The sequence below is a fragment of the Callithrix jacchus genome, chromosome 3, assembly GCF_049354715.1.
Source record: "Callithrix jacchus isolate 240 chromosome 3, calJac240_pri, whole genome shotgun sequence".
NCBI lineage: Eukaryota > Metazoa > Chordata > Mammalia > Primates > Cebidae > Callithrix > Callithrix jacchus.
The window spans coordinates 127,411,009-127,483,097 of record NC_133504.1 but is presented as its reverse complement, the minus strand read 5'-3'; the positions used below and the strand labels follow the sequence as shown (position 1 = coordinate 127,483,097).

At 38.4% G+C, this 72,089-nt stretch overlaps 2 protein-coding genes across 4 annotated transcripts in view; both read left to right on the top strand.

The window, feature by feature from the left end:
* The first annotated feature begins 23,156 nt into the window (after positions 1-23,156).
* Positions 23,157-37,583, top strand: AMBN (ameloblastin). 3 transcript variants are annotated; one of them, XM_017970501.4, is made up of 13 exons: positions 23,157-23,303; positions 24,290-24,358; positions 27,480-27,530; positions 28,825-28,872; positions 29,694-29,804; positions 31,607-31,795; positions 33,001-33,039; positions 33,182-33,220; positions 33,344-33,382; positions 33,627-33,686; positions 33,783-33,827; positions 34,219-34,263; positions 36,484-37,583. In XM_017970501.4, exons 1-13 carry the CDS (start codon positions 23,289-23,291, stop codon positions 37,027-37,029), a joined length of 1,296 nt encoding a protein of 431 aa, XP_017825990.3. In that variant the 5' UTR covers positions 23,157-23,288; the 3' UTR covers positions 37,030-37,583. The 3 variants fall into 3 exon arrangements, with proteins under 3 accessions (XP_017825990.3, XP_002745797.3, XP_017825991.3); XM_002745751.6 differs by having other exon boundaries at positions 31,562-31,795; XM_017970502.4 differs by lacking the exon at positions 34,219-34,263 and having other exon boundaries at positions 31,562-31,795.
* A 25,819-nt stretch (positions 37,584-63,402) lies between these two features.
* Positions 63,403-72,089, top strand: part of ENAM (enamelin) — a 10,299-nt gene continuing 1,612 nt past the window's right edge. Inside the window, exons 1-2 of the mRNA XM_035293608.3 lie at positions 63,403-63,578; positions 69,366-72,089. The exon at positions 69,366-72,089 is cut by the window's right edge and continues 1,612 nt beyond it. Coding sequence (XP_035149499.1) covers positions 69,432-72,089 — 2,658 coding nt within the window. The 5' untranslated portion in view covers positions 63,403-63,578; positions 69,366-69,431. The remainder of the gene's footprint in view (positions 63,579-69,365) is intronic.

Sequence of the window (72,089 nt, the reverse complement as noted above, 5' to 3'; positions counted from 1 at the left end):
TAGCAGTTTCTGATGGTTATTTTTATTTCTGTGGGGTCAGTGGTAACATTCCCTTTGTCATTTCTTATTGTGTTTATTTGGATCCTCTCTTTTTTCTTTTTCATTAGTCTAGTTAGCAGCCTATCTATCTTGTTAATTTTTTTAAAAAACCAACTCCTAGATTTGTTTATCTTTTGAATGGGTTCTTGTGTCTTCATTTTCTTCAGTTCAGCTCTGATTTTGGTTATTTCTTGTCTTCTGCTAGATGTGTGGTTGGTTTGTTCTTGCTTCTCTAATTCTTTCCATTGTGATGTTAGCTTAATTTAAGATATTTCTAACTTTGGGATGTGAGCCTTTAGTGCTCTGAATTTCCCTCTTAACACTGCCTTAGTTGTGCTGAAGAGATTGTGGTGTGTTGTATTTTTGTTCTCATTAGTTTCAAATAACTTCTTGATTTCTGCCATAATTTCATTATTTACCCAGAGGCCATTCAGGAGCAAGTTGTTTAATTTCCATGTAATTGCATGGTTTTGAGCAATTTTCTTAGTCTTGACATCTATTTTTATTGCACTGTGGTCTGAGAGTATGTTTGATATGATTTCAGTTCTTTTGCATTTGCCGAGGATTGTTTTGTACCCAATTATGTGGTCAATTTTAGAGTACTGCCATGTAGCAATGAGAAAAATGTATATTATGTTGTTTTGGGGTAGAAACTTCTGTAAAGCTCTATCAGATCCATTTGGTCCAAAATTGAGTTCAGGTCCTGGATATCTTTGTGGATTTTCTGTCTCAATGAACTGTCTAATACTGTCAGTGGAATGTTAAAGTCTCCCACTATTATTGTGCATGAGTCTAAGTGTCTGTGGGGTCAGTGGTAACATTCCCTTTGTTACCTTTGCAGGTCTCTAAAAATTTGCTTTGTAAATCTGAGTGCCTCTGTGTTGGGTGCATATATATTTAGAATAGTTAGGTCTTCTTGTTGAATTAAATCCTTTACTATTATGTAATGCCCTTCTTTGTCTTTTTTGATCTTTGTTGCTTTGACATCTGTTTTGTCTGAAATTAGGATTCCAATCCCTGCTTCTTTCTGTTTTCCATTTACTTGGTAGACTTTCCTGTATCCCTGTATTATGAATCTATGGGTGTCATTTCATATGAAATGAGTTTACTGAAGACAGCATACCATTGGGTTTTGCTTTTTTATTCTGCTTGCCACTCTGTGCCTTTTAAGTGAGGCATTTAACCCATTCACATTCAAGGTTAGTATTAATATGTGTGAATTTAATCCTGTCATTGTATTGTTGGCTGGTTATTATGTTGGCTTATCTGTGTGATTGCTCTCTAGTGACAATGCCGGTGTGTTTAAGTGTGTTTTTGTATTAGCTGGTAGCAGACTTTCCTTTCTATATGTAGTGCTCCTTTCAAGATCTCTTGTAATGCGGTTCTGGTGGTAAGAAACTCCCCCAACATTTGCTTATCTATAAAGGATCTTATTCCTGCTTTGCTTAGGAAGCTTAATTTAGCTGTATATGAAATTCTAGGTTGAAGATATTTTTCTTTAAGAATGTTGAATATAGGCCCCCATCTCTTCTGGCTTGTAGGGCTTCAGCTGAGATGTCTGCTGTTAGCCTGATAGTGCTCCCTTTGTAGGTGATATGCCCTTTCTCTCTACCTGCCTTTAACATTGTTTCATTCAACCTTGAAAAATCTGATGATTATGTGTCTTGGGAATTATCTTCTTGTGTAGAATCCTGCAGGAGTTTTCTGTATTTTCTGAATTTGACTGTTGGCCTCTCTAGCAAAGTTGGGGAAGTTTTCATGACGGATGATAACCTGAAATATGTTTTCCAAGTTGTTTGCTTTCTTCCCCTCCCATTCACAGAGTCCAGTGGTTCATAAATTTGGCCTCTTTACATAATCCCATACCTCTCAAAGGTTTGTTCATTCCTTTTTATTCTTTTTCCTTAATTGTATTTGACTATCTTATTTCAGAGAACCAGTCTTCAAGTTCTGAGATTCTTTTCTCAGCTTAGTTTATTCTGCTGTTAATACTTGTGATTACATTGTTAAATTCTCTCATTGTGTTATCCAGCTCTGTCAGGCCTGTTACGTTCTTTTTTTATACCAGCTATTTTGTCCTTCAGCTCCTGCATTGCTTTTTATTGTGATTCTTGTTTTCCTTGGATTGGGTTTTGCTGTCCTACTGAATCTGTTCCTATCTATATTCCAAATTCTACTTCTGACATTCCAACCAGTTCAGCATGCTTAAGAACTCTTGTTGAAGAGCTGGTGAACTCATTTGGAGGGTATATGACACTCTAGCCATTTGAGTTACCAGAGTTCTTGCATTGGTTCTTTCTCATCTCTGCATGTGAGTGTTCCTTTAATTGCAATGTAGATTGAGTACAGTCAATAGACTTCTTTCCTAGATGTTTTCACCAGGCTGAGGCTTTGTACAGGGTCTTTATGTGAAACTGACTTCTTGTCTCTGGTTTCAGAGGTGGGTATGTTAGTGAGGTATTTCTGGTGTTGAAGCTTTGGGTTGTAATCTAGTAGGTGGCATTTAGGCTTACTGGTCACTTGGTAAACTGTAGGTCAGTTGTGTGGTTCCCCTATGTTTCCTCACAGCTGCAGGTGCATTCCCTCTCAGTGCTCTGAAAGTGTAGCACTTTCCCTTGAAAGCTGGCTATAGATCATGGTTTGGCACTCCTGGCTACCACTACAGCTCTGGAGCAATCTCAGTGTTTATATTCCTTCCCCAACTTGAAGGCCACAGAGGAAAGGACCTTAGCAGTGGTTGTGGCCAAGCATCTTTTGCTTGTATCCCGGGAGGCTCCACCCCACAGAGATGCAGGTCAATAATCACTCTGTGCAATCAAACCAGGATGAAGGGTCTGTGCTGTGAGCCTAAGCCAGGCATTTCCTGTCTGATGACAAGCAATGGGGGGTGTGGGACCCATGGGAGATGGACTGGCCTCCTCTTCTTGGATCGACTGAAGTTTGTTGGAGGTACGAATATGGTACTTGGGGTTCTTTGCTTCTTTGCTAGTTCCAGGGTATCCAGGGCAGTTTCACTGCAGAGGCAGTGGCAGAGAGGCTTTTGGTTGCCCCAGAGGCTCTGTCCAGGGAGTTACTGAGTTGTTACTGGCTCAATAGCTCTGGTGGGGGTGGTGGCTGGAAGGACAGGCCTGGAACACCTGCCTCAGGAAGAGATATGAGAATGGGGGCCCATCTAACAGTCTGGACACTTTTCTATAGGGCTGCTGCAGCATACTAGGGGCTCTCTCCAGTCCCTAGTCACCTCAGATTTTCAGTGCCTGGAGGTATCATGAGTGAAGGCTGTCAAACAGCAAAATGGCAGCCTGCCCCTCCTTCTGGCAGCTCCATCCCGGGTACAGACCTGTTGCCAGCCTGAACACACCTATAGGAGGTGGCTGGAGACTCCAGTTGGGAGGTCCCACCCACTGAGTAGGAATGAGACTGTTTTAAAAAGCAGTCCGGCCACACTTTTGTAGAGCAGCTGTGCTGTGCTAGAGGTACACTTCAGCCCCTGGTCACCTCAAACACTCCAAAGCCTGATGGTTAAGTCACCCTAGCAGTGAAGATAGCAGTCCACCCCTTCCTCTGGGAGCTCCATCCCAGGGAGGTTTCAAATCTCTATTGGCCAGAAAGCACTGGAAGGGGTAGCTGGAAACTATGGTTGGGAGATCTTGCCCAGTGAGGAGGAATGGAATCAGAGACCCACTTTAAAAAGCAGTCTGGCCATGTTTTCACAGAGTGTGTGCTGTGTTGGAGGACCACTTCTGCCCCCAGTCAGCTTAGACTCTGCAAAGCCTGAAGGCTAGAACAGGCAAGTTGCCCAAAACGCAAAGATGGTAGCCCTTCCCTACCTCTGTGAGCTTCATCCCAGGAAGTTTCAAATCTCTGTCAGCTTAAGAATCCCAGTGGGGTAGCTAGAGACTTCAGTTGGGAGGTCCCACCCAGTGAGAAGGAACAGGATTGGGTACCTGCTTTAAAAAGCCATCTGGTCACTTTTTGGTAGAGCAGTTGTTCTATGCCGGGGGAATCCCTGGTCAGCTCCAGAAGAATAAGCTTCCTGACACAATTGTTACATTAAAAACCACAGTTAAAACTAGATGACTATTTTAATAATTTATAATGAGCAGAGCTCTGTCTCTCTAATTAGATTATTCATAATCACTTTAGTATCTCCCCATAGAAAGATTAACATCAACATCAAAATCATTATATAATTTTGTGTGAACACAGGTGTTAGATGGCAAAAAAAAAAAAAAAACTAACACATAGCTCATGATAGGGACATATATAGCTTATGATAGGGCTGGACATGCCAGTGGCCCTGGAATATGTAGATTTCCTTAGCTATAACCTCCTGCATCTTTCTCACCTTAGAGATGGCCTTACACATGGTTTGATTTGCTGAAAGCAGCTCCTTTAGTAGGTTATGTTTGGCTAGACACTACTAGTGTTGGTATCTATCACCTTTTTTTTTTTTTTCTAAGAATGGTGTTTTTGGTTTTTTGGTTTTTTTTTGAGATGGAGTCTCTATTTTTCTCCAATGCTGGAGTGCAATGGTGCAATCTCAGCTCACTGCAACCTCTGCTTCCCAGGTTTAAGTGATTCTCCTGCCTCGGCCTCCCGAGTAGCTGGGATTACAGGTGCCCACCACCATGTCTGTCTGATTTTTGTATTTTTAGTAGACACAGGGTTTCACCATGTTAGCCAGGATGGTCTTGATCTCCTGACCTCAGGTGATCCACCCACCTCAGCCTCCCAAAGTGCTGGGATTAAGGCATGAATCACTGTGCCTGGCCTAAGAATGGTGTGTTAGTCAGGGTTCTCCAGAGAAACCAATACATGTATAGTTACATATAGAAAGACACTGAATATATATTGAAAGAAATTGGCTCACATGATGATGGAGGCTGACAAATACCAAGAGTGGAGTTTGCAATCTGGATATCCAGGAATGTCGATGGTGTAGTCCCAGTCTCCAAGCTGACAGGCTTGAGACCCATGGAACTGATGTCTCAGTCCAAGTCTAAAGGCAGGAAAAACCTAATGTCCAGCTAGAAGATAGGCAGGAGTTCTCCTTTCTTCTCAGATGATCAGCCTTTTTGTTCTATTTAGGCCTTCAACTGACTGGATGAGGCTCATTCACATTGGAGAGGGCAATTTGCTTTACTCAGTCAACTGATGCAAATGTTAACCTTATCCAGAAACACCCTCACAGACACACCCAGCATCATAGCTGACCCTGGTTCCCAGTCAAGTTGACATGCAAAAGTAACCATCACAGATGGTGTTTAATTTTTAAACTTATAGCTAAATTAATGTTAACTTTTTTAAAAAATAAAAATACACATTTTTTATTAAAAAATAAAATACAGCTTTCCTTGGTACTTCCAGTCACAAGCCCTTGCCCAGCCCAGCCCAGCTGAGTCTCTGGTTGTTTATAGTGCCATTGTGGTTGTGGGACCCGAGGTATACTAGTGTATATGCAAATTATTGTCCTCCAGGACTCTGACACAACCCTACAGCCAGGGCCAGCATTCTCAGGTCTACCCGGGATGGCAGGACCAATATGGAACTCTTGAAGTGTATGAAACAAAATCTGCATTTGAAGAAAAGGTCTATTAAGATTTTCTCATGCACGTTCAGTCCTGTGGGGTGGTGGTTCTCAAAGTGTGGTCTATGAACTCACAGAGGTCCCTGGAGACTATTTTTTGGGTCCTGAGGCCAAAATTGCTTATAAAATGAAACAGTTGATCTTTGAGCAATATGGGTTTGAACCGTGTGGACCCACTCATTAGTGAATTCTTTTCAGTAAAGATATTGAAAAAAAGTTTTTAAGGGAGGCGGCCAAGATGACTGACTAGAAGCAGCTAATGTGTGTGGCTCTCATGGAAAGGAGCGGAAGGGGCAAGTAAATACAGCACCTTCAACTGAAATATCCAGGTACTAAAACTGGGACTAATCAAAGAAACAACTTGACCCACGGAGAATGGAAAAAAGCGGGGCAGGGCAACAGTCCACCCAGGAGCAACATGGAACCAAGGGAACCTCCCTTCACTCAGAGAAATGGTGAGTGAATGTGTGACCCTAAGAATCCAGGTTTTTCCCACAGATCTTTGCAACCCTCAGGTCAGAAGATCCCCTCATGAGTCCACTTCACCAGGGCCTTCAGAACTACGTGGAGTTTTGGCAGAGCAGCTGCTGAGGCACTTGTGGAGACCTGTGAGCCTTAGATAGTTGGCCTCTCCAGGCTTCCTAGCCAAAAAAAGCAACATCAGCAAGGTAGGATGTTAGATTCCTGTAAATACCCCTAGAGAAGCAGCTGAATACAGGGAGCTGTGCAGCAATAGTCTGTAGGCCCCACTTCCACAGCACCTCACAGGCTAAGCCCTACTAGCTTGGAATTCCAGTTATCCACTGGTAGCAGTGTTGCACTTCCCTGGGATTGAGTTCCCAGGGAAGGGGTGGGCTGCCATCTTTGCTGTTTGGGCAACTTAGCTATTCCAGCCTTCTGATCAGATATAAAATCAGTTTTTTAACCACAGTTAAAAACTGTGGTTTTTACCGTAACCATTGTGTCAGGAAGCTTATTCTTCTGGACGGGTGTCTAACAATGGAAACCTCTTTCTGGGAGTTGCAAAATGCCTTCCAGGCCCACATTCCTTTTAGAAGATTTTTTAATCATGCCTCATACCACTTTATTTTGCCTCCCTGCCACAACTGATTGTACTAGAGATGGATACTTTTCCTGGCCAACAGTCCATGAGATGCCCTGACTCAAAAACTCTGCCAAATATGGGCTTCCTAAACAGAACAATCAGACTTAAGAAGAGGTAGCTAGTAACTGCTGGATCACTTAAAACAGGGACAGAGAATAGCTGTGTCTCTGTAAGGGTGGCTGTCACTAAAGAAGAAAGCTACAGTGTCTGCTAAGTCATTGAAGCTGCGGCAGATACCAGAGCAATCACAAGTCTTGGATCACGTTCCATCTCCATGAGGCTTGAAAATGCATTTATTTTGCTTTAATTAATTAAGAAGCATATTTTGTTCTTACAGCTTATAATGGTCTAAAGCACATACTGCTCTGTGAGCTGGAAGACAACTTAGCCACACTTATCCTGCACGTTGCAGTGAAATAAAAGCACTTAATATTTAGATCAGGTATAAGAAACCAAAATGCCTACCCAGGCAAGGCAGGTAACATATATAAGTGAAGCCAGCCAGGTATGAGATCAACAAGGAAGATACTTGCCCTGCTAACCGGAGCCACTGCTCCCCAGCTTTGGTCATAATTACCATTCAGAAGAATATTTGCATTGCTTGACAGAACTTCCAAGTGTTTTTGTTTTGTTTTGTTTTTTGTTTTGAGACGGAGTTTCGCTCTTGTTACCCAGGCTGGCGTGCAATGGCGCGATCTCAGCTCACCGCAACCACCGCCTCCTGGGTTCAGGCAATTCTCCTGCCTCAGCCTCCGGAGTAGCTGGGATTACAGGCATGCGCCACCATGCCCAGCTAATTTTTTGTATTTTTAGTAGAGATGGGATTTCACCATGTTGACCAGGATGGTCTCGATCTCTTGACCTCGTGATCCACCCGCCTCGGCCTTCCAAAGTGCTGGGATTACAGGCGTGAGCCACTGTGCCTGGCCCAGACCTTCCAAGTTTTAAGTGAGATAATGCATTTCAAGTAATCACTTGTATGCCAAGCACATTGTAACTGCTCATTAATATTAATTACTATTAGTTACATTCATCTATAATCATTATTAGCAGTTATATATCTATAAGAATTATCTGGACAAATGATACTACTTGACAAATTTACATTTCCTAATTCCCTAACATATTTTTATCTCAAAAATATTTTTTTGATCATGCTCTTTAAAATGCTTCTCTAGTTCTAATTGGTCTCTTAATTGATTCATGAAGACCTCAGAATTCAAGGTATGCTTACTCATCTGGTTTGCTTTCTGCTAATGATTCATTTCTCTGGTTTAGAGAAACTCATTTTTGTATTTTTCCAGCCTATCTTTTCTATGGGTAATTACCCCTTGCACACCTTCAGACATTGCCTATGAAACAAAAATGTAGATTGAATACAGTATAATTTTCTCCAAGTTGGCTTAGGTCTTTAATCAGAGACTGCCATTTATGACCAGCTCTTCCAAACCATCAGTAAGTTTTGTTGCTTTAAAGGATGGGTACAAGTAATGAAGTTCAACTAAGAAATGAACAAGGAGATGGAATCTAAAAGAAAGCAGCATGGTAACACAACATACAAACCCGCAGAGCACTTCCACGTAACTGACAACTCCAGGCTTTAGAATGGTAGAAACAAATATATCTTGCTTTGTTTAAAAAAAAAAAAAGTGGAGAGCCCACAGCCAAAATGAAAGTAATTGGGCTTCCTTCTAACAAGTATTACATATTAATATCCACAATATATTTAAGGCATGTCAAAGCCTCAAAATAAAAAAATGTGTCTTGATGTAATCCATTCGAATCCAGCTTCCTACCTAGGGGCAGGAAATGATAGGGCAGAGCATACATGGATTTTGAAGTCAGACTGACCTGGATTCTAATTCTGAAATGCTTGTCAGATATGTATCTTGTCTAGTTCCTTGGCCTCTCTGAGCAAGTATTATCATCTCTAAAGATGGGACAACTAGACTTACTTTTTTAAGGCTGTGATAAATGTTAAATAAAATACCACAGAAAAGGTGCCTTCCCATTGCTACCATTTACTAGACATTTAACAAATGGCTTTCTTATTTCCATTCCCTCTTCGGAACGCAATGTGAGGATCAACCGAGTTTCCCATATGCCTCAGAAGATAAGTAGAGATGTTTCACATAATCTTAAACACAATATGTATTGAAGGATGAAGGATCTTCCCCCTTAGGCCCTAAGTAAGCACAGGTGTGGGCTGTTCCTTCATCGCAGGTAGATCTATCTGGAGTAGATGGAGTGAGAAGTGTCGTTAGTGTATTTACTTGCAAAGTTGTTTACTTAACAAATACTGAACTCTATTCTGTGACAGGCACTGTAGATCCTGAAAGTAAATGACACCACTGCCCTTGGGGAGCTCACAGCCCAAGTTGTAACAGATTCATCCTCAATAGTATTTCCTAAGGTATGCTCCACAGAATACCAATTCCACAGGTTAAAGATGTTAGAAGAAAACTAAGTTTAGGGAAAAGTTTCTAGTTTCTTTGCTATGAAGTTTTTCAGAACCAGTAGTGTGCTTGGAGACATAGAATGCAGTGTTTGTATTTGATCACAGAACCTTTTTATCAAGGAGCATCTCAAGACACTAGTAGTGTTGCTCAGGTCATGCTTTGGAAAGAGCAGACCTAAAGTATAGCTGTGAGCATTCTCCCACAACAGCTGTTCCTGCAAGCGTTCAGGGGAGGATGGAGGAAGCCGGTAGTCTCCCTGATGCTGCTGTGCAGTGCTATTTCAGCCTTACATCCTGGAGTAGTAGGAGAGCCATAAGCTTTGAACCCAAACTGCGCTGGAAATTTGATTCTGCAGCTCATCTTCCTGACCTGGAGCAAGTTGTAAAAGCTCTTTGATCCTAAGAACAGGTTTCCCTGCCTAAACAATGGAGATCATAATGATATCTTCTTTCTGGGGTTCTTGTGAGGAATAAATATAATAACAGGGAAAGTGTCAGGCATAGAGTAACAGTAGAACTTAATAGATAGCCCCTTCTCTTCCCTTCCCCCCTTATTCTATGCTAGATTTTATTATATCCTGGGACACACAGCGCAATGAGTCAGAGATAAATACAAGCTGCTGGTTTAAACAGCAGATGCATGTGCTTCATCATCTGTGCCTCCTCTGTTATTTTGCTTGTACCTGAAGAGTTTCGTATCTCTTTGCACTTCTGTCTTCTAGCCAGAAGTGCTGAGACAACAGAAGGAAATGACAGGGTCTTCACCTTACCTTAACAAGAAATCTCCTGGTTATCTTTCAAGGAAAGATGTTCGTACATTGGCAGATTAATTTTTTTTTTTGAGACAGAGTCCCACTCTGTCACCTAGGCTGGAGTGCAGTGGCATGATCAAGTGAAACTTCTTCCTAAGCCTCCCAACTAGCTGGGATTCCAGGTGCCCCCACCACACCTGGCTAATTTTTGCATTTTTAGTAGAGGTTTAACCATGTTGTCAAGGCCAATCTTGAACTCCTGACCTCAAGTGATCCACCCTCCTCAGCCTCCCAAAGCGCTGGGATTACAGGTGTGAGCTACCACGTGCACCCTTCAACTTATTTTGGAGTCCTACATTTTTACAGCATCAACCAAACATTACCTTAACTCTATCTAAGATTCAGTAAAATTTAGGCTCCTCTAAGTTCTTCATCCCCAGGACTCTCATGGTCAAGAATCTTTAAGAAAAAAAAAAGATGATATTTAACGGAACATTTCAAACACCCTGTGAAATGAAATGAACACTACAGATTCCCTGGTCACAACTGAAGTCCATATTTGTCTAGAAATAGGTGAAATTTATTTTTGCTGATAAAACTAGAGCTGAAAAAAATAATCAGGTGAAACATGTCTTCATATATTTTCTTTAATCAATAATAATACTCCACTCATTTAGCTTGTCAGAGAATGAGCTATTCCATGGAAGTGAATTTTCTAGATACTGAAGGTTATAGTTGCCATACTTCCTACTCCATTCATCTCAACTTGCTTACAAAGAAGCATTAAAAAGCAGAGGGAAAAAATGGAGAATATGTGGAGAAAATCCTCATGCAGAATCCAGAGCAAAGTAGACAGCCTGATTAGCAATTCAGAACAGGGATGGGGGAGGCTGAGTGTGGTGGCTCACACCTGTGATCCCAGCAATTTGGGAGGTCAAAGCAGGTAGGTCACTTCTTCAGGCCAGGCATTCAAGACCAGCCTTACCTACATGCCAAAACCCTGATTTTACTAAAAATACAAAAAATTAGCCAGGCATGGTGATGTGCACCTGTAATCTTGGCTACTCGGGAGGCCTAGGTGGGAGAATCATTTAAACCTAGTAGGCACAGGTTGCAGTGAGCCAAGATCGCACCACTGCACTGCAGCCTGGGCAAGACAGCAAAGCTAGGTCTCAAATTTAAAAAAAGACAGTGGGGTATGGGGTATGGTCTCTGGTAGGAGAGATGGAACCAGAAATGGGCAGCTAGAAAAGTCTGGAGACAGAGCTTTGAAATTAGAGGTTTCTTGAAATAGAAAATGTGTGGCTTAGAAAGAATAAAATACCTATGAATACAGCTAACTAGGGAGACAAAAGATCTCTACAAGGAGAGCTACTAGCTCACAGAAATCACAGTTGACACAAACAAATGGAAAAACCTTTCATGCTCATGGATAGGAAGACTCAATATCACTAAAATGGCCTACCGCCCCAAGCAATTTATAGAATCAATGCTATTCCTATCAAACTACCATTGACATTCTTCTTAGAACTAGAGAAAATGCTTTTAAAATTCATATGGATCCAAAAAGAGCCCAAGTAGCTAAGGCAATTCTAAGCAAAAAGAACAAAACTGGAGGCATCACCTGACTTCAAACTATACTAGGGCTTCAGTAATGAAAACAGCATGGTACTGGTGCAAAAACAGACCCATAGACCAATTGAACAGAAAAGAGAAACCAGAAATAAGACTGCACCCCTACAACTATGTGCTCTTTGACAAATCTGACAAAGACAAGCAATGAGGAAAGGATTCCCTATTCAATAAATGGTGTTGGGATAACTGACTGGCTATATGCAGAAGATTGAAGCTGGGCCTCTTCCTTATACCACATACAAAAATTAACTCAAGATGGATCAAAGACTTAAATGTAAAACCTAAGACTGTAAAAACCCTGGAAGACAACCCAAGCAATACTATTCAGGACAGAGGCACAGGCAAAGATTTCATGATGACACCAAAAGCAATTGCAATAAAAGCAAAACTTGACAAATGATATCTAATTAAATGAAAGAGCTTCTGCACAGCAAAAGAAACTATCAACAGAGTAAAGAGACAACCTGCAGAATAGGAGAAAATTTTTGCAAACTATGTCATCTGACAGAGGCCTAATATTCAGCATCTATAAGGAACTTAAGCAAATATACACGAAAAAAAAAACATAAAAAAAGAAGGCAAAGGACATGAACAGACACTTTTGAAAAGGAGACATTTATATGGCCAACAAACATATGATAAAAAGCTCAACATCACTGATCATTAGAGAAATGTAAATCAAAGTCACAATGAGACACCATCTCACACCAGTCAGAATGGCTGTTATCAAAAAATAAAAAAAAAAATAAGAGATGCTGGCAAGGTTTTGGAGAAAAGGGAGCACTTAGTCACTGTTGGTGGGAGTATAAATTAATTTAACCATGTGAAAGGCAGTGTGGTGATTCCTCAAAGACTTAAAGACAGAAATACCATTCAACCTGGCAATCCCATCACTAGGTATAAACCCAAAGGAAAATAAATTATTCTATTAAAAGACATATGCACACATATGTTCATTGCAGCACTATTCACAATAGCAAAGACATGGAATCAACCTAAATGCCCATCAATGGTAGACTAGATAAAGGCCTGGCCTGGTGGCTCACACCTGTAATCCTAGCACTTTGGGAGGCCAAGGTGGGCAGATCACATGAGGTCAGGAGTTTGAGAGCAGCCTGGCCAACATGGTGAAACCCTGTCTCTAGTAAAAATACAAAAATTAGTCATGTTTGATGGCGCATACCTATAGTCCCAGCTACTCAAGAGGCTGAGGCATGAGAATTGCTTGAACTTGGGAGGTGGAGGTTGCAATAATCCAAGACTGCACCACTGCACTCAAGCCTGGGAAACAAAGTGAGACTCCAAAAAAAAAAAAAAAAAAAAGACTGGATAAAGAAAAACTGGTACATATACACCATGGAATATTATATAGCTATAAAAAACAACAAGACCATATCCTTTGCAGGGACATGGATGGAGGTGGAGGTCATTATTCTTAGCAAACTAACCCAAGAACAGAAAACCAAATACTGCATGTTCTCACTTGTAAATAGGAGTTAAATGATGAGAACACATGGATACATGGGGGAAACAACACTCACTGGGGCCTTTCAGAGGATGGAGGGTGAGAGGAGGGAGAGGATCAGGAAAAATAATTAATGGGCACTAGGCTTAATAGCTGGGTGATGAAATAATCTGTACAACAAACCCCTATGGCACACATTTATCTATGTAACAAACCTGCACTTGTACCCCTAAACTTAAAAAATAAATAAATAAATATTTGGAGAAAAAAACCCCTTGGAAAATGATAGATTATGTAATAAATTGTATTGAAATATCTGACTAAAAAAATAAAATGTATGGCTTTTTAGTCTACAGTATTGACTTAAAACAAAGATTTGAAGGAATTTGGTCTAGGAGTCTTTGGGGTTTATTGAGGGCTTTGGGGGCATCTGTAGGCCTTTGGAATGTGTTAAGAAAGGTTCCAGAAAAAAATAAAACAGAGAATTCATTGATGGGGCTTGAGCTAGGTTCCAATTTTAAAAGAAAATGAAGTGGAAAGAACCTCTATACTTTCTTCTGGTTTGTAACCCAGCTCTCTAGGGTAGAGAAGGAGATCATAATTCAGGATCAGAGCTCTGTATATCTAGCAGAATATTGACTGTGCTTACCCTAGAAATTGATGAGGGGAAGGAACTCCAACATATTTTATTCTTTTAAAGGCAAAACATGTATAATGTTACCTGTCTGCCTCTTTGACCAAAAATTCAGAACATAATCTACCCTGATTTTAATGGCACAATGACCATTACGAACACCCACTCCTATTTTAACAGAGGCTTCTAGGGTGGTGAGAAACATTAGATCCTGTATAGAGTATCCTCGGGCTCTCTGCTTTTTAATGTTTTTATTTTGTTTTAGTTGTTTTTGTCTTCATCCTTGGCATCAGCTATTACTCCTAGTGACTAGAAGTTTTTCTAAATCTGGAAATACTTCTCTTTCCCTTCTAATTTACTGTTTCTAATATCTTAAGAAAAGATAAAATTATGACATTAATTTGAACTGTAACTCAGATATGAATAAAGAGGAACGAAGACAGTCTTTTATGAGTACATAAACATTTGTGCAATGTGCTCTCTGTTTTGCTGGCTTTTAAGAGTCTTTCCTTGCTTATTTGTAAGAGACTTATTTCTAAGTCAATATGTTCCAGAGAGCTACATTTAAAGATAAATGACATACATACTAGTGACGGATAAGTGCACTTGATAAATACTATGCCACCCTTGGGTCCTTTCTTTCCCTCACACCCTACATATACTTTACCAGTAAATTCTTGAAAAATATCCAGAATGCAATCAATCATATTTCGCTGCTTCTACTGCTACTACTCTAGTCCAAACCATCTCTCAGCTGAATCATTGCAATCTCTTCTAACCCATCTCTGTGCTTCCTCCTATTTCCTTCAGTCCATCGAATGCGGCCAGAATGGTCAGGCCAGGCACGTGGCTCATACCTGTAATCCCAGCACTTTGGGAAGTCAAGGCAGTCAGATTGCCTGAGGTCAGGAGTTGGAGACCAGCCTGGCCAATGTTGCAAAATCCCTTCTTTACTAGAAATACAAAAAAATTAGCTGGGTATGGCGGTACAGTGCCTGTAATCCCAGCTACTCAAGAGGCTGAGGCAGGAGAATCACTTGAACCAGGAGGTGGAGGTTGCAGTGAGCCAAGATCACATCACCCATTCCAGCCTGGGCAACAGGGCAAGACTCCGTCTCAAAAAAAATAAATAAAAGTAAGTAAATAAAATCTTAGGTCAGATAAATCATGTTCCTCCTCTGCTCATGACCCTCCAATGGCTTCCTACTTCACTTGAATTAAAAGCAAAGCCATTTCCATGACCTCTGAGATTCTACATAATTCCATCTCCTATGGCTCTTTCTCATTCAGTCCTCTCCAACCACACTGACCTCCATTACTGATCTTCAACTTCTCATTTAAGTTACACTGAAATTCAAACATCCAATTAATTCCTTTTATATATTTAGCTTTCTCCAACTGAAAAATTTTAAACCATTTGGTACAACTTGGTTCCATCTGGGTTGAATCCAGACTGCCACTTACAGGCTGTGTGATTTTATGATATTGCTTGCTTCATGAGGTTGTCATAAGGATTAGGTGAAAATAAATGCCCAGGGCCTAGAACATAGAAAAGACTTGATAAATACAATGTATTGTTTTCTATGTAAATTACATATATATCTCCAAGTAGCAGATTTTTACATTATGGAAACTAAAATATCCCAAAGTTAAAAGTTTTCATTTTCATGGTACTAGTATTTGCCTACATGTAGCTTACACGCAAAAAAAAAAAAAAAAAAAAAAAAAAAAAAAAGGTAAAAAGGTATTCTTCTTTGCTTCATGTTCTCTTAGGCAGTTATTACTAAATCCACCTTCCAAAAGTAAAAACCAAGGTTTCAGCATGCTAGGCATTGGGCATGTCATGTCCTACCAAATGAAAACATTTTTCACTAAATTCTCTAGTAGCACTTAAACTCAGTCAATTTACTTTTCAGTCACCATTATGGAGCCAGTTCATTTCTTTTCATGGATTATTCCTTCAGTATGGAAGACTCTTTTACCTTATAGATGTCAGTTTATACTTTTCATCCCTGGCAATCTTGTATTTAAAGCACTTGCTACAAGAATACTTCATAATTAAGCCTATTTCATTCTAATAACCTCCTTATTTGACATCCTTCCAATATTTATGCTAAATCAATAATCATCTGCATTAATTGTGTGCTTGTAATGTGCCAGGCACTGTTCTAAGCACTTTAGTGTATTATTTCATTTATTCCTATGCAGGCTCCTTTATTTACATTCTTTTACAGATGAGGAAACTGAGGTACCAAATGGTAAAGTAACTTGTCCAGGACACATAGCTAGAGAATCATGACACTCTATCTCAACTAAGAAGTTTGACCCCCAAATCTCATGCTCTTAAGCAATTAAGAAATTCATATCCTATCTTCTTTCACATGTTGTTTTCATAGTAAGTCTCATGTCAGCTCATGTGTCAATGTCATGTATTGTTTCTCCAACTAGGCTATAATATTCTTTAGAAAAATGAGCTTGAATTTCTTTCTTTACTGCCATTAAACTTATTATGATGGTCTGTTCGTAATCAACCTTTAGTAAATGCTCTTTAACAAACTCAGCAGTTTAGTGACTAGCACTGGTCATGTGCCTGACTTGCTTTTCAGTTATTTACCCCAAAAACTTCTGGGCCAAGCAAACCCAAATACCACTTCTACTATAAAACTGACTCTGATGTAATCATGCAGGGTCAATGTGTGGAAAGCTGAAGTCATTCTATGTTGGCTTGTGGTCAACTTTCTTCTTCCAAAAGTCCTTCTGCATGGGCTTATTACAGGTACAAACAGCAGATAATAATCTGGGACAGAAACAAATGAATCATCATTTTAATACACAAAGCAAGTGGGTGTTTTACTTGACAAGCTGCCAAGAACTACTCTATCAATGGCATATATTTCTGCTGCAAACTCCTTTATTTGTAAAGGACTGATGCCAAATTTGCTCAGGATCAGTTTCCAGGTATGTGACTTTGCAATCCACCATAAAGGAGGCAGCAGGGGCAACAAAACTACATCAGCCTGACTCCAATAAGTATTTATGAAATATACCACCTGAGAAGTTACTGTGAACTAGGAAGCCTTCCAGGGAAGTTATTTTAACTTAAATTTTACTTTAATTTTTATCAAAAAATTAACATCAAACATGTAAGTCCATTCATATGTTACATAGAATGTATGATATATGCTCAATGATATAAAAAAACACATACAAATTACTAAGAATATCAATTTCCCTATGGCAAATAAACAAAAATATTAACAATTTACAAAAAGCGGAAATATAGTTAGTAAATAAATATGTAAAGAACATATTTAACCTCGGTGAGGATCAAAAAATATAAACTAAAACACCAATCAAATACTGCATTACACCAATTAAATTATGGGGGAAAATTAATTCAATGAACAAATTCTGGCAAAGTTGTGGTAAAACTGGTATGGATGAATTATTAGTAGTGTATAAAGTTAGATAATTCAGCAATACTTATCAAAAGACATAAATATACACATACTAACTAGGAATCATGGTAAATGTACCAAGAAAATAATTCAAAATATAAAAATTGTTTTGAATCTTTACTAATTAAAATACTCATTGTAAAAAATTAGAAACAAGCAAAGTTTGAAAAACAGAGGTCCTAAGCATCAACTTGAAGATCTATTACCCAGACAATCAAAAATGTAATATTTGTCTCTGTAGCTACATGTCAATATTTGTGACATAATGGTATAAGTACTAAAGACCAATACAAAATGGTATTTACACTATAATTGTAACTATGTTAAACATGAATTTAACATCAATAAATACTGTAAGAGAAAATAATTTTTAAGGTTGATGAGGTAGGAAAATTTTGTCTAATTTGTCTTCTTTTATATTTGTATCATCACTATGTTGTTTTTCTGGTTCTTGTTCTTGATTATGAAATAAATAGAAATCAATTAAAAACAATATCTTCTAACATTGTCTGCAGTTTTCAAAATAATTTTGACTTTCCTATTAGCAGGCAAAAATAATCCAAATTTGACTTCTATGCTGTAGCACTATACAATTAATAATTATATCAATAGATTTCACTTATATTTATCATTCATTTTTATAAGTATTAAAAATCAAATGTAAACATTAGCCCAAACCATCATGATAATACGCCCTACAAAAACACTAAAGGACAGCAGTCAAGATGGGTGAAACTCCAAGCAAGCAAGGTCTTGGAGTTTGCTACATAATAACTCTGCAGAAGAGTAGTACCTTTTCTAAAGCTCAGTTTTCACAGTACTTATCTCATAGGGTGGTTCCTGAAGATGAGTTAAGGAATATGAAGCACAGCACCTGGCATATGTGAAATGATGAATAAAAATAAGCGATTAACATTATATACAGTAGACTTTACTCTAAGGTTCATGCAACCTATTATCCCTTTTATTATTCTAATATACAAAGGCAGTGTTAATCCATTCTCACTGTGTTATAAAAAAAACTGCCTGAGAATGGGTAATTTATAAAGGAAAGAGGTTTAATTGACTCACAGTTCTGCAGGGCTGGGGAGGCCTCAGGAAAATCTGCAATTATGACAGAAGGCAAAGCAAACAAATCCTTCTTCACATGGTGCCAGGAAGAAGTGCTGAGAAGAAAGGGAATAGGCCCTTGTAAAACCAGTAGGTCTCATGAGAACTTACTATCACAAGAACAGCATGGAGGTAACTGACCTCATGATTCAATTACCTCCCACTAGGTCCCTCCCCGACATGTGGGGATTAAGGGAACAATTCAAGATGAGATTTGGGTGAGGACACAGCCAAACCGTATCAGGTAGCTTCAAAAGTTGGCCTTCCATTCTAAGAGGAGACAGCTGTGAAGTTGGACATGCTCTCTGGTACCAGGTGTGCCTTTTAAGTTTCTCCTAGTTTTAGGTTGTTCATGAAACTAGAAATGTCATCCCTGCTTGATTTTTCATCAGCAGAGTTAAACCCCTGCTTTCTGTCCTTTGCACCTTTTGCATGAACAGAATATGCATTATTAAAGCAAAAATAAATAAAAGTAAAATGCAAATGAAAAAAAAGTTAGCCTTCCCTTGACACGACCATGCTCTCTCCCTTTGATCCCTTCTACTGAAGCTTAATGCATGAAACTCCATTCGATTCTTTCCTTGGAACAATTAATACCTACCCTTTCTCCCAGTAATTGAGAACTACTATTCTGTAGCATTCTTATTTTGGAGGTTAATTCATGTGGGTTTATGTCTCTTGGTATTATTTGTGCTTTTTAAGTTATTATTGATTTATTGTATGCTTCATTAACTATCTTTGTGTACCTCTCTTCCTTTTATAAAAAGCTGATAAATTCTCTATAGACAGGTGTGTGTGGTATGCTCCTTTGCATCTGCCAGTGATTGATTGGTCCATGTCATCTGCCAGTGAGTAACTAATTCATTTTGACGTAGTGCATAAAAGCAAGGATTCAGAGCCAGATACCTGAGTCTGAATTCTACTTAACACTTACTGACTGTGTCACTTCAGGCAATTTACTTTACCTCTCTATAGTTTTGTTAGATTATGTATAGAAAGGGGAAGAATCACCTTTCCTAAAGTTCTTGTGAGGATTAAATAAATTAATATATATAAAAAACAGTCAAAAAACCTGTCCACAGTAAGTGCTATTCAAATATTAGCTATTAATCTTATGACGCACATAGAACACCAAATGAAGCAAGTTAGAGGAATGGGTGGTTTCTACCTCACAGGAATATTAGACATGAAAGCCATATCCAGAAAGTTAGAAGACCACATACAAAGTAAATGTTAAAGATCTTTAATGAGCAAGCTGTCACAATGTAGTGTATGAATGACACATAATTGGAATTCAGAGAAGGGAAAAATCACAGTGGAGTGGAAAGTGGGGGAAGGAGTCACAGAAGAGGTAAAATTTGACTGGGACTTTGCAAACAAGTTGTAAAGAGGCAAGAAAAAAGTCTAGGCAAAACCCTCATGTTCATTGCAGCATTATTTACACAAACCAAGACATGGAAATGACCCACATGTCCACTGACAGAAAAATGGATTAAGAAAATGGAAAATATATATACAATGGAATATTATTCAGCCTTAGAAAGAAGGAAGTTCTGCCATTTGTGACAACAGGGATGAACTTAGAAGACATTCTGCCGGGTGAAATAAGCCAGTCACAAAAGGACAGATACTCATGATTCTACTTATGAGGTATCTAAAATAGACAAACTCACAGAAGCAAAGAATAGTGGTTGCCAGAAGCTGGAGGGGAGGGAGAAATGGAAAATTTTCTTCAATGAGTATTAAATTTCTGTTATGCAAGATGAGTAAGTTCTAGAGATCTGCTGTACAACAATGTGCCCGTAGTTAACAATACTACATTGTGCACTTAAAAATACTTTAAGAGGATATATTTCTTATTCACTGTTCTTACTATTTAAAAAAAAAAAGCACACACACACATACACAAAAGAACACAAGGAAATTTCTGGAAGTAATGGATATGTTTATTACCTTAGTTGTAGTGCTGGTATCAAGGGCATATGCACATGTCTAAACTCATCAAGATGTATACATTAAACATGTGCAATTATTATATATCAATCATACCTCAATAAAGCTGAGAAAAGATTTTAATATGAAGTAGATTTTTAGCCTTCATATTCCATTTTCACAAGAATGATAATGACTCATGATCACTGAACATTTCTTGGCTACCAGCTAGTATGCTAAGACCTTATATTTTATATTTAATTAAATTAATTTTGATCTATGGTAGACTACATTTCACAGATTAAAAACACTATATGAGGCTGGGCGCAGTGGCTCTTGCCTATAATCCCAGCATATTGGGAGTCTGAGGCCAGTAGATTACCTGAGGTCAGGAGTTCGTGACCAGCCTGGCCAACGTGGTGAAACTCTGTCTCTACTAAAAATACAAAAAGATTAGCTGGTCGTGGTGGCGCACAGCTCTAGTCCCAGCCACTCAGGAGGCTAAGGCAGGAGAATCGCTTGAACCCGGGAGACGGAGGTTGCAGTGAGCCAAGATCATGCCATTGCACTCCAGCCTGGTGACAGAGCAAGACTCTGTCTCAGTAAAAAAAAAAAGCATTTTTCATAAGATATGTTAATATTATATTTATCATCTTTCCCAGTAACATAAAATAAGACCAAAAAACTGTTTATTTGCCTAAAAAATGAAACCAACTCCTACTGATTACAATCATTATTACAATATGAATGCACAATGTCTCATACAAAGTGGGAAATAAGATTGGAAATGTGAACTGAAATGCTAAACTGACTGTCTAGTTACAGAGGGTGAACTTTATCTCATAGCCTTAGAGATCCTTATGTAGTTTTTGAGTGGGGCAGTGAAATGCCAAAACCAGTGTTTTAAGATGATAAGTCTAGTGTTGGTTGCTGTACAGGATATTCTAGGAGAAACAAATTACCAGATAAGCATCTGGAAGACAAAAAGCCAGAATGGAGTGTGACATGTAAAAAAGGAAGAAGCAACAGTGTATATGATATACTGGATATTTGGCTTCAAAGCAAAGCAGTACATAAGAAACCTACCAAAACATCATTATCATGATCATGCTTATAAACTTTAGAAGACACACACACACACTATTTCCCAGTTTAGTAGCCAACTAAGAAGCTCGTTCCTATGGATTCAGCATCAACTTCCACACGGAGAAAATATTCTCCATCAGGTCCCGCCTCTACCTCCTTGGAGCTTATGAACCTTGCTACCAGCACACCTCCTCCTCTAACACACACACACACACACACACACACACACACACACACACACTGTTCTTGTGGTCTCATATTTCATGTAGTTCCTCCCACCAAAAGGACAATCTACTCATTCATTCAGCACACAATAAATGGCAGCTACTGCATCTTCACCATCTCACCAATCTTTAAGACAGGCTCAGGCCAGGTGTGGTGGCTCACGCCTCTAATCCCAGCACTTTGGGAGGTCAAGTCAGGCAGATCACCTGAGGTCAGGAGTTTATGAACAGCCTGGCCAATATGGGAAAACCCCGTCTCTACTAAAAATACAAAAAAAATTAGCCGGGCATGGTGGTGCGGGCCTGTAATCCTAACTACTCAGGAGGCTGAGGTAGTAGAGTCACTTGAACCCAGCAGACAGAGGTTGCAGTGAACTGGTATCACGTCATTGCACTCCAGCCTGGGCAACAGAGTAAGACTCCATCTAAAAAAAAAAAAAAAAAAACACAAGCCCTGTGGTCATGAATTATTATCCTTACATAACAGAAGAAGAAACCTCAAAAGAGATTAAGGGACTGCATCAGGCACCAGAGAGAATGTGCAAAATAATACTTTTTATTTCAATAACATTTTGCTGTTTGCAAAACACACTCACATTCTTCATTTCTTTGCATCCTAAAGATAATTCTGGTTTCAGTGGAAAACAGAGGTTTTCAGAAGCAGCTTCTAAGATAACATTATTTGAAGCTGTTAGGCCTACATTTGAGTATAGATACATCTGTCTCACAAAATACCAGCTTCCTCAATGTTCCCTGTAATTGGCAGGATCCCTACTTCCCTAAAGAGTATACTGACTCATCCCTTCTTCAGAAACTAATCTCAAATGCTTACCCCTATCATATCTGAAATCATAACTTTGGAAAGACAAGGATGGGCAGAGAAATAACAAAAGCAGCTAATGTTCAATCCACATTCAAGATATTATCTGAACATGGAGAAAAACCTGTGTTGATATTAACCTTTTAAGTGATCCAAATATGTCTTATCACCCTGGCTTGATACTAATGCCTGGAAATGTCTATCTGAAGAGTGAACTGACACTTGTGCCCATTGATTTGGCTCATGGAGAATGTTCAGATTTATGCCCCTGTCCCCACAAAAAAAATTTTTAAGTGCACCAAAGGTTTACCTGAAGTGATTCTAGCAGAGGGTACAATTGCAGTATCTCACAAAAACTTGGCTATTTCTAATCAATTATCTCCAGATATGAAAATATCTAGGAAATTCAAAGAAGAAATCACACACATTCAGTATCCATCTAACATTTTAGACTCTGCGTGTGCTGGTGGGGAAGGAGGGTAGTTACTTTCACTACAACAAATTGGAGATTGAAAATCTGAAGAATGCTAGCATTGGGTCACTAGCTTTATCTGCAGATAAAACCAGCACAAAACAGATAATGGCTTGTTTTGCACCTAATTTACATGTATTTCCCCAGTTCACCAAAACAATTGTCTTCAGAGCCCGTGTCCATTATTCCTTTACTCCCTTTCCTGCTATCAAGTTCTCTGAATAAGTACAGGGGCTGCAGTACAATTAAAAGTAATGAGAACCTACTGGACCAATGTCCCTGCACGCAATAAAAGGGTGTAGACTAATTGCAGGAGCAGAAATTCCTTCCCCCTCCCCCGCCATTTTCCTTCACTTTGATTGGTGGATTTGCACTTTAAATAAAGGTTCCTGATCTTCACTGAATGAGAAGTACAGAGCAAGTCCCACGCACTGTCCTGAAAAAAATTTTAATCTTCTTTTCTTAGAACTATCTTGTTTGGTATCATCAGGCCCTGAGAGCACAGTGCATGTCAGCATCTAAGGTAAAATGGGATTTTGTGATTTCCATGTGTTTCCTGTAAATTCTTTATTTCCTATCTCCAGACAGCTTTTATAAGGAGGATTTATCTTCATTTGTCACCAGTAGCTGAATTATTGCTTGTTGTAATCCATTAGCAAGTTCCAGAGATGACATGCCTAATACGCATTCAACTAAGAAAAAAAAAAAAGACTTTTATCTTTGGACTGGTTTTTTGCATTTTGTTTTCTGGGTTTTTTTTTAACTATTTTTTATTCTTAGTGACTGCCTATTTTTTAAAAATATTAAAAGATGAATAAATTTCTTGGCTATTCAGATCTCTATTTATGTAAGAATAAAGAGCTTTTTGAATTTATAGAATAAATTTTAAAAGATAATTCATTTTAGGAAGAGGAAAACTAAATTTGAGACATATTTTCCACTAACACCAAAGGAAATTAAAATAGTCAATTTACTCTCATTTGAAAAGATAAGTTTTGGCATGGTTGTGTAGATTACCTAAAGGTGCAATGATATACCCTCTATTCCTGCAAATAAAGGTTTGTTACAAAATGATTGTTGGTTCCATTACATTTCACATGCATTTCAAAATGTGTTCCAAAGGGTAAGCAAAGTATAAACTTCTATGAATAATATCTTATAGACCAATATTTTACTTAGTGGAAAGGATTTTTAAATTCAAAATTCATTTTATGAAATAAAACATAGCATTTTAAGAATATCCATGCAGGTTGTTCCTACATATTTATTTAGGCTGTAGCTCCATTTAAAAAGTGCTTAGATAATTTTTAATTGCTTGTTAATTCATTTCAGAACTACTACATACAAATCAGTTGTTTAGTAACATTTAGTTTTCATTTTTGTTCTTCTAACCTTTATACCTATTGTTTTTGGAAGAGCAGAGACTCAGGCTCATTTTTAAAAATTGTCTTTTAACCATTCTGAATAAAAATTCATCTAATTTAATTTTCCAACTAACTTATATTTTAGATTCCACTTTTCAAAATGAAGGACCTGATACTGATCCTAGGCCTCCTGGAAATGAGTTTTGCAGTGCCGGTAAGTCAATCTTTAGAGTGTGTCCCAGAAGAGGTTCCTACATGTTGGACTCCAAACAACACTGAAGGGACATGGACTGAGAGTCCACGCACAGATTCACTTTATTTAATCCAGTGGTGTAGTCCTATTGAGTCAAAAGCCATAGTTGCCCAGATTTCAGTCTTGCCATCCAAAAGCAGTAAGTGATAGCCAGGTGCAGTGGCTCATGCCTGTAATCTCAGCACTTTAGGAGGCTGAGGCAGGCAGACCACCTGAGGTAAAGAGTTCAAGACCAGCCTGGCCAATATGGTGAAACCTATCTCTACTAAAAATACAAAAATTAGCCAGGCATAGTGGTGTGTGCCTGTAATCCTAGCTACTCAGGAGGCTAAGGCAGAAGAATTGCTTGAACTCGGGAGGCAGAGGTTGCAGTGAGCCAAGCTTGTGCCACTGCACTCCAGGCTGGGTGACAGAGTCAGACTCTGTCTAAAAAAAAATAAAATGAAATGCAGTAAGCGAAACATACGATATTTCTACTAAAAACGTATTTTAAATTGTCTTAAGGCAACTTCTAATCTTTTTCTGCTCATTCAAAGTTAATAGTCTCCACAATGCATGGCACAATTTTATTATCAACTTCTTGCTATCATTATAAAGCTGATATGGAAAGAGGAAATTTCTCTGGGAAAAAAGTACATTTTCTTCATTTCAAAAACAACAATCTGCCAAATTACTGTGGTTACAAAACTGAGCTAGATAATTCCATTTGAAGCTAGTAATTAACTAGAAAATTTACCTTGTAAGCATGAAATTGTGTGGCTAAGAGCTGAAGTTTCTTAAATCAAAACATGCCATAGCAATGGGACTAATTTCATATTACAGTCCCACACCTGATCCGCTGTAGTATATATTGAAATGATCTCATGTAAACACAGCTTTTGAACACTGAACTCCAGCCAACAGCATGCAATTCTGTTATCACAAAAACTTTATTTGGCTGTTGTATGCATTTAGCAAATATATACTGAGGAGCTGCCATGCATCCAGCAATGTGCTGGGCATTGAAAAAATGAAAGTAAGACATGATCTCTTGTCTCCAGGAGCTCATAGTTGGCCTCAAATAAACTTTCAAATATTTTAATTCCCGAAAGAAATGGTTAGCTACTTGTTTTCTTAAAGTGTTTTAGAGAAAGAGGATGAAAACTGATTATAATGATGAAACCTTAATTCGACAAATAAAAATAGAGTCTCTGTTCCATAAGACAAGATGAATTATAAATGATAGAAAAATTGAGGGTGCCACCCATGCTTACCTTTGTATGATACTGACATTGGGGTCAGTGTCAGCCATTCATCATCAGTCTAATACATTGGACTTCTTTGAACCTATATTGATTGACACCTGAATCAATCGGGTCCACTCTGAAGAACAGAACAATTGCTTATTATTGCCAACTGACTGCCTATCAGATCAGATGTTCTCCTTTTCATTCTGCATGGGAAATGTATCCCCTGCCTGTATACATTCATGTAAACATTCTTTAATCTATGACTTACAGTAGATAAGAAGCAAAGTACACTTTGTTCTGTCATTCAATCTAAGATGTCTTATTTATGTACTGGCAAATAGTGGGAGAGAAGGTCCTGCTCTCACCAACCCCCAAATTCTCAACAAGCTATCCACCACATACACACACACATGCACAATCACTCTTCCTGTCTACACAGCTAACCTCTTTCCCTACCCAGAGTATTTGCTACACATTTATAATGCCTTTCCCTTCCCTCTAGTCTTCTTTTTTGTTGTTGTTGTTTTGTTTTGTTTTTGAGACAGTCTGGTTCTGTTGCCCAGGATGGAGTGCAATAGCGCAGACTTGACTCACTGCAACCTCCTCCTCCTGGGTTCAAGCGATTCTCCTTCCTCAGCCTCCCAAGTAGCTGGGATTACAGGCACCTGCCACCATACCTGGATAATTTTTTTGTATTTTTAGTAGAGACAGTGTTTCACCATGTTGGCCTGGCTGGTCTAAACTCCTGACCTCAGGTGATCCACCCACCTCAGTCTCCCAAAGTGCTGCCAATACAGACATGAGCCACTGCACCCAACCTCCTCTTTTATTTTTTTTAAATAGAGATGGTGTTCACTATGTTGCCCAGGCTTGTCTTGACCTCCTGAACTCAAGCTGAGAATTTAGTAGAAACCCCATCTGTACTAAAAATAAAAAAATTAGGCAAGTGTGGTGGTGGCTTGTGCCTGTAATCCCAGCTACTCAGAAGGCTGAGGCAGTAGAATCGCTTGAACCCAGCAGGGAAGAGGTTGCAGTGAGCCAAGATCGTGCCACTGCACTCCAGCCTGGGCGACAGGGTGAAACTTGGTCTCAAAAAAAAAAAAAAGGAAAGGAAAATACGTTACATTTTGAAAAGCTAATTTAATAGGTAGGTATATTTCTGAACAACTTTTAAATGAATACATTAAGTATAATAGTATTTTGTGCTAGAATGCTTTCTATTTAAGAAAAAAAACCTGATATGATCCCAAAGTATAAACATAGATTAGCCTCTCAGGTAGCCCTTATGTACTGAAGCGATATCCTATGCCTATGCATAAAATAATATTTCATTAGAAATGATAGAGAATTTGCTGAAGCCCTTTGAATGGGAATCAAGTTAGATTTTGCACGATTGTTCTCAATATCATGATTCCATGCCACATCCCGTAAACCAAAATCATGTAGGTTTGCCAAAAGCATATGAAAATTCAGCTTGAGTTTGTCCCCTTTACTTTTTTCTGTGGTAATTCTTCAAGAATATAAAGTACTAGTAGTTTTCTGTTTTGTTGCTTTATTCTACTTCTCCTGTGTGTAACTCTAAATCATATTTTGCTTTTAAAGCAACGAAGCATTAAGGTAGAGACAAAGGATGATGATGCATGTGGGTGCAAAGTTATCAAATGCTATGTTGATTCCCCCAAATAACTTATGTTCTTATTCATTCTGCCCAAGCACTCAAATCATTTGGGTGATAAACCAAAATGGTGGCCCCTCAAGTAGCCCTTATGTACTGGAGGGATGGCCTATGCCCAGTGAACATCAAAGGAAGTTTTGCAACAGTGAGACTCAAAATTATTCTTACTTTCATTCAGTTGTTTCCTCAGCAATCTGGAACACCGGGTATGGCTAGTTTGAGCCTTGAGGTATGTATTGTCAGATTTTTTTACATATTAACTTTACGTTGATATATTTGTGATACACGGGAAATAGGATGTTGTGTTTCTCAGTTTTCCTAGCCAGAAGTTTGTGGCTGCTATCCTGAAGAGTGCTAGAAACGTTATGACATTTACTAGAGCTTTGTCTTATAATTCTACTGCAATTTTAAACTCTCAGGTGTTTTAAGTTTTAGAACATTGTCTCTATGCAAACCAAAGCAATATTAATAATTAATGCCTTATACATTATATACACATTAATAAAATTACTACATTGATTAAAATACATTGCTCTGTACTCACAAATAGTTTATTTTTAATCCTGCTTCTTATCCTATCTTATGAGATAAAGTTCTCATGAAAAAAAAATACCTATACAAAATTTAATTTCTTATAAGTCTGGTAAATAACATTAACATTGTACTATGATACTCCCTGCATAAGTTGTATGGTATATTTGTCTTATTGTAGTTCTCACATAATATAGATTCTGTTTAGAAAACCCCAGCAAAACAGAAGTTTTGGTCATGTCAATAAAATATTGACAGTTATACACAGAAATATATTTATAAGATTATAAATTTTTCACAAGCTCTTGTGAAATTTCCATGTATCATGGCAAGCTGAGGGTCATCAGCACCTATTTGAGCTAGATGCTTATTTCACATGGAAGCTAATTTCACTGAGGAATTTTTTTTTCTTACTTTTTAGCTTAAACTCAATCCAAAACATTCTAAATTTCTTCCCATGAAAAAAGTTAAATTGACTTTCTGTTAAAATGGTAGCATTCTCGATAATCTATCCAGATATTTAACATTTCTTCCAATAGTTTTTATTATTTTGAAAGCCATTGTTTGGGAAGGAGGTAAAAGTTATATTTGTTTGTTTCGTTTGTTTTTCTCAAATTCCTCTTCTGGCTGAACTTGTAAAGGGCAAAGTAAATTAAATGGGGAGAAAAGAGTCAATGAAGTAATGTCCTCACACCTACATTTATATTTCAGTGGAATGAGCTCTTTTCCCATGGTTCAATGTAAACCCCACTTAAATAAAACTTTTTCTCCTTTAATTAATGATAAAAGCAACTGCATTATTTTAATCACAATAATAATAACAATGGCAGAACCAAATTTAACATTTTGACCTTTCAGTGATGATTTGTGTCTGCTTTCATTCTGTTAAATTGATCCACACCAAACTCTGTGTTAATGTCAAATATCATGAGAAATTAGTTGTGTCAAACACAACGTAGGTGATAAACAGTAACCCCTCTTTTTCTTGATAGACAATGAGACAGTTGGGAAGTTTGCAGGGATTAAATACACTTTCTCAGGTAATCATGTTTCTTATTGGAAGTATTCATGGTGGTGGTGGTATTCGTATTAGCAGCAGCATTATAATTCATCAAATTTGTTTATGAATAGACAATATCCTAAATATTGGAAGAACAAATAAGTAAATGAGGGCCTAAAACAAAGTAAGATAGAGTGACAGGGAAAACTAAAAACAATATTGAATTTTATTTAGTTAAAAAAAGGATCTTTTCCTGAATTATTAATTTCATTACATGGCACAAAACACAAGTGCTTAAAAAGCTAAATCTCAAACAAGTTTATGGAAATATTGTAGACTACCTCAAAATGAAATTTAAGTTCATTGAAAGGAAGAGTTTACCTATCCATCTGATTTAGTTTTTATTTATTTATTTGTTTGTTTGTTTGTTTGTTTTTAGAGTCTTGCTCTGTTGCCCAGGCAGGAGTGCAGTAGCATGATCTTGGCTCACTGCAACCTCCACCTCCTGGGTTCAAGTGATTCTCCTGTCTCAGCCTCTCAAGTAGCTGGGATTACAGGCATCTGTCATCATGCCATAATTTTTGTGCTTTTTAGTAGAGACAGGCTTTCACCATGTTGGCTAGGCTAATCTCGAACTCCTAACCTCAGGTGCTTCACCTGCCTCGGCCTCCCAAAGTGCTAGGATTTCAGGGATGACACCATGCCCAGCCTTACCTATTCATTTTAAATTAACCAACATCACTTTTGCTTTTGCTATATTTATGCTATCTGCTGATTTTTTAGAAAATGAGAACAAAATGTAACCAATGTTATATTTAAAATTTAAATATAAACATGTCTTTTTTTTATCCATGTCTTTAGTATTCTAGATTTGGCTTTGGGAAATCATTTAATTCTTTATGGATGCACGGTCTCCTCCCACCACATTCCTCTTTTCCATGGATGAGGCCAAGGGAACATGAAACTCAACAGGTGAGTGAATAGCATCAATATGTTTGAAACCTCAGGCTTTAAAACCTCTGCTTACTTGCCTTCCTTAAGTTGTGATATATTAGCAATAGCCAAGTCCTAGTAAAATTATTCTCATGCCAAATAAATTGAAGCTTATAACTGTCTTTAGTATTTAAGAATTTTTTTTTATTTTGAAACTATTTGCATATTTATTTAAAATAGGAAGATATGGCCTCCAAAATAGGAGACCTATATTAAAGATATCAGGAAACAATCCTCAAAAAATTGAAGCAGGCTACTTCCTGGACAATTTTCATTTGAATCAAGATTTTCTAAATAATTTCTCAAAGGCTAATTTCAAATGGTGACAATAATCCTGGTTAAAATACTATAACCAGGTGTGGTAGCTCATGCCTGTAATCCCAGCACTCTGGGAGGCCAAGGTGGGTGGATCACTTGAGGTCAGGAGTTTGAGACCAGCCTGGCCAACATGGTGAAACCTCATCTCTACTAAAAATACAAAAATTAGCCAGGTATGGTGGCAAGCACCTGTAACCTCAGCTACTCTTGGGAGACCGACGCAAGAGAATCGCTTGAAGCCAGGAGGAGGTGGAGGCTGCAGTGAGCCAAGATTGTGCCATTGCACTCTAACCTGGGCAATAGAGTGAGACTCAGTCTCAAAAAAAATTAAAAATAAAAAACACCATGAACCCTACAGAAGTCAATAAATATATCAGTCTGTTAACCATTATTGACTAGGTGCCCAATAAACACATAAACCAAATTGTGGTTTGGTGGTAAAAGTGAAGACATTTAGGAATGGTTCCAAGGATTGTGAAATTTCATATCTCATCTGATTCAGATAGGACGAGACAACATATTTTAAGTTGGTGAATTGTGAGATGTGAGTAATGAATACTGGAAGAGCTCAGAGAGGGGTGATGGCTGGAGAGGCAAAGCAGAGCCCCAAATTGTTGTGAGACTTCCTTGATGTTTGACTGAGAAGTTTGCAATCAATCTACAAGCAATAGGGAGCCATCCACCACAAGTAATTTCTAGAAGAAGCAACAAAACATGGTGGTTTTAACAGAGAATTTTTTTTGTTTAATATATGACTCATAACCAAGATCAACAGGGAATTTTAGTTCCAGGTGGTCTTCCACAGCAGGAGCATTACCACCAGCTCACATTTAGTAGAACAATCAGTTCTGTTAATGGTGACTGTTTCTTCACTTAGTTGTTTCCAAAGTGGACTCCATGATGCAAGAATTTGATTGGTATTTTAATTAATTACCTTTGTCCTTTCATTAACTCCAAAAATATACTAGGCAGCCACCATGGGCCAGGCACTTGTTAGGAGCTATGCTAAGTACAGAGGCTATAAGGAAAAACAAGACATATCATTCTCTCTCCATTGACTAGTGGACAAAGATTTATAACAAATAATTATCCAGTGAGAAAGTGGTAAAATAAAGATACAGATACATACAGACAGCTGTGGGAACCTAGAGAAGGATATGACTCATCCTACCGGGAGATTTAAGTAGCTTCACCCTCATAAGTCCTTCCCAAAGGAGGCAGGGGAAGCACACACAAGACCTCCCCAAACAACATTAACTCTCACTGGTGCTTCCTATGAACACGCAGCGTCAAGACAAGTCCCCTAGCTTCCTTCCCTTCCAGATAGAAATCATCCCAAGCCCTTTTGTTTAGAAATTCTAGGCACCATTGTCTAATGAGCCACCCCTTCCTGACGCTCTTTTCAAATTTCTCTGCAGTATGAATATTCTTTGCCTGTGCATCCCCCACCTCTCCCATCACAGCCATCCTTGAAGCCTCAACAGCCAGGACTGAAACCTTTCCTCCAGTCTGCTGCTGGAACCGCCAACCAAGCCTCAGCACAGAAAGCGCTTCAGCCTCCAATTCACCTGGAACAGCTGCCCTTGCAAGAAGGAGAACTGCCTCTGATTGAACAGCAGGTGGCACCATCAGATAAGCCACCAAAGCCTGAGGTACTTCCTTTCTCTTGAAGTCAGATCAGAATCACCAGCTAACCTAATAAAAGAAAACCAATTTCAGGCCACTTTTAAATAGTCATAGCCTTCCGGCATAATACATGATATATGTTACATATTCTTTTTTTTTTTTTTTTTTTTTGAGACAGAATCTTGCTCTGTTGCCAGGCTAGAGTGCAGCAGCACCATCTCGGCTCACTGCAACCCCCGCCTCCCGGGTTCAAGCAATTATCCTGCCTCAGCCTCCCAAGTAGTTAGGATTACAGGCATGTGCCACCACAGCCAGCTAATTTTTGTATTTTTAGTAAAGACAGGGCTTCACCATGTTGGCCAGAATGGTCTCGATCTCTTGACCTCGTGATCTGCCCACCTTGGCCTCCCAAAGTGCTGGGATTACAGGAGTGCACTACTGCTCTTGGCCACAAATATATTCTTAATCAGTCTCCCATAACTGAGATTTAGATCCTGTGCCTATAAAACTGGGTTTCTTCGTTGCAAAAGAAGAAAACTTCCATATGAAATAGAATAGAAGCCCAGAAAAGTCAGGTTTCCTATCACTGGTCTTTTCTGTTGTTGGAAAGACCAAGAAAAGTAATTGATCCCTCAGCATAACAAGTAGGATTTTGCGTTATTATCTCTCTGACAGAGAGATGACAACCACACAAAAAGTACCTTCTAATAATGTAGAGAAAAGTGCAATGATTTAAAAAAAGGAAGGTACCACATGACCAGTATGTTGTGGGCATTTATCATTTCCCCATATCATCCTGCCTACAATCCTATAAAAATACATATTATCAGCCTTTTTAAAGAAAGGAAGACAGATTTTGAGAAGTTACAAAATTTGCCCAGGAGTACACAAAAACTAAGTGGCAGAGCCAGGGTTCAAACCAACCAGATATGTTCCAGTTCCAAAATTCATTACTTTCTACTCTGCAGAGATAGCAAAGCCTTGAGAGATGTGCCTTATTCCCCTGCCAGTACACTGCAGTCACGTTACTAAAAGACCACTGCAAACTCTTGGGTCATACCTCCCAAAACACTAAAAGAAAGTAAAATAATGACTCATTTTAATTGTTTTATTGTCATTGTAAACAAGATAAGCATATGTTCAGTTCACTTTGTCTATTTTTTATGTTATTGTTATTTGTCTATTTTGTTTCTTTTTTGACCGATAATTTTAATATTTATCTGTGATACAGCTCCCAGGAATAGATTTTGCTGATCCACAAGGTCCATCAGTAAGTACAGATCTCAGTGAGACACTTTCCGTATTTTATTTTTATATTTTTATTTGTTCACTTTGTCTATTTTTATTTTTACTTTTATTTATCTATTTTGTTCTTTTTTTACTGATGATTTTAATATTTATCTATAATATAGCTCCCAAGAATGGATTTTGCTGATCCACAAGGCCCGTCAGTAAGTGAAAATCTCAATGAGACACTTCTATTTTTTTTAATTTGTTTACTTTTTCTATTTTTTTTGCACTTATCTTTTTGTTCATTTTTTGACTGATAATTTTAATATTTATCTGTAATACAGCTCCCAAGATTGGATTTTGCTGATCCACAGGGTCCATCTGTAAGTACAGATCTCAGTGAGACTCTTCCTTGCAAAAGCTGTTGTATATTTCAAAGAAGAGTGAATTTTTTCATTGTCCCATTTATTCATGAATATGAAATATAATGGGTTCCTTTGCTTTTTTAAATATTAAGTACTTATTTCCTATACTAATCCATCTGGAAATGTGTTTTATATAACTCAGAAATTACTATAATGGGGATTTGCCTATGTGATTTATTTATTCTGTTTTCCACCATTTAAGATTTTCCAAATAGCCCGTTTGATTTCTCGGGGACCAATGCCACAAAATAAACAATCTCTGGTAAGGTTTTTTTTATACCACATCTCTGTTTTCAACTTACTTAAAAGTTTTTCCATTGGAAAATGCAGTTTGTGATAATGATTGTATTTTATTTAGCTTTATCCAGGAATGTTTTACGTGCCTTTTGGAGCAAATCAATTGGTAAGTCCATATTCTATAAAAAGTATTGTTTTTAATTAAATGTTATCTTAAGAGCTAAAATTATTAAATCTAGGTCTCACACAAGAGATTCCAAATAAACATTCTCTGAATGCCTACATTAGTAAGGTGGCACACTTCCTATTTGGATAATCCTGGCCAGACACACACACACACACACACACACACACAAGGGTATTAAAGAAAAAATAAATTTTAGATCTGAATTATCCAAGTTGGCTACATTTATTCCATAATGACTCAACTCTCCACTTTACTCTGCCTCTGGACACAGTATTAAGGTTTAAGTGAAAACTAAATAATTTTAACTTTGTCTTGAGTCGATAAGAAGGTAGCTTATTCATAATTTGATGCAATATTTCTTTTTGAACAGAATGCCCCTGCCAGACTTGGCATCATGAGTTCAGAAGAAATGGCAGTGAGTAATATCTTCTAACTCTTCTTAAAATAGTAGCCAGGGAAGAACAGTCACTTATGGCTGACTGCGAGATGTCTGCCATGAATGTAGCCAAATGAGCATGTGACTCAGATTTTTCCACTCCAAAAACAAAGCTTAATTCTGAAGCAATATCCAAAGATCTCATCATATTTCTTATGTAATCTTTCATTTCTAGGTGATTACTATTCTTGAGCATAGAGTTTTGCCCTATTGCTTGTAGATGAGCAGAGGACAAACCACCCCTTGAAAGGCTATCATTGAACTATAAACACTTCAAACCAAAAAGATACGTGTGGTTCATACAGAGCTCTTGTTCTTTCTGGGACCATTTATCCCCTCAAAAGATCAAATTCACAGCATTACAAGTAATTCAGACTTCAAAATTGAAAGATCAAAAAGCAAAAGAAAATCAACCAAGTTTAAAATGTAATTATTATAAATGGCAATGTGCATTGTCAATGAGAGTATACTCCTACTATGTTATTATTCATGCAAGTTTCAGATTTGAGATCTAATAAAGTCATACAACTTGACTTTTTTCCTAAGAGATTTTTTTATCTGTTACATCTGTTAGAGCACAAGGCAAGACAAAACAAAGCGATATTGAATTAACAAATCATTGTCAACTACAGATCCTATCGAGCTAATAAACACACACACATGTTATCTGTGAAAGAAACCTTACATCTCAGTATTTTTGAGTGCCTTCTGTGTGCCACACACATAGGAAAATGATATAAACAAGACAAGATTCTTGGTTTGGTCTGGGCACAGTGGCTCATGCCTATAATCCCAACACTTTGGGAGGCTGAGATGGATGGAACACCTGAGGTCAGGAGTTTGAGGCCAGCCTGGCCAACATGGTAAAACTCCGTCTCTATTAAAAATACAAAAATCAGCCTGGTGTAGTGATGCGAGCCTGTAGTCCCAGCTACTCGGGAGGCTGAGGCAGGAGAATCACTCGAACCTGGGAGGTAGAGGTTGCAATGAGCCGAGATTTTACCCACTCCAGCCTGGGCAACACAGTGAGACCCTGTCTCAAAAAAAAAAAAATTTCTTGTTTTCAAGGAGCTTATAATCTAATGAATGGAAAGGATGGTACAAGGGCAGATATCTAATGTCAAAATCATGGGATAAAAGTAATAAACAGCTTTATTAGAGAGAGAGAGTCAGAGAGAGGAAGGGCAGCTAGACCAGCCCAGGGATTCACAGCATCATCCCTGGAGGAGATTATGTGAAAGCTGAGACTTAGAGAATGAAAAGTCAGGAGAAAGTAGAAGGAAAGAATATTGTATCTATATAACACCAATATAAGTGGCTGGAAATTCAAAATTCAAGTAAGTGTTAATTGCCATCATATAATGATAATTATTTCTATTCTGCCTCATTCCCAAAAGACTTTTCAGAGTTTTTGAAAAACACACAATAAATATAACCAAAAATTGAAGGTAAGATTTAAAATGAGTTATAATTTTAAGAAAATCAGAATATAGATATGCAAGTCACACAATCCTGCTCAATTGCTACAAACAGCCTAAGATTTTGAACCCATATTTCTGGCAGCAAAGGTAAAGAAAGAAACATGGTCAGTTCTGGAATTCTATCTGTCCACAGAAAGAAAATATTTTAGTTACTCCAGGGGAGTCAAATTTTTTTCTTAAACTTTGTGCTTTAAAGTCTTAGCTGCCCGCAGAGTCTCACCCCTGTAATCCCAGCTGCTAGGGAGGCTGAGGCAGGAAGATCATTTGAGCCTAGGAGTTCTAGACCAGCTACATAATGAGATTCCTAAAAGAAAAAAAAAAAACTTACATGAAACTTTATTTGGGGGGACACTGAAAAATGCCATTGACAGGATTCTCCCTTAACAAATGCAGTTATGACTTTCAATTCTTAATTGTTTTATGATGGAAGTACCCGTTGTAACTGCTTGTTTTCTTAAAATTAAATTCAAACTCACTTTTTCTGCTCTGTTATCTCTCTTTTGTGGAAGTGGCCTTCCCCTACCCAGATAAGTGCAGAATTCTCTTCATTATGTTTCAAAGCCAGTTTAGTGAGAAATTAGCACACACAAAGCTATCAGCCAACTTCCTGTTCTCTACCAGTTTTTTAGAGATCCTTGGTGAATGTGACCAGGTATAGTTGCATGGTATAGTTAATAGCATGTGATAATGGTATCTTTGATGAATGTCTTTTTTCCAGGGAGGGAGAGGAGGCCCAATGGGCTATGGAGCCTTGTTTTCAGGATTTGGAGGCATGAGGCCCAGCTTTGGGGGAATGCCTCACAACCCAGCTATGGGCGGTGACTTCACTCTGGAATTTGACTCACCAGTGGCTGCAACCAAAGGCCCCGAGAAGGGAGAAGGAGGTGCACAAGGCTCCCCTATGCCGGAGGCCAACCCAGACAATCCAGAAAACCCAGGTGTCTTTCCAGACCTAGAACCTGCTGCCCACGCAGGGCTCCTTGCTCTCCCTAAGGATGATGTTTCCAGCCTGCCAAGAAGCCCTTCAGGGAAGAGGAAGGGAGCCCTCGGCTTCACTCCAGCAGCTGCTGACCCAATGATGACCCCTGAATTAGCTGATGTTTATGGGACCTATGGTGCTGACATGACCACATCCGTGGATTTCCAGGAAGAAACAACCATGGATACCACAATGGCCCCAAATTCTCTGCAAACATCCATGTCAGGAAACAAAGCCCAGGAGCCCGAAATGATGCATGACGCTTGGCATTTCCAAGAGCCCTGAGAGCTCTAAGAGATTAGCTACTTTCTGTATGCACAAGCTTCCCAGCTTTGTCCCCACAGTGTACCTTTTTGCTAAAACACTTATTATCCTTCTGCAGCAAAGGCATTAAAAGTGCTAAGCGCATACTAATAAATGCAAGTGGCTAGAAATAGTGTAGGTCCCCTTCTTGCTTTCAATATCTTGTTGAAATAAAACGTGTCAATTGCCTCCGTGATTTAGAAATACTATTAATAATATCAAAGCAATGGTCTAAGGGTCTCAGCATTTGATTCACTGTTTCTTAGCTGTCTTAAGCATTATAGAATTTCTCTTATTAGCATGACACTATTATATCCAGAAAATGTGGCACTGCTTTTTTCTCTAAGCAAAGGCACATATTCTCATAATTCTCAGCTAATTCATTTAAACTTTATTAAATGGGGATTGGTGGAGAACTCCTGACTGGTATTACTGGGTTTGGTATATTGAATTTACAGTTCTCATTTATAGAGTATTTTATTTAATCTAGTAAAAATATATGGCCTATTTTAAATAAAGAATTTTTCTCACTGAAATTATCAGGAATTGTATGCTTATTATTTATATATATTTAAATGGTTCAAGAAAAGCATACTCATCCTCTACCTTTGCTACTCTTTAACTCATTGTGTTCGATTCATTTATTCTTTCATCAGAAATTCACTGAATATGCATGTCCTGGCTTCAGTGAAAGGTATCAGAGATACAGTCCCTTCCTTCAAAGCTTACTATGGACATGACTGACAAGTAGACAATCACCATAACAAAACCCTAGGCCAGGCTTAATTACTTTACATATATTATCCCACAACAATACTGCAAAATAGATACATTCAACCCCACAGCACATGTGAAAAGTGCTATGGAAAGGCCAAGCACAGGGTGTTCCTGGAGCCACAGAGAAGAGGTACCTAACGCAGACAGAGGGGCATTGGAGGGTCTAGGAGAAATCAGACAAGTTTTCTCAGAACAGTGTCTAGAAACGGCTTCAGGAGCGAAAGGCCTCACTCTCCAAGAGGAAGAAACAGAAAAAGAGCCATGAGGGTTACATGTGAGAATTAGCTCATTCCTGTGAAATATAATGTGGGAAAGGGGGATGCAGAAAATGACCCTTGCTTGTGTATGGAGCAGAACTATATGACTGAATTAAAGGGCTCCCCTTTGTAGGATCTGGTCACCCCTACAAAGTAGCCTCCTACCTCACCATCTTCACCTTCTCCTATGTGGCCCATTCCAGGTCTTCGACTCCATAAAACTCAGACTCCTCTCCATCCCTTGATGAAGATTCTGTAGATGCAAACCAGGAAAAAGAGCCCTGAGATGCTTCCCAACCCAGGGTACTTTAGGAGCCTTCCCAGGAGCATGTAGCCGCCACCTATTGCCTCCCTCTCTTCAAACAGGGTTCTGCTCATCCTTACTCCATAGACTGCAGCTGAACGAGAGATACAGAAGAAAACAGTTTGCCTCCTATAGTGTCCCGGCAAAGGTGCAAGGGTAGGAGAATGAACTCCACAGTAGCCAGCAGATACCCACTGAGATCTATCTTAGCATCCCAGACAGTTTCCTAAAAAGCAGATATAAACAGATCTGAGTTCAAGCTTTGATATCACATCTTATTATACATGAGACTTTAGAATAGATGTGAAACTTAATCTCTCTGTGCCTGTGTTTTCATTTTCTATAATGGGGCTATGACCTAGTATAGAGAGTTGTCATGAGAATGAAATGAGACAAAGTGCACAGATGAAATTGCTGAATCATAACAGTTTCCTTCTTTTCCAACTGATCCTTTTGGTAAAGAGAACTCAGCAAAACAGCAGCAGCAACAGTGGAAGAATGGAATTGTTCCTATTTTCTGATGAATTTGTGTTTTCCATTAACACTCCAACCATTGCCCTGCTGGTCCTTCTTTGTAATTCAGAGCATGCTTTTGTGAGACACGCACACTGGTTTCCCAGGTGAATCTTGCTGTAGCAGGAGCTAAAAGTTAGTCTCTTTTATTGACCATCCAGATACTTAATGATGGTAATAGCCAGATCAACTTCGCAGTGGGGACAACATGTTGTTGAGTCCTTGAATAACATCTATCCCTGCCACCATTGTTACTTCAAATACTGGACCATTGGGCAAACACCAAGGCGGCCAGGGAAAGAGGCCGTCATTCTCAGAAGAGGCAATATGGGTTATGGATTATCGAGAATTTCCTCTACTTTGATTTTCTTCTACCAGGCATTTACATGAGAAAAAAATATATTCATACTATGTCCCATTCCGTGATGACTATCCAGATAACTTGTCTTTTAGACTCTCCTTCTCATCAATCATTCAATTTTATTCTTTCCAAGTCCCTGACTAGGTGACCCCTCTGGGACTAACCCTGAGTCAGTGTAGATCTGTATCACAGACCATCATCTCCTTCCATAAAAAATAGACAACCAGAAATTCCATTTAAAGGTCTGCTCATTGAGTGGGGTTGTAGTACCTGGATTGTCCACTTTCCCCTGATGCCAGAATACCATACAGAAATCCATGAGCCAGGTACAAACTCATCAGGAGGAAGTACATGCAAGTCTAAACCACTTACTGATGCAATCTAATGGAGCCCTCCAGACCTGCTGGAGCCTGATATCATATATATTTCCATTTAAAATAAATGCTGCTGCTTATGTTCCATTTTATGGTTCAGTTGATCATATATTACACAGTTCAAGATGGGCAATTCAAATAACATAATCACTTGGCATCCCACCGTCAGGCACATTGTCTCTATTAAAATCTAGAAGCAAGGCAAGAACTATTTTTCACAAAGAAACCCCTAAGGTTCTGTGTTGTTACTCCCAACACATTTGAGTCCTCTGGGTCATAACGCCCAAGTGACAAGGATGGACCCCTTTCATTATACAGTATGTGATATAGATTACCTTCAAAACACAAAGAAGTCCAACAAGAATTGTACTTCTTTCTTCTTGTAAGATGGTGCAAGAGGCAATAACTTTCAAATAACTTTAGCTATCCCAATATCCCTCAGGCTACTAGACCCTAGAAATGTCATTAGCACCATGAATGTTTCAGTGTTTATCTTCTACCCTGTGGCTTATCACCTCATGTTAATCAAATCCTGTTGTACTGTGTCTTCAATGTATTGGATGGGCATGGTGTTCTATGCAATATAAAGAGGATCCAGGACACTTGGGACTGTTAGGATAGATTGTAGGAGACTTGACATAGTCCTAGAGCAAGAGAGTATAAATTTACATTGTTCCTGTTTTTTAAAAGTAAACTACTTCTGATATTTCTTACTGATTAAAATGGAAAGAAACATCTACCAGCTCAATAGCTATATACTAGGTGCCATGGCTCTGCTGATTTGCTCCAATAAAGTTATCACATCTGAAAATACATTTTCAACTGGCATCACTACCTGGTTAAGTTTGCAACAATCCACCGTAATTCCTCATGACCCACTTAGATTTTCTACCAGCCAGACAAGTGAGTTAAGTGAGGAGGTAGTAGGACACCTTTCCCGTATCTTTCACGTTTTCTATGGTAGTGCTAATCTCTGCAATTCTCCCTACAAGACTTGCTATCTTGTTGGGAGTGAAGAAGAAGGTGTACAGTTTCAAGGGCTTCCTTACACTTGGCTCTTCCTACTATAGCTTTCATTCCATTGGTGTAAGAATCATTGTGGGATTCTGCCAGTTATTAGATATATCTATTCCCTGGCTTGATGCAGTGGCTTACGCCTATAATCTCAGCACTTTGAGACTCTAAGACAGGCAGATTACTTGAGCCCAGGAATTTGAGACCAGCCTGGGCAACATGATGAAACCCCTTCTCTACAAAAAAAAAAAAAAATACAAAAATCAGCTAAGCATGGTGGTGCATGTCTCTGGTCTCAGCTACTTGGGAGGCTGAGGCAGGAGGAGAGTTGGAGCCCAGGATGTGGAGGCTGCAGTGAGCTGTGATCAGCCACTGCACTCCAGTTTGGGTGACAGAGTAAAATCCTGCCTCAAAAAAAAAAAAAAAAAAAAAAAAATGGGCCAGGCGTGGTGGCTCATGTCTGTAATCCCAGGACTTTGGGCGACCAAGGCAGGTGAATCACTTGAGGTGAGGAGTTTGAGACCAGTGTGGCCAACATGGTCAAACCCCATCTCTACTAAAAACACAAAAATTAGCTGGGCAGGGTGGCTTGTACCTGTAATCCCAGCTACTTGGGAGGCCAAGGCAGGATAATTGCTTGAACCTGGGAGGTGGAGGTTGAAGTAACTGAGGTTGTGGCGAGGTTGTGCCACTGCTTTCCAGCCTGGGTGACAGAGCGAGACTCCATCTCAAATTAAAAAAAAATCTGTCGCTACTCTTACTTCTATAAGCTTTAACCAGTAACCTATGAAAGCTTCTTAGGTTCAGAACCACTTCCTAATAACCCCCTAGAAAGTCTGGGTATTTCTTTTCCCCCACCCAACTTACACATTCTCCCTGCTTAATTGCTTCAGGTCCCTCTGGAAAAGGCTTAGGGAAACTGTAATGGCATACAATTTGGCCACATTTCAGGATCCATCCTCATAGGAACCTGGTGTCCCCTCAGTTGAGGGGCTCTGGGTCTGGAAACTAGATAAGAAACTATAAATCCCACCACAGCCATTTGAGTTGAGCTTAGTGAACATAGAATATTTTTGTCTTTTTATGTCAAGCAACACCTTAATAGGATGTCCATCTATTTTTTTCCTATAGACCTGTGATCAAGTAGCCATCACACACAACTCTATGCCTGAAAACATGCTGCTTAGCATTCCATCCTGTGGCTTATTGGTCATTGCGTCCTCCTTGTTTCTGAAAGATAAGCACCATCCCCTGGCCTCTGTCTACTATTTCAGACTCCTATTTTGCCCACTGAAATTCCAAAGGAGTAACCTTCATTATCATATCTAGCCCACAGAGAAAAACCACAGCCTTCCTTTCTTAATGCCTTAGTGAAGAAAGTTGTCTGGGCTCTTCAGAGTAGAAAAGGGTGAGAGTGAATCTAGAGGGGTAAATGCAATACAGTCAGCTCTCTGTATCTGGGAGTTTTCATCTGTGGATTCAACCAACTGAAAATGAAAAATGTCATTAGACCCTCAACGCACATGTACAGACTTTTTTCTCATCATTACTTTGTAAACAATACAGTGTTACAACTATTCAGAGCATGTACATTGTATTAGCTATTATAAGAAATCTAGAGTTGATTTAAAATATTTGGGAGTATGTACATGGGATATATGTAAATACTATTTCATTTTATATAAGGGACTTGAGCATCCTCAGATTGTGGTATCCTCAGGGAGGTTTTGGAATCAATCCCCCACAGATACCAAGGTATGACTATACATCCATTATACCAATGTGTCAGGTATGGCACACCTACCATTGGTGTAGAGACAATAATCTTTATGTAGTAAATTAATAATCTTTCTGAAATTTATGTCCTATGATGCTGGTTTTTCATTTACAGATGCACAAAACAGATTTCTTTTAAAGTAGTTTTTTTTTAAGTATTGAGATGTAAGAAACAATATTAAGTAAGTAGAAAAGGTTGTGATTGGATATGGCAACACTCATAAAGACAGTCCATAAGTGACTATGTATATGAATGAACTTCAGGAAAATATTGATTTAATTCAACCTTCTCATTTACGGGTGAAGAGACTAACAGTCCAGAAGGGTAACATCTTTTTTGAAGTTTTGGTTGCTATTGGAGGTGGAAGAATGCAAGCCTCTGGATTTCCCATTTGTCATTCTTCCACACAGGTCCTCCATAGCGGTTAAGTATTCTTTTGAGAACCTAATGAAAGCTGTGAATTATTATTCCCAAAAATGTAAATGGAAACGCACATAAAATTCTGCCTACAATGTCAGTGATTACTCAGACAACCCAAAGTTCATTCATGGACCTAAAGTTAAAAAACCCTCATCTAATCATTTAAATACCCACCAGTGTGGAGTATTATACAAGATGAAGCAAATATTTAAACTGACCCAGGCTAAGTGTCTGAATTTTTCTAAGTGTCTGAACTCAAAAATATTGTCTCTGAGAAACTGAGTCTCAAATACATAAAAGCTTTGAACATCTAAGTGTGTTTCTCTTCCTTCCAAAACTGCTCAGTACTAAAAAGTTGACTTCTGTAGACAGTATGTGGCTTCCAGTCAAGCGACATCAACAGACAGACTGCTGCATTTTACAAAGAGAAAGACCAAACCAGAAATTTAGATGCCTTATTTCTTCCATAAACATTAGAGACTGGGGGAAAAGCAGAAACAGGAGCAACCACACTCCACAGAAGCCAGACATTAGAAACACAAATTCCCAGATTTGAGAAATGATTATTATAAAACTGTTTGTCATAATAACTTTTGCTGATGCCTTCAGCTGTCTCCCTGCACTTTCATCTTTCCCCAGGGTTCAGCAGCTTTCCACCCAGAGACCCGCCTAACAACCGGTTTGATAATTACTTAAAGATAAGCTCTAGCAAGCACAGAGAAGGAAATGACCGTGGGTTTTTCAGAGTGGATGTGGATTTGCATTCTAGTTTATTCACAAACTAGAAATGTATGGGTGTTATTTAAGAAGTGTTTTGGGAAAACTGACATAAAAAAGATCAACCCTAAAGTTATATGTCTAGCAGGCTTTGGATATCATTTCCATGTGACTGTCTAGGGCTGTGCTGCCTCCATGAAGCAAGGAGGACAGGTTCCCAGAAGGCAGAAGCTTCAGCACTCCCATGAGTGGCTACTGTTATAATCCTGGTAGAGACTATCTCACTGTCTGGGATCTCTAGGGCTTTCTTTCATATCCACCCAATGCCCAACTATGCCAAGTCAGCTATTTCAAGCCAAGTTTATGAAATGTAACTTTCCCTTTAAAAGAAGATTCTAGAAGATATAGCTTTTACCTCCTTTTTGCAGTTTTGGAATTGTCAGTGCCAAGCGTATATATTGTTGTGAAAGATCCCATGCTGGTTCCAAGAGTTGTTTCCAAGAGAATACATTTGTTCAATAACGATTGAAGTGAACACACGTACTAAGCACTGTTCCAGGCATTAGGAAGACAGTAGACAAAACATCAGATCTAATGTTCTACATCAGGTCATAAGAAACCCTATAAAGAAACTGAAGAGGATGAAGTAAGAGAGGGAGAAGGGATGTTGGGAGGGTCAAGGAGAGCGCTCTGGGGGAGTGACATTTGAATGCGAAGATTTCAAAACTGAGAAGTTGAGAACAACCGCCAAACACACACATTAAAAAAAAAATACATGCTAAGTAAGCTGAATAACTTACTCGTTTGCTCAGAGAGGAATATGGGACCCATAATTAGAAGACGGCCTGATGCCTCCCTGACTGAGACATTTCCAGTCTAGTATTCTGTGCTACTTTCTGACGGATTCTGAAGAATCTGTTTAACACCTAGTCATGGTGTTAAACAGGTGGGGGTGTCAGTTCAGAGCCAGTGTCAATGAAATAAAAATAAAACAAATAATTAATTAATTAAACAGGTGGGGTGGGGGAACATGTAAATTAACCTGCACTCCGTGCCTGATTTCATTAGATCTTGAAAACATTTCTTCTTATGACAAACAGCAATATAGCATGGCAGTTTAAATCCCAATTCTGCCCTTCCTTGCTTGTGACTCTGTTACTTAATCTCTCTGTGCCACAGCTTCTTTATTTGAAAACAAAACAAGACAAAAGTAATAATAATAGAACCCAACACTTAGGGTTAAGAGAAGTAATAAAATTCAACATGTAAAACTTACAACAGTGACTCACACATTTTAAGAACTCAGTAAATACCAGATATGATTGTGCTTTTGAGACTACTGATATATATAATATCATGTCATACAATGATTCAAAAATTAATTATTTGTGTAACATTTGTTTAAAATGTGCCTCCCTGCTAGCCTGTAAGTTGTGATGGTAGGGATGACATTTGTCTTACTTCAGTGTCTCTCGACCCCAGAACAGTGCCTGACACAGAATGTGAGCTCAGTAAGTATTTACTAAATGAGTTAATGAACCAAAACGGATAATTTTCATAGTCATTGAATAACAAAGCACAGATGATGAAAATTTTGCCAATAAAAATCTCCAACGCACACTGACTTAATGAATATTTAATCTAGATTCACTGCTTGTTGTCACAAGAGAGAGCTTTACATAAGCAGTAGCCTAACTTTACCTTGTATAACCAGCTGTGTGTACAATAAGTCTCCTAGTACTTATTGTCCATAATCACTTACATAAGAACCAAAGTTAGTTAAGCTGTTGTGATTGATCTCAATTCATTCTGCTAACACATTTTTGGCACCCACCAGGCCCTAGCACTCTGCTAGCCACTGCAGGCAAAATGATACCACAATGATGAGGAAACCTAAACACTGTAATAAAGGTCACCACCAGAAAAGGGACATGCAGAGGACAGAAAAGCTGACTCCGCTGGTAAAGAAGAGGGAAGTTTCACAAGAGGAGGGGATTCTTGAGCTGGCTCATAAAAAAATATGGAGGAGTTTTCCAAGTAGAAGAAGTTAAGAGGGAAATCTAGGCTCAGTAAACCACACATCCCAATGGACAAATATGTAGAAAGATCCAGAGAATCTGGAGAGGTGAAACTACGGCAAGAGTACCAGCATGTCAGGGAAAATTATGTGGTGTTATTTTGGGGAAAATAGGAGGAGGCAGATGGTGACTTGCATGCCAAGCTAAGAAGGCTGCATTTTGTTCCATAGCTCCCAGGAAACTGCCAAGGGTGTTACAGCATTACAACTGGTTTGGGAAAAATTAATCCCGATAATCCTGATGCTAGCATAGAGGACTGGAGAATGTACTTGGATGGGCTACAGATAGAGTTATGAATCCAGTTAGGGCTGTCTCCAGCCTCTGTTTCTTTGTTCCTGTCTTTGACTTCTCTATCTCTCTGACTCTATGTGTGTGAGTGTGTGTGTGTAAGTGTGTGTGTGTCACTCTCATTGGTGCTATCTCACTCTCCTTCTCTCTCTCTGCTTCTCCCTCTATTATCACTTGGTGTACTGAGCCTTGAACATAGACTGTGATATTTCCTAGAAATTTCTCAAAATAAGATACCATGCAGTGAAATGAACAATAAATTGAAAGTCAACGTTCCCAATACCCCTAATCAGTGGTGCATACCCTAGAAAAATTAATCTCTTTAGGCCTTCACTCCCTTATCTACACTATAAATGGGGCTGAGTTACCAGGTTTTATTTAATTCCACAAATATTTACTGAGCACCTACTATGCTCTAGGTGCTAGGGACATCATAGTGAACAAAACAGACAAAACTCCCTGTCTTCATGGAGCTTACGTTGCAGTGGAAGAAGACAGACAACAAAATTTAAGCTAGGAAAATACGTGTTAATTAGTGATGAGTGCAATGGAGAAAAATAAAATATGAAAGGAGATTTAAAAAGATGATGAGGCTATAATTTTCATGAGGTAAACCCTCACTGAGAAGGTAGATTTGAGAGAAGACCTGAAGGAGGCAAGGGAATAAGCTATATGGACTCTGAGAAAAAGTATTCCAGGCAAAGGGCACAGCCAGTGCAAAGGTCTTGAAGCAGCTGCATGCCTGGTATGATCTAAAGTAACAAGGCCCATGTGACTGTAGCAGAGGAGGGATGGAGAGTAGTAGAAACTGGAAGTCAGATGGGTGAGTGCAGATTCCATAGAGCCCTGTGGGTACTGTAAGGGCTGGCTCTAACACAGGCTGAGACAAGGAGCTGCCAGAGAAAGGTCATGATCTGACATGTTTTTACAGTATCACTGCTTGGGGATTTGAGAATAAACTGAAGAGGGGCAAGAAGCAGAAGAACCAGGAAGGTAGGATTGAACCACAGTATGGAGATTTGCAAAGTGAGCTGATCTTGAGGGCAGAGCTAACAGGATTGCCCAGGAATGACAGAAGAAAGGAGTCAAGGATGGCCCCAAGGTTTTAAGTCTGTGGAACAGACACAGCTCTTCAGATTACCCTTACATTTTCTTATGGCTCTGAGATTCTACAGTTTGGAGAAGCTTTTTCTCTTTCTTCCTCTCCTTTAGAAACCAGTACTTAAAAAACTAAATGTAGCTGGGCTCGGTGGCTCATGCCTATAATCCCAGTATTTTGGGAGTCTGAGGCAGGTGCATCACTTGAGGTCAAGAGTTCAAAACCAGTCTGCGCAACATGATGAAATCCCATCTCTACTATAAATACAAAAATTAGCCAGGCTTTGTGGTGCATGCCTGTAATCCCAGCTACTCAGGAGACTGAGGCAGGAGAATTTCTTGAACCTAGGAGGTGGAGGTTGCAGTCAGTCAAGATTGTGTCACTGCACTCGGTCTAAAAAAAAAACTAAACTAAAAGTATATGTCATTTTTTCACTCCTCAGTAGCCTTACAATAAAGGAAAGTATATGACAAAACTCTTAAGAAAAAACTGAAAAATGTGCATTTGTTTAAAAACCCAGTCTTTTCCAGTTACATATTTTTTGAATACTAAATTGTGCTGCACTCCCACACTTCTTGTGGATAAGGCAGTTATTGAATTTTTGGTGAGCTCAGAATGATCCCATCACCAGAGGAAGGAGAGGAACTAAGAGGGAGCCAAACCCAGAAACAGGGAAACTGTCAGCCGGCTGCAGCACTCCACACTCAAGCAGTTATCTTGGTGCTGGTGCTCATGTATCCCTGTGCTGAAGGTATTGTATAGCAAGTGGAAAGCAGAGATAGACAGACCTTGGTGCAAACCCATGCTCCATAGATCCTAAGCCTACGTTTGTTACCTCATCACCCTGAGCCTCAGTTTCCACATGTGTTAAATACCTATTGTGAGGAAAAAGACAATGCATCTGAAGTATGAAACCTTGGAGTCTAAGGATACATTTGTCTAACACCCTAAGGGGGAGCTTATGAGGTCCATTCCCTGTGAATGGATGGATTAACTGGGGTGATGACTGGTGGCTCGTATAGCTTGGCTCTGTGTCCCCACCCAAATCTCATCTTGAATTGTACTCCCACAATTTCCATGTGTTGTTGGAGGGACTTGGTGGGAACTAATTGACTCATGGGTGTGGTTTCCCCCCTGACTGTTCTTGTGATAGCGAATAAGCCTCACCAGATCTGATGGTTTTATCAGGGGTTTCCATGTTTGCATCTTCCTCATTCTCTCTTTGCCTGCTGCCATCCATGTAAGATATCACTTGCTCCTCCTTGCCTTTTGCCATGATTGTGAGGCTTCCCCAGCCTCATCGAACTGTAAGTCCAATTAAATCTCTTTCTTTTGCAAATTGCCCAGTCTCAGGTATGTCTTTATCAGCAGTGTGAAAATGGAATACAGTAAATTAATACAAATAGAGTGGGGCATTGCTGAAGAGATACCCGAAAATGTGGAAGCGACTTTGGAATTGGGTAACAGGCAGAGGTTGGAACTGTTTGGAGGGCTCAGAAGAAGACAGGAAAATATGGGAAAGTTTGGAACTAGATTCTTGTCGAATGGCTCTGCCCAAAATGCTGATAGTGATATGGACAATAAGGTCCAGGCTGAGGTGGTATCAGATAAGAGTCTGGACTCTGGATTTTTAGAGTTAATGATAAAATGAGTTAAGACGTTGAGAGACTGTTGGGAAGGCATGATTGGTTTTGAAATATGAGGACATGAGATTTGGCAGGGGCCAGAGGTAGAATGATATGGTTTGGCTGTGTCCCCATCCAAATCTCATCTTGAATTGTACTCCCAGAATTCCCAGGTGTTGTGGGAGGGACCCATGGGAGATAAGTGAATTATAGGGGCAGTTTCTTACATACTTTTCTTGTGGTAGTGAATACATCTCACCATATCTGATGGTTTTATCAGGAGTTTCCACTTTTGTGTCTTCCTTATTCTCTATTGCCTGCTGCCATCCATGAAAGACAAGACTTGCTCCTCCTTGCCTTCTGCTATGACTGTGAGACTTCCCCAGTCATGTGGAACTGTAAGTCCAACTAAACCTCTTTCTTTTGTAAATTGCCCAGTCTCAGGTATGTCTTTATCAGCAGCGTGAAAATGGAATAATACAGTGGTAAAAGGACCCACACAATGCAAAAGCCAGAAACTGAGGGCTGCTCCCACAATATATGGGCCTGTTTAGGAAGAGAGGCTTGAAATGTATGCATCATTTGAATATAGATGTGTCAGTGTAGGTGCTAACATTTCTGGAAAAAAATAATTAGATGATGTCTTGTAAGAGATGATATAATTGACGCAACAAGCTTCAACTTACTCAATTATCTAGTCTGCTGTAACTGTTTATTTAAAAGCTGATTCATCCCACCCAGCATGCACTTCATTTCCAATATGAAGAGAGTACTTTCTTGATTTCAAGAGAAGCAAGGCTCTTTTTCCTACTTTCTATGCAATTGGACTTTCAAAAAATGATAATTTATGTCAGTCTTCATAATTGAAATTTCTCAAGCCCATTTCGTTTAAGTTCATACCATATTTGATTTTTACAGAAAATAACTTTATAGAATGTATAGTGTAGACGTATACAATATCTACGTTTTTCCAGCTGTCTCTGGTGTCCTGACAGCTGGAAAAACGTAGATATTGTATACGTCTACACTAATGACAGTGAAGTGGTTATCCACATGCAGAGCTGGGTTCAAATTCCTATTCTACCTTAGTCTTAAACAAGTTATTTAACCTCATTAAGATTCCTTTTTTTCAATAGCTAACTGTTGGTGGGGGGTCATAGTACTATCCCACAGAGTTTCTGTGAATACTAAACTGTGCATTTAGCACAGTGCCTAACACATAGTGAATGAAGTTATTCTTGTTATGAATTCCAAGGTGCTTTTCTATAAGACAACAGAAATTAGGAAGACTTTATTGTTATTATTTTATTTTATTAATTAAAATTATATTATATATGTATATAGACATGTAAATAAAATTATATTATATATGTATATACACATATACATGTTTGACATAATTTATATATGTATATATAAATTTATATATGTATGTGTATATATACACATATCTCTTCTCAAACTTTTTTAAATAGTTCACAGCAAGAAATAGCAATAAAGTTAGGATAGTTAGGAGGTAGGCCCAAGCAGAAAGTTCACAGACAGGCTTATTATAGGGTCAGAGACAGAGTCACCATGAACCTAATAAAACACGGGCTTTTTCCACACCCTAAGAGGAGCCCAGACAATGTGTTCACGTGACCACGAGATTTTGTAAAATTTTCCCACAAATGATTAAGACTCTTGTCTCTTTCTACTCCCATGTTCCCTTCATCACACTTCTGTCAAATCAAATGATATTGGGATACCCATGGGTATTTTGAGGAAGTTGGGATAGGGAGACATTTAGTTTGGGTTTATTGGGATATATTTATGTGAGTCACAGACAACTTCTGTATATAGTTAAAATATTTCTGACCTTCCCCATCTAAGAATGGCTTCCAGAAACATCTCTATCTCCCATGCCTAACTCTCAATGCCTACTCATGCAATATGCAACCTGAAGGTGCAGGATCAAAGGCTCATATTTCAGTATGTATGCGTCCATTGCAGCTGGCACTAGAAACATGTGAGGTAGAGGGAAAATAAGGCTTGAAATGTACAGAATCAGATGTTATTATAGACATGCATCAGGAAGTTAGAAAAAATATTAAGTTGCTTTTCTAGATTTTGTGATATTTGTAACTATTTGTCACCTTTTTAAAATCTGAAATTTGTTACAATTTATTGTCATATGAAAACAAATATAAGACCATACTTTCCGGGATCATTTCTATAGTTCATCACAACAAATATTTGCACTTGTACCTAATTTTGTGTTCTTTTTCTTAAAGAGATCCCTTAAAATCTAATTAACTTTGGCTTCATATAACCTGGATCTACTGTTAATTAGGCATTAAATTTAGCTCTGAGTTTCCTAGTAATCAGAGTGACAGGAAAACATGGAATGTTACATACTTCTTTTTATGGCAAAGGAGGAAATAAACCATAAAATAGTTATAAGAAATGTAATAAAATATAATGTACTATTTCCACGATGAAATGACACCTAACCCATCTGAAACACTTGCTGGGTCAGGCATTGTTGTAAGCACAGCATATACATTACTCAGTATTTCCAACCCCAATGCCTGTTTTCTTAACCACTGGGTTTTATTTTCTCCTCAAGGTGAAGAGAGAAAGAAGGTGGTAAAACACCACAGTTTTCTTTCATTCTAAATTATTTTAAAGCTGATCTTGAGTACATAAAGAGAGTTCTTATTGCTCAGGAGCCCAAGAAATAAACACTACCTCTGATGGTGGTCCAAATCTTAGTAAATCATCACCCACAAGAAGTTACTCACTGACTTCACTGAGCAACTGTCATATTAGTAGACAAAAAGTTAAATTTAAATTAAATAAAATCTGATAAACACTGTCATCTAGTTTCCTTTTATCTTTTTCTCTTTTTTTCTTTTCTTTTTTTTTTTGAGCGGGAGTTTGGCTCTTGTTCCCCAGTCTGGAGTGCAATGGCGCCACCTTGGCTCACTGCAACCTCTGCCTCTTGGGTTCAAGTGACTCTCCTGCCTCAGCCTCATGAGTAGTTGGGAATACAGGCGCCCGCCACCACGCCCGGTTAAATTTTTGTATTTGTAGTAGAGATGGGGTTTCACCATGTTGGCTAGGCTGGTCTTGAACTCCTGACCTCAGGTGATCCACCTGCCTCAGCCTCCCAAAGTGCTGGGATTGTAGGCATGAGCCACTATGCCCAGTCTAGTTTACTTTTTTCTATACTCTATGGAAATGCTCAGTTTTTCTTTTGGAGGCTTTTTGTTTGCTGTCTTTTTTTATGAATAAGTAAGCACAATGGTGAGAAATATTCCTCAGAAATATTTAGGAAATGTGACTGTAGGCGTAATAAAACAACTATTGAGAAAGCTCTAATGATAATAATAGGTAATAGGTAATATTTATCTATTTATTTATAACATTTAGTTGAAGTATATATTAAGAAATGTAAATGAGTCATCTCATTAAATTCTCAACAAACCCATGAAGAGAATGTTATCTCCCATTTTACAAATGAGGAAACTGAGGCTAAAGAGATTAGGTTGTTTGACCAAGATTCTAAAACAAGTAAGTTGTAGGAGCCAGAATTTGAACCCACTACTGAGTTCTAACTTAGAAAATTTGCTATCCTAATATTTGGTGCAGATAGGGTGGGCACCCAAGTCAGGGCTTTGAATAAAGAGGAAGCTCAGGAATTATTTGTGGAATAAAACATTATTAACTCTTTTATTTGTGAGGGATTAAACTGCGCCTCTTCTTCTCTTACAATAGAAAGGTCTCTCGCATTTACAGCTTAAGAACATGCTATAGGAATGAATGGCTTCAGAAAGAATTCAAGGTTGTGGCTGCTTAGACACTATTTGGCACCAGTAGGACCCTGAACACTACTTTGTCTCAGGTGCTTCATTCAGCAATCCTGCAGTGTTGGAGTGCTATGCTAGTAATAATCCACAGAACTTAAACTTCAGAGGTGAACTTAGAAGAGAATCTATTTGCTCTTAGAACTATGGCTGCATTTATTGTTCTTAAATCCTTAGTGAATCATTACAGAGTGTAGTGTGGAACCATAAAAGTACCTTTGTGTATTAATCAGACTGATAGTCTGCTACTAGAAACCAGGCATTTCCCTTTTTTTTTTTTTTTTTTTGAGAATTCTTTTGGTTTTTGCTTTTTTTTCCTAATGAAAAAAAAAATTTGGTAATTTTCCCAATCCAATTTAACACTGCTAAGAATTCACTCATTCAACAGTTTGGCTAGATTTCAGAAACATGAATTATTTCATGACAACTAACCACCCTTGTGGCCAAGAGAACAAGGCTAAATAGAGAAAGTGATCTAAAGTGAGTTTAGGGGCAACTCCCAATAACCTATATGGGTAAAGCCAAAATCAAAAATTACCCTCTACATGAATGGGCACAGGCATAAGCTAGGTCATCCAGCATCAGAACTCCCATTTCTCCTCCAAGAACACACCATAGGTCACTCTCCCATAAGTGTCCTACCACTTACAAATTCATCTCAATGTGCACACAGTATAATAAATACTACTCAGTTTCTACAAAATTAAACAAAGGCAAGCAGGTACTTGAAGAAGATATAACTTTTCACATCTTGGATACACGCAGAGTTAAAACAGAGTCCTAGCTTCATTTAAAGTCAAATATTCTAGCATATTTTTATTATTTGTGGCATTAAATTTGTGGAGCAGGGAGGCACTAAGAAATGTAATGTTATTTGGCCCAAAAGGAATGACATGGCACTTTTCTGTCCTTGAAAGAATAGCACCATGGGCAACCACTGAATTAACTTATATACACAATCATACCAAGTAGGAGCCAGCTTTTGCCATTAAATTCAATCATTCTTGGTTTTTAAATCCCAACATTAAACAACTATCACAACAAATGTTTTCTCTTGTGAAGCCATAAGAGAACAGGAGAATCCGAGTTAAGCAAAGATAGCGAACCTTGTTCTTGTCAATTAAAAGTGTAATTGGCCCATTTATTTGAAAGTGAAATCTTTATTATGGAAAGACAGATTTCAGGAAAAAAAATCCATAACCTAATCCCTTCAGTGAATTTCTCAAGTCCTATTTTCATTAGGTTGTATTATCATGATAGCTGAAAGTTCATTTGCCATTGTACCTGACTCATCTAAAATTCTGAATCCCCAATGACTGAACCGTATTTGACTTCAAAAAGAACACTATGTCCAGCTAGCCTTATGTAATACAGATCAAATCAAGTCACTGAGTTGTCATCCATGGATATAACATTCCAGTTAATTTTAATTACATATAAAATGTGTATTAATTAAATATATATAAGCCCGTCTTTTGATGAAGGCAACTGACTTACAACAATAGCATATAGTTAATACTCACCATTGTTCCCAAATATCTTTGTTGTAAAACAAACTTTTTATACCTTGAAACCCAAATTCATCAAGGAAAGCATCTTCTCAATTTTACTGCTGTAAGCTCATTTTCCTGGACTGTTATTATACATAATAAGAGACTTGACTTGAAAGCTCCTATAATAACACATTACAAATTTTAAATCCGTTGCGTGTTTTTTACCTTAAACTCTTGTGATGGCAAAACCATTTTCCTCAAAGCTGATTGGTTATATAGGTCTACGACAGTGCTTAAATGGAACCTTGCTGTGCCAAGCTTTCTTACAAGGAGGAATCTTTTTATTTTGAGCCTTTTTCATACTGAACATGATATCTGACTGAAGAAATTTTGTTTTATCATTAAGAAATAAATGTGTATTGCTTCTTGAGATCTCCCTGGTTTCAGCAATTTGTAGTTATTTTCACTATAGACCATTAAGAATACATTTCAAAGACAAGCTAACAAAGTTCAAGTAAAAATTATTTTTTATATATTGCAGCTTCTAATTGGGATTGGGTAAGTATTAGAGATTATCAACATAAATTACATATAATGCCAAATGATGAACTTAATTCATAGATGTTGGTTAATTTTCCTTATTGTTGGTTGTATAATCGTGGTATGCAGACTAATCTTCTGATAAAACTTTAAACTGCTTGGCTTATTTGGTGTACTTGTTTTTCTTCTAAGTTTTTTCCAGCCTTCTTAGACCTCCTTTAATACTGTGATTTTGTACATTTCCCCATAGTGAAGTCTAGTTTTGTCAACATTGCCCTAGAAGTTTCTCAAAATACAGTGCCTGTGTTGTTTCCTCTGATTTAGCTTTCATTCTACTCTTAAAGCGAGAGAAGATTAAACTTAATTTTGTGGCCCTCTAATAAAGGTATGACTGGATAAAATAATTAGCATCACATGTGCTGCCTTAGAGCTGAGTTTTGCTGTTCATTTCATTTACATGTTCCATATCTATATATTAGTTTCTTCTCATGCTAAATCTGTATTTTTCTTAAAGGCTTATAAAAATTTGGGTGAAGAAATGTTGGTGCTGCATGGAGCCTCTTTTCCTAAACTAGATAACTTGGTGAGTACTTTCACTTATTTTTGACAATGCCTACAGGCTTTCAAACTAGACACTGTCAGAAGTACACTCGAGAGGGCCAAACACTATTGAAATATGTCAGAAGAACCAAATAGCATCTGCTTTCACAGATGGAATGGAAGAAGAACAAAGTCATTGTACTTTGTGGTAATCATTATGAGTGTTACTTTCAACTCAAAAAATAACTATAGACTTTAATCATGAACTTTTAGAGATGGAAGGGATCTCAGTCATCCAACATAATACATTAATTTTACAAAAGATAAAATGAGTTTTATATTTGCAAATATAAAGGCCACACATATTGTCAAAAATCACTGTGACAGCTACTAGAGAGATGAGATGAATGATTAAGACAGAAATTAACCATCTAAAAGCACCCTTAAATCTTGGGCCTTAATCTTAGAAACATTTAGCAAAGAAAGCTTTCACCAATATTCTCTTTATTAGCTTCCTCATATTGTTGTAACCTATACTAAACACGCTAGTTTCAGCTGTCATTTTTCAATCTCTATGATGCTATAACTCTGAAAATCTTTAAATAGTAGGAAAGGTGTTTACATATTGCTGCTTCCTTTCTTTAATTACATTCCACCAATTTTTCTAATATACAAAAGATAACTGATTACACCCACAATTTAGGGAAAAGTCCATTATAAATATGTTAAAGTGTCATTTATGTTGTTCCTACAGGAAGTAAGCAGAAGGGTAGGCATTGGCTCCAATCAGACTAGATGCATTTTATGTCCAGAAAAGGAAGAAAGAACAAAAGGAATGAGCAACTACTGGGTGTCTACATGTTGGTTACTATGCCAGGAATTGGGCTATATCTGACATACGATGAAAATGAATCGTTCTGATTAAAACCTTTTATTTTCCTCTATTGTATATGCAAATAGAAAGTTTTCTTAAGAAATTACTCAAGTAAATGTTTCAGAATAAAACTTGTTCAAAGATGTAAATACAAGAGTTAATTTTACAAGGCTTTCATAATTAACTAGAGTGGGATAAATGAATGAACCCCATTAAAAACAATCTCCAAATTGCATACATAAGGCTATATGTTTAATCAAAGTAACTAATAAAGAGATAAATTTACTTTTCTGCCTATTTCCTACTTCTTCCTATTTTCCTAATCACCTTAGAGCATAAAATAATAATTTTTTTTTTAATAATTTTTGAGATGGAGACTCGCTCAGTCACCCAGGCCGGAGTGCAATGGTGCAATTTCGACTCACTGCAACCTCTGCCTCCTGGGTTCAAGCGATTCTCCTACCTCAGCCTCCCAAGTATCTGTGAGCCACCACACCTGGCTAATTTTTGTATTTTTAGTAGAGACAGGGTTTCATCATGTTAGCCCAGTTGCTCTCGAACTCCTGACCTCAGGTGATCTGCCCTTCTTTGGCCTCCCAAAACGCTGGTATTACCGGCGTAGCCAACGCACCTGACATGAGTGATTTTTAAAGGAAGTGATGATAATAACTTTATCTGCATAAAAAATTATTCAGATAATATCTGAATAATGATAATATTCAGAATCCTATTTTTTCCTTGTTCCCTCTATTGGAGGGGATGATGATAATAATAATAGGAACAATAGAGGGAACAAGGAAAAAATAGGATTCTGAATATTCCAATTTACTTAGTCTCTATATAACCAAGTATTATCTACAGCATCTCAGAAAGTAACACAAAGTTTTGATTTTGGAGAGTGCCGTCCTTGAAACTGAGATGATTCCATACAGTGAATGTAACTAGACATCACTATGCCTTTATAAATCATCTAGCAACTAGAAACTCAAACCCATCAATATTTCTATTTTGGAGATAATCTCCTAATTTCTAATTTTCACATTCTGGTGCTATGAAATTCTCTCTCTCTCTCTCTCTCTCTCTCTCTCTCTCTCTCTCTCTCTTTCTCTCTGTCTTTCCGTCTCTCTCTCACACACACACTTTTGTATTTCCTTTTAATCTGACTCTTTTGGCAACTTGAAAAGTACCAGGTAATAACTATCTAATAGTTTCTTGACATAAAATAAAAATGGCAGCCGGGGCCCCATCTATTTCCATACTCTCCTTGATAGACAATTAGACTAGTACCTAGCTAGGTACAGAGTGCCCGAAGCATACTTATTTCATAGACCAAAAATAAAAATCTATTTTAATTCTAGGTGCCAAATGGAAAAATGAAGATTCTCCTGGTCTTTCTAGGGCTTCTTGGTAATTCTGTTGCCATGCCAGTGAGTATTTTTTAAATGTTATCTCTTCTCTTTGTGTTCTATCATTGTGTAGCTTAGGAACAATTGTTGAGCTTATTTCAACTGATGTTCTGCATTTGTCACCGACATTCTCTTACTTCCAGATGCATATGCCCCGAATGCCTGGATTTAGCAGTAAAAGTGAGGAGGTATGTAAGTTCAGTCTCCGGGGAGAAGTTATCCACAGTCCTATCCTATATGTTTATTAACAAGAATATTGGACAACTGTCTGATATATAATATTTCTTATGAAAGGGGTAAAAAGAGGGAGAGTTGAAAGTCTTAAACTCTCAAATTGAGGCAAACTAGTAATTTCCCCAGCCATCAGCCTACTTATGTGCTTCAACGTTTCTTTTCAAGGTAAATGTGGATTTGTATTAATATCTAGTTGATGTTACCTTATTTGCTAAGTTCGTTAGCTAGCAAAAGTGACCAATTGTACCAAGGGTTATTAGAAGGTAGATGCATAAAAATATAAATGTTTTACTTGACTCATATCCAAGATCATTAATCAAATTCAAAACACATCAGAAAGATGAATCATCTTGTCACATAATTCTTGTGTTCTCAAATCCTGAACTCCAAAAGAATAGAACAGAACATTCAAAAACTTTAAAGTAGACCGGATTTTTATTTTCTATTATTGATTCTTCTCAAAATAAAATTCTGACTTAAAAGTTAAAGTGCCTGAGAAGCTTCTTTAATTGTACACTTACTTTAAATTCAAGCATAACAAGTAAAAGGCAGTATGACTGTTGTGCATTAAAATTAGAAATTTTTATACTGGGTAGTTCTAAGGTTAAAAGAAAGAAATTTTGCTTATTTCTTATGATTCGTGCATCGATTTAATAAAAGTTTCACTTTGATTCACATTAATGGATTCCTTTGGTTGCAGATGATGCGGTATAATCAATTCAACTTTATGAACTCCCCACATGTAAGTTTCTCTTTATGTTATTTCCAATGATTTCTTGTTTATCTAGATAACTCCATAGAGACACCAATCCACGTTTTAATTATAACGTAATCATTGCAAGAGTTTCAAGGGGGAAAAAATATTCCCCCATCCTCTGACGTCAAATTTCTTCTTATTCATTTCTATTGTTCTTTCATGTAACTCAAAATAATTATTAATTAGAAACATTATTTATATCAAAGAAAAATGTTCTGGGAAAATATCTCAGAAGATTTCACAAATAATGACAATAAAAATAATATGGTAAGTAGCAAGTATTGGTGGGGGGTAAGTTTTATTTGGATTATCTTGAAAGACAATGTTGTAATTATGAAGCAAGTTTTATGTTATTTAAATAAATATAGATTATTCCTGTCACTGCATGCTAATTATCCAAACAAACTAATAATAAATCAAGTATCAGGTGGTTCTTTGGCACAAATTTTCTGACAACAATATTGTGTAGCACAATAGCACTACACATCACTTTTGATTTCTGTGGAATGATCATGAGGGCCATTTTTAGGGGAAAATCAAGGACTACATCAATTTTTTTTGTAACTATTCAAGTAATTCTCTTTTAAAGCCCTTTGCCTAAAATAATCAACACTGTAAATTTTCTCTTCCTCAACTTTTGATTAGCTCAACGTTTTCATATTCTCATTATTAGTTTTAGTGACTTTGCTCATGATTTGAAATTTTTACTAACTTAGTTGTCATGAAATCCTGCGTCTTAATGCAAGATTTGCAATTTTGAATTTCATCAATCTACTAAGCATGGGTACATCATCTGATAGATAGCAAGAGACTAATTAATGAAGACTGGGGATAGAGACAGGCGTTAAACCAGGGAGGAAATATTTGAATGAGAACTGATGTTGCAAGACAGATCATTCATAAATTATCACAGATTCAGAAATTAGCATTTTTATAAATTATCATAAATTCACAAATTAACATTTTCAGATAATAACTACTTTTGCTTCCCTGCCCAACCTTGTAATTGTGGGGATTCTTGAAATTACAAGGGATTCTTAAAAATGGAATTAAGGAGGATCCACCTGTAACTAAGAAACATAGACACAATGTAAGTGTGTTTATACAGACTGAATTTTTATTCTTTTTTCCTTTTTTTCTTGTTTTTTTTATTTTTTGCTTTACAGTCTTATTTCCTTTATCTTATTTTTGCTTTTTCTCTTCTTCATCCAGCCTTATAACAAATTACATGGGTTCTGAATATGACATTAAATCCTCTGTAATCTGACTTGCATACTTCTTACCTGAGTTAGGGTTTCAGAGTTAGAAAATCATCAGTCAAATTCTTAAACTGAGATGTCTCACCTAATTCTGCCTTTTGGGTGGTTTGGTTGTTTGGCTTTCTAAAAGACTGAAATTCATTCTATAAGACAATGTGTAAAGAAATTCTAACTAAAGATCTTGAAGTTTTCATTGTTAAGTCATGTCCCATAGGACCTTAAAGCTCTTTGGCTGAGTTTTAGAGGCTGACATTAGAGGATGCAGAGAGCCTGAATCTCAACTCTATTACGATTTCACTGTTATTTGCTACCCTTTCAGATGGCACACCTGGGCCCCTTCTTTGGAAATGGTCTGCAACTCCCTCAGCAATTTCCTCAGTACCAGATGCCCATGTGGCCTCATCCACCACCCAACACACTCAACCCACAGAAACCCTCAGGACCCAAACGTCATAACAAGACTGATCAAACCCAAGAAACCCAGAAACCCAATCAGACTCAGTCAAAAAAGCCACCACAAAAGCGGCCTTTGAAGCAGCCATCACATACTCCAGCTCAGCCCAAAGAGGAAGATCAGCCACCTCAGGTGAGGCTTGCACAGAAAAACTGCATATCTGTAAATGGCCTCGGAGAGATCTGGAGGGCTATGCCACCCCGACATACGCACTTCAACACAGGTACTACATTGCAATACCATCCTTTGTTTTGACGTGCATCCAAAACTTCATGGGAAGCCAACTCCAGTCTTGTTTGCTTCAAATTACCCAAACACCGTTACTTTTAAAAAGCTCCTTGTAAATGATAGAGACAACATGGTATAATAACATGAGCACTAATCTAACAGTCAAGAATCAAAGGTTCAAGTCCTGTCCCTGATCCTTATTAGTCATATGGTATTGAACAAGTTGCTTCGCCTTTCTAGGTTCCGGTTTCCCCATGAGTAAACTAAATGGTTTCCAAGTTTCGTCCAGGTCTATGCTTTGATGCTGTAAAATATTCCTCTGAAATTAACATTATTCCAGTACTAGTATGACATAAGGCAAGAAGATGTGCAAATGGTTTCTCAAGATCTCATCCAGTGTGAAGGGAGCATCGAACATACTGGCTTTTAGGCAGGGCATAGTGGCTCATGCGTGCAATCCCAGCACTTTGGGAGGCAGAGGCAGGTGGATCACCTGAGGTCAGGAGTTCAAGACCAGCCTGACCAACATGGTGAAACCCTGTCTCTACTAAAAATACAAAAATTAGCCAGGGATGGTGGTGCATGCCTGTAATCCCAGCTACTCAGGAGGCTAACGCAGGAGACTCACTTGACCCTGGGAGACAGAGGTTGCAATGAGCCAAAATCATGCCATTGCACTCCAGCCTGGGTGACAGAGCAAGACTCAGTCTCAAAAAAAAAGAAAAAAGAAAAAAAAACTGGCTTTCAGTCAGTTAGCACTTATTATCAGACACTATTACAGATGTAAGGAATACGAAATTGAATGAAAAGACTCTCCTGGATTGAAATGGTGGCTTCAATCATTTACTAGCTATGAGATTTTGGGCAAGTGACCAAACTTCTCTGAACTTCATATTCTTAAGTAAAATGGGAATAGTAATAGTTCACATCCTCTATGGTTATGTGAGGATGAAGTGAGTTTAACAATATAAAATGCTCAGCACAGAGCCTGGAACAAGTGTCCAATAATACTAATTGTTATTTTCATTATCATCTTTGCCCCATAAAAAACACACAGTTTAATGTAAAGTGAAATGTAGACTCCCAAGTTTCAATTGTATTTAGTTAGTTTGCTTCATTTTTAAAATGTATTCTTCTCAAATCCACATCACTCTGATTCTCTCTAGGCATTCCCACCATTTGGCAATGGACTGTTCCCCTATCAACAACCACCATGGCAAATTCCACAGGTGAGAATTCTGTTTTCTTTACACTATAAGTGAAAAATAATATTAGTATGTTATAATTTAAATTAATATAAACTCATACACTCTAATGGAATATCATATACCAATGAGTAGAGGGTATGAAATAAAACCATAGCAGTAATAATGCAGAAAAAGAATAGAGAATTTTTTTGAATTTTATACTCAAATTGGTGACATAAATACAACCTAAATCACCAAACAGATAACAGTAACTTAGCTAATAAATTAATTTAGAAAGTTGTGCTACTTCATTACTATTTCCCCACATCCTTGAGAAATTAAAAAAAAAAAAAAACAGATTATCTTTGTTTATTGTAATGGGGAAATTGGGACACAGGGCAAAATGGAATTTGAAAACCATAGGGTAAGCTATGATTAGACTATGACAGTTTCATCCTATCATACTGTTTCTAGCCACAGATACATCATTCTAAATAATCTTGGGGCAGGGCATGGTGGCTCATGCCTGTAATCCCAGTACTTTAAGAGGACGAGACAGTGGATCACTTGAGGGTAGGAATTCAAAACCACCCTGGCCAACATGGTGAAACCCCATCTCTACTAAAAATACAAAAATTTGCCAGGTGTGGTGGTGCATGCCTGTAAACCCAGCTACTCAGGAGGCTGAGGCAGGAGAGTCATTCTAACCCAGGCTGCAGAGGTTGCAGTGAGCAGAGATTGAGCCACTGCACTCCAGCCTGGGCAACAGAGCAAGACTCTGTCTCAAAAAAGAGAATCTTGGCCGGGCACAGTCACTCATGCCTATAATCCCAGCACTTTGGGAAGCCAAGGCAGGCAGATCACCTGAGGTCAGGAGTTTGAGACCAGCCTGACCAACATGGTGAAACTCCATCTCTACTAAAAATACAAAAATTATCTGGGTGTGGTGGCAGTCACCTGTAATCCCATATATTCAGGAGGCTGAGGCAGGAGACTCGCTTGAACCCAAGTTCAGAGGTTGCAGTAAGGATATCGTGCCATTGCACTCTAGCCTGGGTGACAGAGCAAGACTCCGTCTCAAAAAAAGAGAAAAAAAGAATGTTGCAAAATATTATTTCCAAGAAGCCTCAAAGAATCTTAAACACTTAAAATCATTAAAAGATAATATTGAAATTGCATCATAGGCTTTAAAAATATGAATGGTAAAATAAACTTTTTGAGCTAAAGAAATATTAATGGTCAATTGCTGTTAAACAAAACAACAGGAAATATTTGTTGACTGTTTATTCAGCTATGACATAGGTTTTCCTTGTCTACAACTCTATAACCAAGAAGGTTTTTTATCAATGAGGAAGAATTCATCTTAAGGAGTAAGAGTTCCTTCTTTTTTCCTTCTTAAAAGAGTGACTTCCTCTTATTGGCTATACTGAACTAAGGAAATTAAGGAAGTACAAAGTAAAGATTTTAAAAGCAGATAAACATGATTCTCATGCTGAAGTAACTATTACTCTCATCTACATAAAACTTGAGAGAAACTTAGCCTCCAAGTTTGATTAGGAGAATTAACTTTAGTCAAACAAAAAATCATAGTAATAATCCCCTAAACATGAAGCCACATTCTAAAAATAACATCTTTACTTAATCTCTATTATTAGATGTTCTAATACAGATGCTTGGATTCTAACAGCACTCAAATTTCTTTCTCTCACACTCTCTCTCTGTATGTGTGTGTATGGTGTGTGTTTGTGGGGGGTTGCGAGGGATGTGTTTGTAAGTGTTAGAGGTGGTAAGGAGGATTGCCAGGAGATGCAGCCATGTAGAGTATTTTAAGTAGGAAAATCTAGGATCCAGCTGAAGCCTTTGTATTTCCATTGTTAGATCACAATTCTTAGCAGCTGGACTGTGAGACCCAATCACTCCGAAGTTAAAAGCTCATGGTACTAACTGAGCTCAATCACTGACTTGAGCTATTTTTAGATACCTTGCTTCTTATAAACAAATGGCAGCATAGAAAGTGTTTTCTCCTGTGTTCTCTGTGTTTTTCACTTCTCAGAGGGTACCGCCACCAGGTTATGGACGCCCACCAATCAGCAATGAAGAAGGGGGGGTAAGTACAAGTAAAGCTACATTCTTCACTAGAAATTATAGTCCATTTGTCCCTGCTTTTTTATCCACATCTAATAAGAAAGTTAGAATCCAACACATGAACCTGTAGTTCAAGCTTCCACGATTCTTAGAAAATAAAAAAGTGAAACAAATCCAGCCAGAGGTCTAAAGGTTGATGCTGGACTCCAGACAGTGATAAACAGAGAAAGAAGTAAGAGTTTCTTAGAATGTTATCCTCAAGAGGAAATTAAGTGATTATCTAACCTCCTGATTATATTAATACAAATAAATTGAAGCCAAGAGAAGATCAATTACTACTCAATTTCACTTGTTAAGTTTCTGGATAAACTGGACCCAGAACCCAAGTCTTCTGTTACTCTGCTCAAAGGCCTTTTTACTATACCACACTAGGAGAAGAACCAAATGTGTATCACAGAGTGACTAATATTCCAGCACTATGTCAACTAAAAAGTCATTTTAGTGATTGTGGCATAGCACCCCACCCACCTAGAGCTAACTTCTTTTTCCCTAAGTATGTGATATGTCCTCAGTGAACTGTGGTTACCTAATAGCTTGACTGAGGAGTGGGGGACAGATTGGTTTTTTGTTGTTGTTGTTGAGACAGATGGGAGATCACTTAAGCCTGGGGGGTGGAGGATGCAGTGAGCCATAGCGCCACTGCACACCAGCCTGGTGACAGAGCAAGACTGTCTCAAACAAAAGAGAGGTTGGCATTACCTGTTCTGAAAGGTTCCTTTCAACTTTAAGATTATGTACATATACGTTTTGTAAGTAAGTCTTTTTTTTGTTTTGTTTTGTTTTTTGTGTGTGTGTGTGTGTTTTTTTTTTTTAATTTTTTATTGGATTATAGGTTTTGGGGTACATGAGCAGAGCATGCAAGACAGTTGTGTAGGTACACACATGGCAGTGTGCTTTGCTTTTCTTCTCCCCTTCACCCACATTTGGCATTTCTCCCCAGGCTATCCCTCCCCACCTCCCCCTCCCACTGGCCCTCCCCTTTCCCCCCCAGTAGACCCCAGTGTTTAGTACTCCCCTTTCTGTGTCCATGTGTTCTCATTTTTCATCACCCACCTATGAGTGAGAATATGCGGTGTTTCATTTTCTGTTCTTGTGTCAGTTTGCTGAGGATGATGTTCTCCAGATTCATCCATGTCCCTACAAATGACACGAACTCATCATTTCTGATTGCTGCATAATATTCCATGGTGTATATGTGCCACATTTTTCCAATCCAGTCTATTATCAATGGGCATTTGGGTTGATTCCAGGTCTTTGCTATTGTAAACAGTGCTGCAATGAACATTCGTGTACATGTGTCCTTAGAGTAGAACGATTTATACTCTTTTGGATATATACCCAGTAATGGGATTGCTGGGTCAAATGAAATTTCTATTTCTAAGGCCTTGAGGAATCGCCACACCGTCTTCCACAATGGTTGAACTAATTTACACTCCCACCAACAGTGTAAAAGTGTTCCTTTTTCTCCACATCCTCTCCAGCATCTGTTGTCTCCAGATTTTTTAATGATCGCCATTCTAACTGGCGTGAGATGGTATCTCAATGTGGTTTTGATTTGCATCTCTCTGATGACCAGTGACGATGAGCATTTTTTCATATGATTGTTGGCCTCATATATGTCTTCTTTCGTAAAGTATCTGTTCATATCCTTTGCCCACTTTTGAATGGGCTTGTTTGTTTTTTTCCTGTAAATCTGCTTGAGTTCTTTGTAAATTCTGGATATCAGCCCTTTGTCAGATGGGTAGACTGCGAAAATTTTTTCCCATTCTGTTGGTTGCCGATCCACTCTAGTGACTGTTTCTTTTGCCGTGCAGAAGCTGTGGAGTTTCATTATGTCCCATTTGTCTATTTTGGCTTTTGTTGCCAATGCTTTTGGTGTTTTGTTCATGAAGTCCTTGCCTACTCCTATGTCCTGGATAGTTTTGCCTAGATTTCCTTCTAGGGTTTTTATGGTGCCAGGTCTTATGTTTAAGTCTTTAATCCATCTGGAGTTAATTTTAGTGTAAGGTGTCAGGAAGGGGTCCAGTTTCTGCTTTCTGCACATGGCTAGCCAGTTTTCCCAACACCATTTGTTAAACAGGGAATCCTTTCCCCATTGCTTGTTTTTGTCAGGTTTATCAAAGATTGTATAGTTGTATGTATGTTGTGTTGCCTCCGGTGCCTCTGTTTTGTTCCATTGGTCTATATCTCTGTTTTGGTACCAATACCATGCTGTTTTGATTACTGTAGCCTTGTAGTATAGTTTGAAATCCGGTAGTGTGATGCCCCCCGCTGTGTTCTTTTTGCTTAGAATTGACTTGGCTATGCGGGCTCTCTTTTGGTTCCATATGAAGTTCATGGTGGTTTTTTCCAGTTCTGTGAAGAAAGTCAATGGTAGCTTGATGGGGATAGCGTTGATTCTGTAAATTACTTTGGGCAGTATAGCCATTTTCACGATATTAATTCTTCCTAACCATGAACATGGAATGTTTCTCCATCTGTTTGTGTCTTCTCTGATTTCGTTGAGCAGTGGTTTGTAGTTCTCCTTGAAGAGGTCCCTTACGTTCCTTGTGAGTTGTATTCCAAGGTATTTTATTCTTTTTGTAGCAATTGCGAATGGCAGTTCGCTCTTGATTTGGCTTTCTTTAAGTCTGTTATTGGTGTAGACGAATGCTTGTGATTTTTGCACATTGATTTGATATCCTGAGACTTTGCTGAAGTTGTTTATCAGTTTCAGGAGTTTTTGGGCTGAGGCAATGGGGTCTTCTAGGTATACTATCATGTCGTCTGCAAATAGAGACAATTTGGCTTCCACCTTTCCTATTTGAATACCCTTTATTTCTTTTTCTTGCCTGATTGCTCTGGCTAGAACTTCCAGTACTATATCGAATAGGAGTGGTGAGAGAGGGCATCCTTGTCTAGTGCCAGATTTCAAAGGGAATGCTTCCAGTTTTTGCCCATTCAGTATGATATTGGCTGTTGGTTTGTCATAAATAGCTTTTATTACTTTGAGATACGTTCCATCGATACCGAGTTTATTGAGGGTTTTTAGCATAAAGGGCTGTTGAATTTTGTCAAATGCCTTGTCTGCGTCAATTGAGATAATCATGTGGTTTTTGTTTTTGGTTCTGTTTATGTGGTGAATTACGTTGATAGACTTGCGTATGTTGAACCAGCCTTGCATCCCCGGGATGAATCCTACTTGATCATGATGAATAAGTTTTTTGATTTGCTGTTGCAATCGGCTTGCCAATATTTTATTGAAGATTTTTGCATCTATGTTCATCATGGATATTGGCCTGAAGTTTTCTTTTCTCGTTGGGTCTCTGCCGGGTTTTGGTATCAGGATGATGTTGGTCTCATAAAATGATTTGGGAAGGATTCCCTCTTTTTGGATTGTTTGAAATAGTTTTAGAAGGAATGGTACCAGCTCCTCCTTGTGTGTCTGGTAGAATTCGGCTGTGAACCCGTCTGGACCTGGGCTTTTTTTGTGAGGTAGGCTCTTAATTGCTGCCTCGACTTCAGACCTTGTTATTGGTCTATTCATAGTTTCAGCTTCCTCCTGGTTTAGGCTCGGGAGGACACAGGAGTCCAGGAATTTATCCATTTCTTCCAGGTTTACTAGTTTATGCGCATAGAGTTGTTTGTAATATTCTCTGATGATGGTTTGAATTTCTGTGGAATCTGTGGTGATTTCCCCTTTATCATTTTTTATTGCATCTATTTGGTTGTTCTCTCTTTTATTTGTAAGTAAGTCTTTTCATCTCCCACAATCTATTGTTAGCATAGCAGCCAGAGTGACCCTGTGAAACAATAGTCTAATCTTGTCACTCCTCTGCTCACTCCCTGCAACAACTGCCAATTTCTTTCTTTCCTCCCTCCCTTCCTTCCTTTCTTTTTCCTTCTTTCTTCAGAAGGCTGAAGTGAAAGGATCACTTTAGCTTGGGAAGTCAAGGCTGCAGTGAGCCCTGATCTTGCCACTGCATTCCAGCCTGGACAACAAAAAGAAACCCCATTTCAAAAAAATTAAATGTCTGTATTCTACCTCCTGAGGGCACTACATGATCTTGGAGATATTTTTTCACCTGTCTCATCATCTTCATCCACAAATGGGGATTAAAATACTTTTTCTTTATATTGCATTTGTTTTAAAAGAAAAATCAAATGATCTAAATGCCACACAAATGTCTAACAAACACAGTGACTGACAGAGTTCGTGATGATTAAATCATTCATTAAATGAAAATTTATTAAGACCGTCCACTGTGCTAGGTACTGGAAAACAAGGATGAGAAGCATGTTTTCATTCAAAACCTTCACATGGGAGAATTAAATGTAGGAATCCCAGGAAAATAGGCAACTGAAATTCAGTGGGATGATTGTTATGACAGAAACCTGTACTGCTGTGGACTCCTAGGAATAGAACCTAATTCTGCTCATGGAAGTCAAGACACGGAAGGTGGAAGTCAAACTGAATTCTGAAGCATGAGTCAAGTTTTCCAGGAGGAATAAATGTGTAGGTAGAAGAAGTTTCAATATGAGTAAGCCATGTGCAAAGGCACTGAAACATGAAAAGAATAGAGAACCCAGAGAATTCAGAGTAGTTGTGATTTTCAACTTATAAAGTGCAAGGGGGAGGAAATGAGGCTGAATGTAATAGTTATGACCCAGATTATTATAAAACATTATATTATTATCATATAATATATAACACTTATTAGGCACTTGCTAAGTACCAGGCACTGAGCTATACTTATTTTGTCTCATTTAGCCCTCATGACAACCTATGAGGTAGAAGTTATTTTGTCATCTCCGTATTACAAATGAGTAAACCAAGGTTAGCCCAGAGTCACCGTACTACTGCTGGTGGAATGGGGATTTTAATGCACATCTGTCTAGAGGCCCCACTATTTAGCAGCATGTTGTATTGCTTTGTACTTTATGCTACGGAATTTAGAGTTTATTTTGTAATGGAGAACTTTAAATACAAATTTAAAGAGGAAAGGGGCAGAATTTCCATCTACCCACTCTCAGCCTCTACTAATTACTCTGATAGCAGTGCAGAAGCAAGATTAAAGGAAATTAAGACTGCATCCAGAGTAGCCAGTAAGAAAACTATTGCAACAGTTCAGGGGGTACTGCGGAGTAAAGAAGTGGGGACAAGGATGAAAGTTGAGATTTTATAGGACCTGGTTATTAATAGTCTGGAGAAATAAGAGAGAACAGAAACTTGGGAAACTGTATAGATAGTGGTAAATGCTGCTTAAATACAGAACATGGGAGGAGGAGGTTTGGTGGGAGATGAGCCCAGTTTTGGCTACATTCAGTTGGAGGTACTCATGAAAGCTTTAGTAGAGATGTTTTGCTGCCTCAACCTTGGGCAAGAATGTTGTGGGTCAGAATTATGCCTTCGTGAGTCGTTAGCATATATGCCTATTGAAAGCATGGGCATGCAATAGAACTCTTAAGAGGTATGTAAACAGAGAACAGAAAAATTAGGAGGATGGAGAATGAAATCATTAAGAAAAAGCCTCAGATGTATAAAAACTAAAAAGAGAAAGCTGAGCAGTGGTCAGAAAAAATACTAGAAGAGAGAGAGAGAAAGAGTATGGTCATGGAAACCAAGGAGGAATCAAATTTCAAGAAAGTAAAGCTTATGATGTTAAAAGAAACGTGGCTGATAAGATTTCCCTGTTATACTAAAAAATTCTAAGCAATACCATGGTGGGAAACAAAGGGTAATTATTGATTTCCATCTTCTTTCCCACAGAATCCTTACTTTGGATATTTTGGATATCATGGCTTTGGGGGTCGCCCTCCTTATTATTCAGAAGAAATGTTTGAACAAGATTTTGAAAAACCCAAAGAAGAAGATCCTCCTAAAGCAGAAAGTCCAGGCACAGAACCCACAGCTAATTCAACAACAAATTCTACCCAACCGAACCCTAGAGGGAGTCAGGGCGGAAATGATACTAGCCCCACAGTGAACAGTACTCCAGGGCCAAACACTGGGAACAACCCCCCAGGTCAAAATGGGATCGGCCCAGTCCCTGCAGTCAATGCTTCAGGCCAGAGAGGGCCAGGAAGTCAAATCCCATGGAGACCAAGTCAACCAAATATTCGTGTAAATCATCCAAATCCTAATATAAGAAGTTTTCCTTCAGGAAGACAGTGGTATCCCACTACCATGGGGCACAGACAGAATGGACCTTTTTACAGAAATAGACAAGTTCAAAGGGGTCTTCGGTGGAACTCATTTCCTTGGGAAGGTAAACAAGTAGCTCGTCCAAGAAATCCAGTTTATCACATAGCTTACCCTTCTACTTCAAGAGGCAATTATCCCAATTATGCAGGAAATCCAGCAAATCTTAGAAGAAAGCCTCAGGGGCCAAATAAACACCCTGTGAGAACTAATGTTGCCCCACTGGGTCCCAAACATGACCCTGTTGTTCAAAATGAAAAAATTCAAAATCCAAGGGAAAAGCCACTAAGTCCAAAAGAACAAATAATTGTTCCTACAAAGACTCCAACCAGCCCCTGGAGAAACTCTCAACAGTATGAAGTTAATAAATCAAATTATAAACTGCCTCACTCTGAAGGTTACACGCCAGTCCCAAATTTTAATTCTGTTGATCAACATGAAAACTCCTATTACCCAAGAGGAGATTCCAGAAAAGTCCCAAATTCTGATGGACAAACCCAAAGCCAGAATTTGCCCAAAGGGATAGTTTTAGGGCCAAGAAGAATCCCATATGAATCAGAAACTAATCAGCCCAAATTAAAGCACAGCTCATATCAGCCTGTATACCTTGAGGAAAAGCCTGTATACCCTGAGGAAATCCCTTCTTCTGCAAAAGAAGATTTTCCTGCTAGAAGAAATTCTTGGAACCACCAAGAAATCTCTCCACCTTTTAAGGAAGATCCTGGGAGGCAAGAAGAACATTTACCTCATTCTTCCCATGGTTCTAGAGGAAGTGTTTTCTACCCTGAATATAACCCCTATGATCCCAGGGAAAACTCACCATATCGTAGAAGCAATACATGGGATGAGAGAGAGGATTCTCCAAATACTATGGGGGAAAAAGAAAGTCCGCTGTACCCCATAAATACCCCAGACCAGAAAGAGACAGTCCCTTATAATGAAGAGGACCCAATTGATCCAACTGGAGATGAATATTTTCCTGGACAATATAGATGGGGTGAAGAGTTAAGCTTCAAAGGAAGCCCAACAGTTAGGCACTATGAAGGTGAACAATATACCTCAAATCAGCCAAAGGAATATCTTCCCTATTCTTTAGATAATCCATCAAAACCAAAGGAGGACTTTTATTATAGTGAATTCTACCCATGGAGCCTGGATGAAAATATTCCATCATATAATACAGCTCCTACTATGTCACCACCTATAGAGAGCAGGGGCTACTATCTTAATAATGCCATTGGACCAGAAGAAAGCACTCTGTTTCCTTCATGGAACTCCTGGGACCACAGGATACAAGCCCAAGGGCAGAAAGAAATAAGGCCGTATTTTAACAGAAATACCTGGGATCAGGCAACACATTTACAAAAAGCCCCAGCTAGGCCACCAGACCAAAAAGGTAATCAGCCCTATTCCAGTAACACCCCAGCTGGGCTTCAGAAAAATCCAATATGGCATGAAGGCGAGAATTTGAACTACGGCATGCAAATAACTAGGATAAATTCTCCAGAGAGAGAACATTCATCTTTCCGTGACTTTATCCCACAAAGTTACCCATCAGGTCAAAAAGAAGCACATTTATTTCACCTAAGCCAGAGAGGCTCCTGCTGTGCTGGGAGCTCCACAGGGCCCAAGGACAATCCACTAGCTCTACAAGACTATACTCCATCGTATGGTCTTGCACCTGGGGAGAACCAAGACACCAGTCCTCTGTATACAGAAGGTAGTCATACCAAGCACACAAGACATATCGTCTCCCCAACAAACATCCTACCAGTCCAAAGAAACAGCTCAGAGAAGAGGGAAAGCCAAAACCCGAGTCCTTTCAGAGATGATGTGTCCACTCTGAGGAGGAACACACCATGTTCTATAAAGAATCAACTGGACCAAAAGGAAATTATGCCCTTTCCTGAAGCTGGTTCCCTTCAATCAAAGAATACGCCTTGTCTCAAAAATGATCTTGGAGGAGATGGGAACAACATTCTGGAACAAATTTTTGAAGACAACCAGCTCAATGAAAGAACTACTGACCTTACTCCTGAGCAACTTGTTATTGGTACACCTGATGAAGGCTCTGATCCAGAAGGCATCCAAAGTCAAATCCAAGGAAATGAGAGTGAGAGGCAGCAACAAAGACCATCTAACATCCTGCATTTGCCATGCTTTAGCTCCAAATTAGCAAAGCATCACTCTTCCAGCATTGGATCTCCATCTAGCAATGGAAGGCAAAGCCCATTTGATGGGGATTCAATTATGCCTACTGAAAATCCTAACACATTGGTTGAGTTAGCTACT

Bases quoted from the DNA above. Each gene is read 5' to 3' on its own strand.
- AMBN (XM_002745751.6), top strand. The intron at 29,805-31,561 runs GTGAGTGAATAG...ATTTCTCTGCAG, and splicing joins GGGAACATGAAACTCAACAG to TATGAATATTCTTTGCCTGT. The intron at 33,040-33,181 runs GTAAGTACAGAT...TCTATAATATAG, and splicing joins CTGATCCACAAGGTCCATCA to CTCCCAAGAATGGATTTTGC.